General features: G+C 36.5%; 3 protein-coding genes across 3 annotated transcripts; all 3 read right to left on the reverse strand.

Moving 5' to 3' along the window:
* Positions 1–8,551: 8,551 nt before the first annotated feature.
* LOC145953315 (uncharacterized) lies at positions 8,552–10,693 on the reverse strand. The gene has a single exon (XM_083067257.1). It carries the CDS (start codon positions 10,691–10,693, stop codon positions 8,552–8,554), a length of 2,142 nt encoding a protein of 713 aa, XP_082923383.1.
* Positions 10,694–23,671: 12,978 nt separating this feature from the next.
* Positions 23,672–25,614, reverse strand: LOC109790877 (uncharacterized). The gene is made up of 2 exons (XM_020350126.3): positions 24,835–25,614; positions 23,672–24,009 (listed from the first exon to the last, which is right to left on the reverse strand). The coding sequence occupies exons 1-2, from the start codon at positions 25,489–25,491 to the stop codon at positions 23,851–23,853; spliced, it is 816 nt and encodes a 271-aa protein (XP_020205715.1). The 5' UTR covers positions 25,492–25,614; the 3' UTR covers positions 23,672–23,850.
* A 14,889-nt stretch (positions 25,615–40,503) lies between these two features.
* LOC109790878 (E3 ubiquitin protein ligase RIE1) lies at positions 40,504–47,361 on the reverse strand. Its single transcript, XM_020350127.3, has 5 exons — positions 46,609–47,361; positions 44,204–44,323; positions 43,080–43,212; positions 42,833–42,991; positions 40,504–40,949 (listed from the first exon to the last, which is right to left on the reverse strand). Exons 1-5 carry the CDS (start codon positions 47,088–47,090, stop codon positions 40,788–40,790), a joined length of 1,056 nt encoding a protein of 351 aa, XP_020205716.1. The 5' UTR covers positions 47,091–47,361; the 3' UTR covers positions 40,504–40,787.
* Between the last annotated feature and the right edge of the window lie 20,592 nt (positions 47,362–67,953).

The raw sequence follows: 67,953 nt of genomic DNA on the forward strand, positions 1-67,953 counted from the left end.
GCAAAAGGCACTCCAACGCTCAAGTCAGGACAAGCTCGAATCTCTAGGATAGTTAATGAACAGTGACGTTACCTTTTGTCCTGAGCTATTTATACTGTCATTTATGGACCCCGGACCCCATGGGCCTCGCAACATACTTACCGTATTAGGTAATACACCCTAATCAACTAATTAACCCCTAATTACTTGATTAAGGGTAACAAGTGACGATAGGCCGATCCAGGTGGCCGATTGACATTCGGCTGCCTGGTTCTGCCATTCAATGGCCGACAGGGTGGTGGCCGACCCCCCTACCTGTACACTGCCCCCCAGCCTTGAAGAAAGATGGAGCTTTCTTTAAGGGTAAAATGGAGACAGTGGCTCTGGTAAGGTGAACGGTTGCACGTTTGTAACCGTTGGATCGTGTGAATCGAACGGTTACATAAATTCAAAAGTTGCATTTTTCCGCCCATTTGATGAGCCTATAAATAGGTGAGTGGTAGGGGCATTCGCACGTATTGCTCTCAACCGAATTGGGGTAGCCGAAGATCTCCGAAGCCGATCTGACTAGGAATTGTTCTGCGAAGAAATTGGTAAGCTTTTATAATCATGGTTAATACTTCTACGAGCTCTTCAGCCGACAACTCTCAGTCGTCGTCATCCGAGGGGACATCGTCCAGCGAGTCAAGTCATCGAAGTACCATTCGGCTTCCGATTGATGCCGATGGACCGAATGAGGGTGCTTCTTCTTCGGGGGAAACCTCTACTAGCGTGAGTGAAGAGGTTCAGGAAAAGACGAAGCGTGTCTCGAATCGGCAACGATACGGTCCCTCTGATGTGCCCGGTTACGAGTGGGTCAATGGGGAGGTAACTTCCTACTACTCACGTTACCGAGACATAACTATGATCACAAACCTGCTGGACTATACAAAATGCTTAAATTTTGACGCTAAGGAGGAGCCGTATCCGATTGGAGTTCGGTCTTGCCGAAATAACGCCTTCCCGAACCCAGACATTGTTTGTTTAGATCAAAGTGGCGCAAAGATGGAGTCATTTTATATGTACGACTGCCTCGTTCGGGACCTGAAGGTAAAGCTGCCGTTTGATGAGTTTACCATGGGGGTGCTGAAGGTGTTGAACGTTGCTCCTACTCAATTGCATCCGAATAGCTGGGCGCAATTGCAAGGTTTTAAGCACTTGTGTAAGTGTATCCACATCAAGCCTTCTCCACTCCTTTTTCTATATTTTTACTATTCTCGACCTATTATACTAGCGAAGTGGCTCTCCTTGAGCTGAGTGGGTGATCGGCTACTATTGGACAGTTTTACCTCGTCATATAAGAATTTTAAGGCGGGATTTTTCCGGGTGACTATCAGGCCGAATGGACGACGCTTTTTCTTTGGGGAGGATGATAAAAGTTTGTTCCCGCTGTACTGGACTCGTGCCCCTCGGCCTTACGACGTGGTGCCGAAGAAGATGCTGACGGCCGAAGAGCAGAATGACCTGAAGTTATTACTTCCTTTTCCTCGGCGTTTGCCGACTAGGTCTTTAATTAACTTGGTTGAATCTTCATGTTGGTGGAATGACCTGATAGGTATGTTATCTGTCCTATTTCGACTGTCAATTAAATTCCTATTGATGTTTACCTAACCCTTTTTGCAGGAATCATGGTTACCAGCGGCGCCGACGAGCTGAATATTCGCAACTTGCTTGTTGCTCGGGCGAAGCAAGTCAGACAAGCCGGGGGTGTAGGCACTTCGGAAGTTGCACGCACCCCCCGACCAGATAATGATGACCGAGCGCCTCCTTCTCCCGAACGCAAAAAAAAGAAGGGAAAAAAGGGAAAGGAGACCAGTCGAGAACGTCCTAAAAGGAAAGGCGCTAAGGAAAATCCAGAACGTGCTAAGAAGGCCAAGTCAGTGCCCGAGGCATCACCCAATCGGACTGTGATTGTGGTGCCACCTCAGCTAATGTCTCGTGCCTTTCTTGGTGACGATGTGTCGGCCGAGACGATGATTCGGCCTGACATTGTGTCTCATTTCGGGCAGGAGTTCTTGGCTAGCCTGGATGCAAGAGCAAAGTGGAGACTTTACTGCGAGGTGCAAACTCGCTCATTGGCCTTAGCCCATCACCTAGCCATGGAACCCATCGGCGAGGTGGTGCATCTGAAACAAAGTTTAGAGGAGGCCGAGAGGACTGCCACCGAAGCTATCGCGGTTAATTGATGGAAACATGCCTAGGAAGGCAAGAGGTGACATATTGAAGGAGCCAAGAGGAGTTGGCTAGACATGAAGGTTTGGGCCAGTCAGGGCCCAATGGGCCTGATGGGCCTGGGAAGGCCCAAGTTGAACTTTTCATGGGCCATATTTTGTTATAGCTATTTTCATATGTTTTGTATACATCATGTTAGTATAGGTATCATATATTTTGGTCTTGTATTTTGGACCACATAGAGTAGCATTTTAGGTTTTAGGCTTGTTGGGCCTAGTTTTGGGCTTCATGGGCCTTTGGGCTTTTGGTACCCAATATTGGGCTCATTTTCATTCTTGTAATTTTTCCTTTCCATTGTATTTGTTTGAACATTGTATTTAGGTCATTAGATTAGGAATATACAAGAATTACTTAAATAGGCAAAATAGGTTAAACTAGGTTTAATTTGGAAGTCATTTAAGTTACATTTGAGTCACATGTTTAGCACCATGGGTGGCTGAACATGTGCCACTCAAATTAACCCTAAATAACTCTCAAATCAAACCTAAATGCATCTAGGCACCTAAATTTTCGGACTAGCACATGGGAGCCAAAATTTGAATTCAAATTTCAAGTTTGAATTCAAATTTTGGGCGCCACATGTAGCCTTGGATTTAGGCGCCCAAAGTTGCACACTTGGAACCCTACTTAAGTGATTCTTCCACTCTTTTTATTCACTTTTGAGAATAATGAAATTTGAGAGCTTATTCAGCCAAATTTCGTTCAAGAGTCACCATGAGAGAAAGCTTCACCTTAGGAACCCTACTAGGTTTTCCTCCTCTTTGAAGTGAGCTTTCCCTTGCACCTTAAGCTTGGATGCTTCCATCCAAGGCTTAAGCCTCTTCTATATCTGAGATTCTTCCTCCATCTAGTGTTCATCTTTGTGGTTTCCATCTCCTTGAAGAAGATCCGTGCATAAGGAGAGCTAAGGAGAAGAACATTCATCACTCCTCCTTACCATCTCCATCATTAATGAAGAAGTGACAGCCAAAAATCGGGAGCTGTCGGTCGAATTGGATGTTGTTCGGCGAGACAATGATACTCTTCGCCTGAACCTTCAAAAAGTAGCTAATGAGGAGCGACGTCGACTGGAGGAGGCTCAGGCCGAGTACAACCGCCTAAAGGAGCAGGCGAAAGAGAAGATTGTTGCTCAACATGAAGCCGGGTTTAAACACGCTGTTCGGCAAGCCAAGTACTTCGGCCAATTTGAAGAGGGCTTCGAGTTTGATATGACCCAAGATTTTTACCAAGGGTCATTGATGTCTTTTGCTGATATGCTTGAAGGGGCAAATCCCGATGGGGAAGAGCCAGAGGATGCCCCCCAGGCAGAAGATGCTGAAACCTCTTCTGAGGAAAACACCATGGATGAGGGAAACCCGGAACCCGAGAATGAGGCCGAAAGAAATCCCGAAACTGTCATTCAAGCCGATGCCGCCCGAACTCCGGAAGAGTAGTTTAATGTTTGATAGGTCTTATGTAACTTTAAACTTTTGTTTGAACAAGTGTAGACCGGGGGCCGATAGAGCCTCCCTTTTTTAGAATGTAATGATATTGTCTCGTTTTGACTTGTGTCTTTAATACGTCTTCTTCATTCGAAGTACTTGTCAAATTTGCACGTAAGACTCAAGTAATAAGTAGCCGAATCGGTATTATTGTTTGTAAAAATGAAAAGAAACACTTGTATTCTGGAGCAAGACCGAGTGGAGTCCCTCGGAATTGCCTTGTCTTGCTAGCAAAATCGAGTGGAGTCACTCGGAGTTGCCTTGCTTTTTGAGGAAGACCGAGTGGAGGTCACTCGGACTTGCCTTGATTTGCTGGCAAGACCGAGTGGAGGTCACTCGAACTTGCCTTGATTTGCTGGCAAAACCGAGTAGAGGTCACTCGGAATTGCCTTGTCTTGCTAGCAATTCCGAGTGGAGGTTACTCGGAATTGCCTTGTCTTGCTAGCAAAACCGAGTGGAGTCACTCGGAATTGCCTTGCTTTTTGAGCAAGACCGAGTGGAGGTCACTTGGACTTGCCCTGATTTGCTGGCAAAACCGAGTAGAGGTCACTCGGAATTGCCTTGTCTTGCTAGCAATTCCGAGTGGAGGTTACTCAGAATTGCCTTGTCTTGCTAGCAATTCCGAGTGGAGGTTACTCGAAATTGCCTTGTCTTGCTAGCAAAACCGAGTGGAGGTCACTCGGGATTGGATTGTCTTGCTAGCATAACCGAGTGGAGGTCACTCGGGATTGGATTGATTCTTGGGCAAGACCGAGTGGATTCACTCGGAATTTGTGTTGATTCCTGAGCAAGACCGAGTGGAGGTCACTCGGAAATACGCTACTTATGAGCAAAACCAAGGGAGTCATTCGGAATGATGTTGCTTCTTGAGCAAGACTGAGTGGATTCACTCGGACTTGTGTTGCTTCTTGAGCAAGACCGAGTGGATTCACTCGGAATTGCGTGATTTTTCGAGGCACATCCTTGGCCAAGTTGATTAACTTGGGAGGGAAGCCTTTTGCGTGATTTTCCGAGGCACATCCTTGGCCGAGTTGATTAACTCGGGAGGGAAGCCTTTTGTGCGATTCCGAGGCACATCCTTGGCCGAGTTGATCAACTCGGGAGGGAAGCCTTTTACGTGATTTTCTGAGGCACATCCTTGGCTGAGTTGATTAACTCGGGAGGGAAGCCTTTTGCGTGATTTTTCGAGGCACATCCTTGGCCTAGTTGATTAACTCGGGAGGGAAGCCTTTTACGTAATTTTCCGAGGCACATCCTTGGCCGAGTTGATTAACTCGGGAGGGAAGCCTTTTGCGTGATTTCTTGAAGGCACATCCTTGGCCGAGTTGATTAACTCGGGAGGGAAGCCTTTTGCGTGATTTTCCGAGGCACATCCTTGGCCGAGTTGATTAACTCGGGAGGGAAGCCTTTTACGTGATTTTCCGAGACACATCCTTGGCCGAGTTGATTAACTCGGGAGGGAAGCCTTGTGATTTAAAATTCCGACAGGGCAGCAACAAACAATGAGATAAAGTGTACTTTATTGATATGTGCCTCGTTAAAAACCTTGTCGGCCAAAACCCCTTTTCACTTTTTTATAAGGGGAGAAAAGATCGATCAAGGAAAAGAGTGCAACTTGGAATTACATTATGATCAGATTACAACGATTAGCTGTAGTATGTCTTCAAGTGAGATGAATTCCATGTTCTGGGGATGATCTTGCCAGAAAGCTCTTCAAGTTTGTAGGCACCATTATCAAGGCTATGTCGAATCCGGAACGGGCCATCCCAATTTGCTGCCAACTTGCCTTCCCGTGGATTACGTCTTGTCGGTCCCAGAACTCTCCAGACTAAGTCTCCCTCCTTGAAGCTTCTCTTGGTGAGATTGGAATTGAATCTACGAGCCATTCGTTGCTTGCAAGCTTCGGCTATGATCTGAGCTTTGGTTCGTACTTCGTCAACCATATCGACTTCGGCTCGGAGCGATGCTTCATTGGTTGTCTCATCAAAATGTTGCCGCCGAAAGGAAGGTTCCCCGACTTCAACAGGGATCATGGCATCGGTGCCATATGTTAGCCTAAAAGGTGTTTCTTGAGTTGTGGACTGAGGCGTGCACCGATAAGCCCACAGGACTTCTAACAATTCTTCGGCCCAAGCTCCCTTAGCGTCACCCAATCGCTTCTTTAATTCAGTAAGTATCACCTTATTAGCTGCTTCGGCTTGTCCATTGGACTGCGGATGTTCGACCGATGTAAATCTGTGTTGAATGCCGAGATCTTGGATAAATCGATTGAGTTTTTGGTCGGTGAATTGCAAACCATTGTCGGTTATGAGAGCATGTGGAATGCCGAAACGAGTAATGATGTTCTTCCACAAGAACTTCTGAACATTAGCGACTGTGATGCTGGCGAGTGGTTCGGCCTCGACCCATTTTGTGAAATAATCCACAACGACCAATAAAAACTTGCATTGGCCTTTAGCTATCGGGAATGGTCCGAGTATATCCATTCCCCATATTGCAAACGGCCATGGCGAGCTTATACTGTGTAGTTCTTCAGCCGAGGCATGGATAAGATTGCCATGTTTTTGGCATGAAAGACAACGCTTGACGAACTGCATGCAATCGCTTTTGAGAGTTGGCCAGTAAAAACCTACTCTAAGCACTTTCATAGCTAGCGTCCTCCCTCCCGAATGAGATCCACATATGCCCTCGTGAACTTCTCTCAAAACATAATCCGCCTGTGCCGTATCGATGCATTTCAAAAGAGGCACCGAGAAACCCCTGCGATACAACTGTCCCCCAACAACCGAATACCTGGCCGCTTGAGTTCGGAGTTTTTTGGCAGCCGCATTGTCAGATGGTTCCTTGCCAAGCTCCAGGTAGTCTATTATTTCCGTCGTCCAGGTGTGTGTAGGTTCTTCGATCGTCATGCATTCGATCGGTGTTACACTTGGAGTAGCAAGATCAAGGTGAAGTGTGGTTCGTAGCTGTCCGGGTTTCCGATTACTACTTGCTAACCGAGCTAACTGATCGGCCCTCTCGTTATGTTCTCTCGGCGTGTGTTTAACTTGGACATCCTCAAAAGTGCTGCGCATTCTCTGAAACAAGTGATAATATTTCAGTAGGCCTGAATCTTTCACCTGGAAATTGTCATTCACTTGTTCTGACACGACTTTCGAGTCGGTCCAACATATCAATCGTGTGGCCCCGATTTCTTGTGCGAGTCTCAATCCTGCCAATAGTGCCTCGTATTCGGCTTGGTTATTTGACGCTTTAAACGCGAATCGTAAAGATTGTTCAAGGGTTACTCCTGTCGGTCCCTCAAGAATTATACCTACGCCACTGCCTTGACTGTTTGACGAGCCATTCACGTGCATAGTCCATACGTCATTCTCGAAACGACCTTTCGGTTGCAATTCATTAACAAAATCAGCCAAGTATTGAGACTTGACCGAACCTCGTGGCTCAAAGCTGATATCAAACTCTGATAGCTCAATAGACCACGCCATCATCCGTCCTACAAGTTCTGGCTTTCGCAACACCTTGGCTATCGGGCAATCAGTTCAGATAATGACACGATGACTCTGAAAATATTGCCTGAGGCGCCGAGCGGTATGAATGAGCCCAAGCGCCATCTTCTCCAGAAGCTGATACCTGGTGTCGGCCTCCTATAACATTCGGCTGACGAAGTAGATAGGTTGTTGCTCCTCCTTTTCCTGAATCAGAACGGCGCTGATTGCGTCGTTTGATACGCACAAATAAACCACCATTGGTATCGCGGGATCGGGCTTGGAAAGAATGGGTGGCGAGCCGAGGCGCTCCTTCAAAGTCTTGAAAGCCTCCTCACAATTCTCAGACCATTCAAACTTCTTGATCTTCTTCAACAATCCTACAATGGGTTTGGCTACTTCGGCCAAACAGGGGATGAATCTTGATAGCGCAGTAAGGCGTCCTGCTAACTTCTGGACTTCCTTAAGGTTCTTGGGACTTACCATGTTGACGATTGCCATGCATTTATCAGGGTTGGCTTCTATGCCCCTTGCCGACAACATAAACCCGAGGAATTTTCCACTTGATACCCCAAACACGCACTTTTCAGGGTTCAAACGCATGTCATACCGGTGCAATTGTTGGAATACTTTAACAAGATCAACTACATGGCGGGCAATGTCGTGGGATTTAACAACCATGTCGTCAACATACACCTCCATGCTTCTACCGATTTGGTGTCGGAAGACTTTATTCATCAATCTTTGATAAGTTGCACCTGCATTTTTTAACCCGAAGGGCATGACCCGATAGCAATAATTGGCCGAATCAGTTATGAAAGCTATTTTTTTTTCGTCGCGGGGATGCATGGGGATTTGATTGTACCCCGAATAAGCATCGAGAAAGGTGAGGATTCTGTGGCCGGAGGCACCATCAACTAACCGATCTATGTTCGGGAGTGGGTAAGCATCCTTGGGACATGCTTTATTGAGATTAGTGTAATCAGTACACATTCTCCATTTTCCGTTCGGATTTTTCACCATTACCACATTTGCTAGCCAAGTGGTGTAGTGAACTTCCCGAATGAATCCTGCTGCTAGCAACTTGGTCACCTCTGCTTCCACTGCTTGCTTCCGTTCCGTTCCCATTTTCCTTTTACGCTGGGCAACCGGTCTCGCTTCGGCACAAATTGATAATTTATGACACATGATGTTGGGGTTTATGCCAGGCATGTCAGAAGGTGTCCATGCAAAAAGGTCTTTGTTTTTCATTATCGCCCGGTGCAAGATAGAACAGTCTTCTTCAGATGTGTCGGCACCGATGTATGTGACTTGAGCCGAATTCGAGCCGATCTATAGCTCTCTTTTTGACTCTACCGGCTCTACACGTTCCTCATCATTCATTCTTGGGTCAAGATCCCAGACTGGTTCTTCAACTGATGCTGAAGAGTTGACAACATGAACCCTTTTGGACTTTGATTTTCTTTCTATTGGAGCTACTTGCAAGCTAGCAAAATAACATTCCCGAGCAGCTTTTTGGTCGGCGTGGATGGTGATGATTTTCCCCTTGTCGGATGGGAACTTCATTGCTAGGTGCGGAGTTGACACAACAGCACCTAGCATATTCAACGATGGTCGTCCCAAGAGAATGTTGTAGGATGTATGAGCGTCTACCACGATGTATTTTATCTGAATCTCCCTGCTTTCCTGTTCGTCAAAACAAAAACGAGTGAAAAGCTTAATATACCCTTTGGTGCTCACCCTCTCCCCTGCAAAACCGACCAAAGGATCGTCATATGGGACCAATTCTCTTTCGGAAATACCCAATTGTTTAAAGGTATTCCAATACAAAATATCTGCCGAACTGCCTTGATCCACTAGCGTTTTCTTTACTATACAGTTGTGAATTTCCACGCTAATCACCATTGGATCATCTTGCTCAGGATCGATGCCTTGAAAATCAGCATCAGTGAAAGTTATTGTTGGTAATCGTCGGGGAGGTTTCCTATCCACATTATTGACCGAACGAATAGCTCTAAGGTGTCTCTTTCGGGCAGAAGATGTCGAGCCGCCACCCGCAAATCCACCTGCGATTGTGTTTATGACCCTTCGACGTGAAGGTGCCGAATCATCTTTCTTTTCTTGCGACCTACTTCGCTCGCGCCGAGGTCTATCAGACCGATCCTGCCCATGCCGATCATTGTGTCGATACTGGGACGAGGAGCGGGGACGATATGAAGCTGACCGATCCACAAAATTATGCAACTTGCCTTGCTTGACCAAATCTTCAATTTTATCTTTTAAGGCGGCACACTCTTCAGTTGAGTGTCCGCGATTTCGGTGATACCTGCAGGTTTTGCTGGTATCGGCGCGTGGCGGAGTGGAAGCTCTCTTTGGAACCACCAACACTTCTGCTGCCAAAGCTTGCTCTAGTATCGCGGCCCGGCTTGCATTAAGAGGGGTGTAATTGGAGTATTTGGGACCTCGCACGGGTCGGTCCCGAAGAGCTATTTCTTTGCCTCGCCCCTTGTATGTCTGTTCGATTGGCTTCTCGGGCTTGGCCGACTGGTCAGCCCGGGCCTGATTTCGAAATTCGGCCAACTCCTCCATTTGCATATATTTATCCGCTCTCCTGCGCAGGTCATTCATATCTGAAGGAGGTTTCTTGCATAGGCTATTGACGAATGACCCTGGTTTTAAAGCCGTCGTCAGGTGATGAAGTGCTACCGCCGGGTTAAGATCTCGGATTTCCAAGGCTGCCTTGTTGAACCGATCCATGAAAGTTCGAAGCGATTCTTTCTTATCTTGCCGAAGGCTAACCAACGACAAAGATGTCAAGCTATGAGGACGGCTTGTTGCAAAATGAACTGTGAATTGAGATGACAGAGTATTGAATGAGTCGATCGAGTTAGGGGGTAGCCGAGTGAACCAACTCAACGCCCTACCCTTGAGGGATGTGGGGAAAATGCGACACAATGCAGCATCATCCGTAGTACTTAGGGTTACCTGCGTAAGAAAAACATCAAGATGTTCATCAGGATCAGTGGTACCATCATACTTATCAATGGGTAAAGATTTCCAATTGTCCAAAAGAGAGAGCTGCATTATGGAGGGGGTGAAAGGGTCTCGGTGTGAGCCGATAGTTGTCAAATCTGCGGGCCGACCGACAGTGGGTAAGGCCGAAGGGTGCTTTTCAGGTGCTACTGCCGAGGCACGAGGGACCGATGTATGGATCGTATGGGACTGGTGCGACCCTTGAGTTTGCGTATTGGTGACCTGAGTAGGTTTCCATGAGGTGTCTTGATTCCTTAGTGCCTCATTCTCAGCTTTCAAGGCCGAAAGCTCCCTAGCATCTTTTTCTCGCTGTTGTTTCATAGCCTCCATCTCTTGTTTCATTAGACGGACGGTTTCAGAAAGGTTGGTTTCGTCCACCACCTCGACATGTTCTTCTTCGTGTTGCTGATCTACCGTGTTCATCCTCCTTGTTATCGCCATTGTCTTGCTCGATTAATCTCTAAGATCGTCTCGGTTCGGCCCCACGGTGGGCGCCAAATGTACCTGTCTGATGGGCACACTAAGTCTTCTAGTAGTCCGAAGGCCGAACGAGACTCCCGACCCAGTAATCCGATACGCGGAAGAGGGGGTTGGTACCTGCAAAAGGCACTCCAACGCTCAAGTCAGGACAAGCTCGAATCTCTAGGATAGTTAATGAACAGTGACGTTACCTTTTGTCCTGAGCTATTTATACTGTCATTTATGGGTCCCGGACCCCATGGGCCTCGCAGCATACTTACCGTATTAGGTAATACACCCTAATCAACTAATTAACCCCTAATTACTTTATTAAGGGTAACAAGTGACGATAGGCCGATCCAGGTGGCCGATTGGCATTCGGCTGCCTGGTTCTGCCATTCAATGGCCGACAGGGTGGTGGCCGACCCCCCTACCTGTACATTAAGGCTTTTGGAGGAGTGAAAGGATATGAAGTTTGAAAGAAAAAAAATGTATCTAGTTTGGTAAAAATTGTTGAGGAAACTGCATGTACTTACGATGTTGTCGTGCACCCATTCTACAATCTGGGTACATGTGAAAAAGTGAAAGTAATAAGTGAAAAAGAGAGTAATATAAAAATCAAGAGAACTAAAAATATTAACTAAAATAGGTGAAAAATTGAAGGAAAACAAGATAGTATATGTGAAAACTGAAAAAGAGAAGAAAGGAGGTGTGTGAAAAAGAAAAAGAAATAAATTAAAAGTTAAAAGTATAAAATTAAAAAAAAATTATGGATATTTTATAATTTTTTTTCAAAATAATAATAAAAAAGTACTTATAAAAAAAAGGTGTATATATCCTAAGTGAAAGAAAGTGAATGAAAAGAAAATAAGTATTGGATACTGTACTACCCAACTTGACCCTGCTCCACCATGGTTGAGACGGTCTCATCAGATCAGCCATAGCAAGCCCATGAGTGAGCATGACCTAGGCCCATGAAGCAGTTACCGCACGTATGGATGGAGCAGGGGGGCCGTACCTTTTGTGCAGCTACAACACGTGCTCCCGAGGCAGTAATGGCGTGGTTCTAAGGCAGCAGTGGCAGGATGCAGTGTCTGGAAGGAGGAGGGGATGCATGCGCCTTGCATTCTTATTCCCCCCACCTTCACCTCCCACTTCCTCCTATATAAATACATCTTCTACTCCTTCACTTTTGCATGCTTACATTCATTCCTTTAGTATTTTCGTTCTCTCTGTTAAAATCTCTCTTATTTTCTTTCTCTTGTTACTGCTATTATTCGGTTGTTCTTCTTCCTTCATTGGAGCATTTTTGTTTGCATAAATTAGTTCAAAGTCAGTGATAATATTTATTTTATATAAATATTACATGTATGTGAGTTTTTCATTATTTAGGAATTATTTGGTTAAATATTAAATGTATAGTTAATTTGTAAAAATAAAGAAATATGATTATTTAAATATTATGTATATTTTTATTATTTAAATGAAATATTAATTATGATATATGTATTTTAGTTATATTTGTTATTTTATAGTTTATATTTTATGAATTAAATATTTGGGACATTCATTATTTTATTATTGAATAAATTGTGTGAAAAATATTATATATTAGTTTAATTATAAAATTTGTGAAAAAAAATATTGTTAGCAAAATTTAATAAAATTGTTAAAATATGATTGATTTATTGTGTTTTATATTATATTTTTATTATTATTTATTATATTATATTTTGTTTTTGTTCTTCATATGTGGTTTTATTTATTTATAACATATATACTATAAATTTATCTTGTAGGGTGGTGTTCATCAATCTCATAACTTATATCCGAATTAATATTTTTACTAAAGGTTAGTTACAAGTTTTAAATTTGAAAATATAATTAATTTCATAATATTTATGACCATGATTATTTTATTATGTTAAAATTATTTTTGTGAAGTATTACAAATTATGTTAATTACTTAACATGTAAGAATAAATAAAGAAATATTGTAACTCATTTTAATATTTTTTTAAGCTTTAAATAAAGAAATATATATTTGTTAGTTATACATGTATTTTTATACTTCAAAAAAAATTTGGAAAAAAAACTCATGACATTTAATATTTAATACTAACATAATTTGTAGAAATGAAAGAAATATTTTTTGATATATTAAATAATTTCGTTTGTAAAAATATGAAATATGATAAAAGTTGAACAAAAATAATTAGATAAATTATATTATTACATTTTTATTGAAAAAATTATTAAAATAAAAAATTAGTTAAAGTTGTATATTTTTTTAGATTATGTTAGAATTAAATATAAAAAATAATTATAATTAAAGTTAAAAATAAATTTCTTTAGATTTATATTTGTATATTATTTCAAATTATAAATATATAAAATAATTATAAAACTGAATTATATTTAAAATAAATTATGTTTATAATTAAATATATTTAAAGTTAATTTTATTTAAAATATAACTTTTTGATATTTGAAATGTTAAGTATATATAAAGTTTAATATTATATTAATTTAATTAATATTTATATAAAATATAGTTAAAAATATATAAATTAGAGATATTTATATTTAGTAGATAATGTGTATAATTTTCTGAAAGTTAAATTTGTTATTTATAATTAAAAATTATTGTAGAATATTTTTAAATATACTACATGCATTTTATTAGTCTATAAATTGTTTGAAATAGACATTGATACATTTAATTAGCACTATCATATATAATTGTATACTTTTTATTTATTATAGTGGTTAAAGTAAATGTTAAGAAACTTCAATTGTTGTATAAATTTTATTTAATCATTTATATTTGTTATGATTTAATAACATATCTATAATGAATTAATTTAATAAATTAAATTTATTTATGATTTCAGCAAGTCTCAACAAATTGTTTATCTTGGACCAATGGACGAGTCGTTACTAAAGTTACAACCATATCATGTGTCTGAGCATATATGGAATGGTGCAGAAGATAAAGCATTAAAGGTCAGAAGAGCCATAAAGAGTGAATTGCATGATGAGACAATTCCTAATGAAGTCTAACCTTTATTACATCCAGCTGGATTTTTAGGGGTGGCACATTTGATGTATTGTCTAATTGACCATCACCTAATTCTGCACTGGTGGAGCGTTGGAGACCGAAAACCCATACATTTCACATGACCTTCGGCAAGTGTACTATTACGTTGGAGGATGTTGCAATTATATTTGGGTTGAAGGTTGATAGGGAGCCTGTGACTAAATTTGCTACACATCACTAGGTTCATTTGGTGGAACAACTATTAGGAGTTTCACCCTCATCTAATGTGTTGAGTGGTAGGTTGAAGATGAATTGGATCAACAACCACTTTTTTCATGTATTTGAGCATGTGCATAGCCAAGAGCAATTGGAATGTTTTATTAGAGCACAGTTTCCTATTTACTGATCATTCAGGTATATATGTACCTTTGAGATATTTGACTATGCTTGTAGACTTGGATTATTGTGGTCGTATGAGTCAAGGATCAGTTGTGTTAGCAAATATGTATAGAAAGTTGTATGTATCCACAAACTATGACCACAAGGAAATAGGTGGTGCATGTACGTTGTTGCAGGTATGGACATGGTACCGATTTCCAATAGTTGCACCACTACATCCACCACTATGTGTTATTAGTGTTCCTCTAGGTGCAAGACTAATAAGTATATAATTCGTGGTGTATTGAACATATTAGACTTGAAAATTTAATTAGTATGTTATACTAACAATGTTTTTACCAATCTAATAGGTGGAACAATGACTTGCATAAACTTAGAGAAGGGAAAAAAAATAGTCAAATATCGAAAAATGTTTGACCAATTAGGTCAATAGGATGTAACGATTTATTTATTAAGCTTAAATATTATTTATAATTATATTTATTTGATATTGATATAGTAATTGTTTTTGTTTAATGCAAGTTGTATTGCAACTATATATTCAGTTATTGTCTACATTACCTCCTTACTGTTTACAAGACTCTGTAGTTTGGAAGGCTGTTGTACCTTTTATTATTTTTCACATTGTTGAGTATCATTATCCGAATTGTGTAATGCAACAATTTAGCATGGTCCAACACATTTCTTCTGATCCAATTCATCTTGATAAATTGCACGATCTTACTTTATGAGGCAAGGATGATATTGACTAGAATGTTACACATTTTCAATTTGTTCAGACAATCACGATTGGACCGTGTATGGACATAACATGTACATGATATGTCAGAGTTAAGTTCTAACTCTAAGTACATGGTTTGGTATAAAAAACATACTTGACGATGGATGACACATCGTACCGCGAAGAATGCATATGTGGTTAGTATAATTTTATTTAACTACTAAATGAAGTATTTATTTTATGGATTTGTGTTAATTATTAAAAACTATAATTTTTTTTACTCCTTTTAGGCTGATGTGTTAGAGCACGTCTACCACGATAGCAATCTGTAACATAAAGATGCTTTTGATTTGGATGCCATGAGGGAGAACATTGCAAATTGTTTGGAGGTTCATCACGAGGTGTATAGGGTTACTTACCCTTCTACACCAGCTCCACCTCCATCACAACAAGAGCCAGATCTAGTGGTTGGCCAACATATTGGGGAAGGTCAACATGAAGGTCGAGGTCTTACTCACCGACATAGGTGGGTTGAGCACTAATCATTAGAGTTGCCTATGCCGCCAAGTGAGACCCCTACAGGGACTTATTACGCAACTCCTATGTCACCATCTGCAGATTATATGCAATATGCTTAATCTTTTGCTCATGATGCGTTCGAACACGATGTTGGTAATAATGATGTAGTTGCCACACCTTCACCATATATTGTATCTGATATCCCTATGACCACGATGTATGGTGAATATGTTCCTAGTATGTAGTCATCATTTACTCCTTCTACATATCAAGGAAACATGATGACTCCATCTACATCGTATTTGCCTTATCACTTTGGTGAACTATGGTAGGGTACATCATTCATGACTCTAGGATCATCAAGTGGTTTTCTTGGTAGTGGTAGTTCATTCCAGCATCCAGGTTTAGGTCATGACCTAAATGTAGCATTTATAAGAGAATAGTCACACCCCTATCAACATCATGGAGATGATGTAAATGATGAGCAAGGTGTTAGGAGAAATCCAGATCGTGGAGCTAGACATAGGTAGAGGTGATGTATTCTTACTCCCTATGATGAGCATAATCTAGTGTGGAAACCATGGAGATGAATTTTTTTCTTTTTGTTTTTTTTTTATGTATTTTGTTGAGCAACATGTAATATTTTTGTTATTGAAAAATAAAATTATAAATGTTTGTTTTTGTGAGGACTTAGCAGCAAATTTAACAAATTGTTTCCATGACTATTGCCTATATATATAGGGGTCTTGTTGGTTCATTTCACACACCTACATTCATCTCTTTTAAATACAATTGACAAACCTTGTTGAAAATGAATTCCGCAATAGTTTTTGGAACTGTTTATAGTGATGTCGAGATCATTCAAATAGGTGTCGGTATTAGCTATGTTATGAATGAAAATCAGAATGGAAGATAAATCAAGCTACGGGCCAACATGACACTTCATGAGTTGTGGCATGCAATACAACAAAGGATAATCAAAGTTGATTGCAAATGAGTTTCTGAAATTTATTATTGATGTCCTAAATCAATTGAAAATGGTTGCTACCAGTATACACCATTCAAGTTAATTCAAGATGACAACGTCAAGTTTATGTTCAATAGTTTTGCTCAAGATCCAAAGTTGCTTGTTATTGATATTTTCATTGTTATTAAGGATATTCAAATGCCATCATACATGATATCGGATTCAATGGCAACTTATTTTGATCGTCAACTAAACATTATGATTTATTGTAGGTATCTTCATTCCATTAATCCACTAAAGCACAAAAGTCATGATATTTCAGACGATGAAGATATCGAGGTCATGTTTGACACTTTTCAAATCTAGTTTTATAACACCATAATCGAGTTATATCTTGATATTGATATTGTTGGTCCTTCAATTTCTTTGACTAATGTAATTTCAAGTGAGACTAATCCACATGTTAATAGTATATCAATGCAAGACATATATGATGTCCCAATTATTGAAGAACAACCACATGAAATTATTTCTCTCCCTCTAAATCATCCTAATTCAAATGTTGAATTTACAAGAAACTTAAATGATGATGATGGGGACGAACGTGAAGAAGCCAACATTCTTGATAGTAGCTCATCCGACATAGATGTTGAAGGTGATTTTGATACAAACCTTGACCCTTTCACAAATGTTCAATCGCCATTTGATAAAGAACCTCTTGCTAATAATGAACAAGGTAATGGTTTTTTTCTCATTCTTATTTTGTACTATATATTGTAAAAAAAAATCATTTAACATGCATTATTTGTGTTGTAGGGAAAATTCAGATGCCATTTTGGAATTCCATATCATATTACACATACATTGATTGGTCTCACCCTATCAAGAAACGTGGTTTACTGGTTTAGATGTCCCTAGTTCATGGCATGTGGGGGACGAACTCTATGTTGGCTTGAGATTTCACACTAAGGCTGATGTGCATATGACTGTAAAACATTATTCAATAAATGCACATCAGACTTTTTGTGTCATTGGATATGGTTTAAAGGTATTATCTTTAAAATGTCCAAATAGCAATGATGGCTATCCTTTGATGATGAGAGCAATAATGTCAAGTAGGTTGAATAATTAATGGGTCATCACGAAATGGGGTGGCCGACAAATTTGCATTAATGCAATGTTATCTTAAGATCACAACAAATTTTATTCTGAATTCTTGTGTGGTTGTATTTTGGGTGAGATTTATTATTTTAATCAATTATTGTACAAATATTTTAGATGTTATTTATAAGAAACATAATTAACTATATTGCATATCATTTATAGGTATGGTCAGAGAAGATGCTTCAGCTTCCATTTTGTTGATACAAGAAATTTAGTGGTCAATTTAATTACAAGATATCATACAAGAAGGCATGGAAGGTCAAACAAAAAGCAATATTAAGAGTTTTTGGAGACTAGGACGCTTCATATGATTTATTGCCAAGATGGATGGATAGAATGCTTGAAGTTTGTCTAGGATTAACATACATTCTTGAGATAAATGGTTATGTCTTAAATGGTGTAGTACATCAAAATTTTTGACAATTTAGACGTGTTTTAGACATTCAAACTGGCAAGTGATGCATTCAATTTTACTAAACCCATTATACAAATTGATGGGACATTCTTTTACAGAAAATATCAAGGAACTCTTCTAATTTCAACCACTCAAGATGACAATTCTTGAGTGCTTTCATTGGCATTTGCAATTGTTGAAGGAGAGACATTAAGCGATTGGTTTTGATTTTTGGCCAAAATTTGTCAATATGTAACCCAAAAACAGGGCATTTACTTGATATTAGATCTTCATCAAAGTATTAAGTCTGTCGTAGTGAATGCAAGTTTGGGTTGGCAACCACCTAATTCATACCAAGTCTATTGCATTTGTCACACCGCTAGCAACTTCAATCACCGTTTCAAGAATGTCAAGCTAAAAGAAAAGTTAATTAACATAGGTACGTTATTATTTTTCATTTAATTACATTTAACTTAAACACAAATATTACTCTATTTTTTCTAACAAATATACTTTAATATCACATTGTACACATGTTACACTACTTATAAACACTATTTCAAAACGAGACTAAAAGTTTCAAGAAGTAAGCCCAGAAATATGTTGATGGATCGATGGCATTTCACTAGAAAAATGGAGCATTGCAAATGACGAGCATGACCACAGGTATGGTCACATGACAAAAAACTTGTTAGAGGCCGTAAATAAGATATTAAAAGGGACTCAAAATTTTCCTATCATTGCTCTAGTTAAGGGCACGTATTCTAGACTAGTAGAGTATTTTTATCAAAGACGTGGTGAAGCGATGACAATGTGTGAAAGAGGAGAACAATATGGTCATAAGTTAATGGAGAAAATGCAAAAAGAATTAAGAAGATGGAACCTCTCATATTGCCCATAGATTTGATTACGAAGCCACAAGATTTAAGATTGAAGAAGCTCTCAATCCACTAACTCAACGAGGTGGACAAACTTGGATAGTAATGCTTAATGATCGAACTCGTGAATGTGGTGTTTTCCAAGTATACAAATATCCTCGTTCACATGCCATCACTGCTTGTGCATATGCACGTGTCAATTCCTACAATAATGTTAATCCGATTTATTCAAACCAATACATAGCTCAAGCCTATTCAGAATAATGGTATTCAATTGGTAATGATGCCAAGATACAACCAAGACAAGGCCCTCAAATTGTTCCTAATCGCAAGTTACATGCAAAAGGACGACCAAAATCAACTCGTATACGCAACGAAATGGATTGGAGAGAGTCACAACATAGACAACAATGTGGACATTGTTGTATTGAAGACAACAATAAATCAAATTGTCCACGTATAGCTGAACAACTAAATGTAAATCGTTAAAATTTTATATCAATTTTTTGTTTGTGTAATATTATCAAATCGATATTATATTTTTTTCACATATAATTTCATAAAATAATAAATATTACAATATACATATTTTGTCAAAAAAATATAATAACATAGTAAAAATAAATATTATTTAATTTAATTTTTTTTCAATTTTAAAAAATCTTAGAACAGAAAGCACACAAGAGCGTGTGCGTTTTCAGTTTACAAAAATTTTGAATAGAAAACGCATAGGGAGTGTGCATTTTTAGTTCAAATTTGTCTAAAATGGAAAATGCACACTCTCATGTGCGTTTTCACTTCAGAATATCCTACATGATAGAAACTATTTATTTCGATAAATAATTTTTTTTAAAATTTATTTTAAGTATTTTTATTTTTTTAATTTATTTTGGCTGGAAAAGCCTCGGTCAGATCAAGGTCAATGAAAATTGCCTCGCAGGATCTTGGATCCACAACAACAGGTTCAATTTATCCTATTGAATAACTGTCTAATTTTTAATAGAATATACTTTGCTTAATGATAGGGTTTATTCACTTAGGGCACAACTATCAATCTAAACTCATATGAAATATACTTTATTTTCGAGCTCCTATCTAACTTGAGTCTATCTTTTTGCAGGTAATCTCACTATGGATATTGAAGAACGGAGACCCTCATTCAAGTTACCAAAGCATTTGTAGATTGAGCTAACAATATTTGGTGCCCACCATGGGTCAAACTGAAACAATCCTATGACCACACATGGTATCTACACAAAACCAAGCCACCAGCACTAATGTTGCAACATCCATGGCAATATAAGAGCTTGTACTTCTTCTCGTTGTGACAACCGTCGTGAAACTTCTATAAGGCATGGAGGTCATGCAAAAGCTTTGGTGGTCCTACGCCAACATAATGAAACAATGAAAATGCAACATGAGGTTGACCGAGCTCAACACAGATGATAACTCCTCATATTAAAGAAAGAGAACAATGACATTCAAATTGACATGAACTTATCCACCTCAGAAGAGTACTAGCCATCCTACTCTCAATCCACTCGTTGTGTGAACACACCCACCCATGAGCCTTAGTTAGGTCAAAGAGGCCAAACTCACTCCCACGTAGGGCCAACTCACCCTCCAAAAGAAGAACGTTACCATCCTTTCATTAACGAGGTCATGGAAGTTCCTTTCCCCCAAGGATAAGAGCATATATATCACCAAAAAGGTGTATGATGGGTAGAGTTTTTCCCACCTCCTTGGAAGGGCCAACACTCATATGGTATACCCATCTTGCCCCTATAACCATACACGACTTTGCTACATTAAAATGTCTCTTTAAAGCACGTTTGGTCACTAGTTGACAACATAGGACATAAACCTTGGCCCTGTTGAGACTTCAACAAAGAAAGGACGAGACCCTAAGGGCGTTCATGGAAAGATTCTCTGCTGCCACTAGCATGATACAAAATATCCATCCTACAGTCATACTCAGTTCCATGTTGCTTGTTATAAAGATTGGGCCTTTCTCTTATGACCTTTACAACGATGAACCTACAAAATGGACAAACTTAGAACTTGTGCTACCATTTTTATCCAAATGGAAAAAACATGAAGCAGGCCAACGTAAGATCTGAGTTGGTCCTTTCTACTATAAGGGAGAGTCTTCCAAGATGGATCCATCACAACTCTACAATGACAACAAGTTAAAAGGTAGTAAACCCTCGTCCTCAAATATAAAGTGTTGGCATATACACTCTGTTATTTTAAACAATTTTTGCAACAGTAGGATAAATGGAAGCAACGTGCCTCTGATTTTCACGTATACACTCCTGATTTTTCTCCTCTATTAAGTAGTTAACATATTTTGAAGGTGGTCCATTATTGATGTTGATTCAACCCATTATCAAATAACTTGCAGATATGTTATCATGATTCCCATATATTTCTCCAACGTTCGAAACAGACTCTATGATGGATTAGAGTTCTATAAATTGGACGTATATCTTTGTTTTGGGTCACTTAGCCTACTCTTATTTTCAGCATACAATAGCATCGTGTGTTAAGAGCAAGGGTTCGAAAACCAGAAGCAAACAAGCAAACAACAACAATGGCTGGAGGTTGGTTCTTTAGCTTCCGCAATTTTTAAAATGATATGAACGTGTTTGTTTCAATTGTTTACCATGTTTAGATCATTAGAACCTTATTTTTCATTTGGTATTAGAGAAATAATCCTCTGCCTTGTGTTTGTTCTGGGTATTTTTGATACCTCGCTTTAACCCCATAATTGTTTTAAAATTGGAGAGGAAGAAGAGGATGGTTTTTCTAAGGTTTCTATAATTAAAATGGTATTTTTCGATGTTCAAAACATGCCAAAATAGTCGAGTTTTCATTCTAGGTCCGCAAGTCATAAACATGTCCAACAGACTCGTCTCAAGGTGGAAGACGAGTGAAACACATTGTGTTTTCGCATTTTATTTTTGTTTGCTATTGACACGCATAATATTTTATATTTTAATTGTATCTCACATCCCAGATAAAGCACTTGGTGTAGTGGTTACCTCATTTGAGATATAATTGTTGTGTACTGTGCATATTATTAAATGATTGTAAAAGGATTATGTTTCTTTGTGGACTTATGTGTATGTGCATATTATTAAAGGAATTTTTTGAGTTCTAATGCATGTTATTAAGTAGAAAGTTTCTTTATGCCTTTCTCATTTATTTTGAATTAGCGCTCTATACTTTTTGTGTGTTTACTACATTACATATTTATTTGAAAATTAAGTATAACAAGTTTTGAATATTATATATTTTATTCTATCAAGTGGGTCACCAATTTATTTGGCTCATATTGATTTAAAAATAAATAAAAAAGCTCAATATGCTAATTGTATTAGTATCAGATGTAATGACTCTTGACATCAGAGAGTTGTGTGTCTGCGTACATTGTGCATCTGTGTAAAACAGAGAGAAGAAAAATTATGTGAGAAAAAGTGGAGCAATCAACTTTGGAGAAGAAGTGTTTGATACTAATTTCTATTTATTTTGATTCTCTCTATTGTTTGGTTAGATACCCATTTGAGAGTTTTATTGTATTGTTATCCACTATATTTGTGAGGAGTTATTCCTGTGCCTGTTGATTTTTATTTTTTTATTTTGTGCATCCGTTGAAATTATGTTGGTACTTCCAAAGCCTATTTTTATTTATACATGGAGAAAGGAAATTTAGTTTTACTTCAGCTTAATTGTTATTATTTTGTTATCTTTCCAACATATACTTATATCAATAAATTCATATAGTATCTTAAATTTCAATTCTTATCTTATTTAAAATTATCTTCATTTTAATTATGTATGGCGAAATAAAATGAAAAGGTTACATGTTGAAGCATATAAATTAATACAAATTAAAAATAAAAATTAGCTTTACATATTTATAATATACTTGTAATTTTGATATAACAAAATAATACATGTAATATGTGCATATGTATTTATTATTAAATATATAATTTAAAATTAATAATATACTATAAAAATAATATAAGTTAATTTAAAACGAGTCAAATACATAAATAATTAAATTTAAGGCTAAGATCGATTAAGTTCCTATTCAATCAAGTCAATCTGACTTTTCTAAACCAATTTTTAAAATATTGATATGTATAGACACAAGATCTTAATAACATTCATAAAACTTGAATATGTTTTTCATCTTTCAAATCTCAAATTTAAGGTAAATTAACTTGTCACTCACATTTAATTGATCTTTTCAATCTTGATATCTTAAGAAATCCAATTTTAAACTTTAGTCCCGCCACCAGTAACAGCATTTTCTAATTTCTTGACAAACTAACAACAATAATTGAATAAAAAGACAAAACCATATTTTATTTTTAAATCTAAGACACTAAAACTTACTTAGTTTTGAGACCAAAATCAAACTTACTTTCAAGTATTAAAAACATATTTATACTAAACAATAATAGGTATTAAGCATGCTTCTCAAATCGAAAAATCATTCCTTCATATTTTAATTTATTACGAGCATATTCTTCACAAACTCACAAAATTATGTCAAGGCAGACAACAACTAATCATTAAACGAGAAAACTTTTAATGATAAAACTCATTCAATATCGGCCAGAAAACACTGGCTAAAAAATTAATCACGAGTTGTTTTAATTTCGATAATTAAGGCGAGAATGTCACTATTCGCTTAAGCATATATTGTTTTAATGGCGTTTCTCATTTTATTTAACGAAAGAAGACAGTTTTATCTAACATCATTTAATTTGTATCTAGCTTATATTTTCTATGACAAGCTTGAAGGGGCACAGCAGAAGAACACTTGCCCCTCTATGAATGAATTCTATCTTTTAGCACAGCAACTAAATAAAACAGGTAGAAAACTATGACATTTAAAACTGGAGTCAATTAAAACTTAAAACAATCGAAATGCAAACACAGATATACCGTTCCTCAACAAAAAATAGTAAAGCACGGAAGCAACAAAATATGTAAGTAACAGTCACAGTTCCTAAAACATCCATAAAAACAAAACTGGCAAATCAAGCATCCACCCTTTCCTCCTCCAAGATTAGAGTCTTTCCTGTTGGTTTTGCCAAGAGATCAGTGTACTCTTGGAACGGAGATTTGGAAAAGCGAGTTTCCTTCCAGAACTCTGGTGTCAGGAAACCGTATGTTTTCATCAAGCAGTCAAAAGTAGCCTGTCAAAAAATACAAAGCATCATTATGGTTGGATACTAAAACAACATTCAAGCAATTCTTGCACATAGATACACAAGTGAACCATGATGCATTCTGAATGCCTACAATTGCAAAAAGAAAAAAAAAAACATAGGCGTAGGCTAACACTTACATTGAGTGACTGTTCAAAAAGGTATTAGAAATTATGCCAAGTGATCTTCCAAATATTGGAATTGGTACTAAACTTCACTATTATACATTAAGTTATAAGTAATCGATATCCAATATTCCAAAGATTACTCAAACAATTTTATTACTTAAAACGTAAGAGAACAATAATACTTATTCCAAATTACCCACCTTACATAGTGCCTTCAAAGTCACAAACATAGGCAAAAGGTAGAATTATACATACTTCCAGGTGGCCCAATTATATCAATAAGACATCCTCTCAAGATTGAAGTGAGTACAAAAGAACATTGTGCATTTATTTCAAAACATTCATACCAATATCAATAATGGATAATCCAAAAAATTCAAACAACAAACGAATTATTCCATTAAACCATGTTAATCCAAAACACACTTGTGAACCAAAAAAAAAGACCATCACACACACTTCCACCAGACACACACTAGTATACAACAAATGTACATTTTACAATAACAAGTCACATAAAAAATAAAATTGTAAACCACATAAGGGTTTGAAATTGGACTCCGCAATTGCAACTCTGACAAAATGATTTTTATTTTCACAATTTCAATAATCACATTGCATAGCATGAACTCATAAAACCCAAACAATTAAAATTTAAAACAAAATTGAGATGAAAAGCAGAAACCTTAACGAAGTTGCCGAGGGTCTTGGTGGATCCTCTGGAGGAAGTAAAGACATCTTCGATCCCAGCGAACTGAAGCACCTTCTTGGGAACCCTAGCGGCCACGATTCCCGAACCCCGAGGAGCGGGAACCATCCTAACGGTAACGGAGCCGCACTTGCCCGTAACCTTGCAGGGAACGGTGTGGGGCTTGCCGATCTTGTTCCCCCAGTAACCCCTCCTGACGGGGATAACGGAAAGCTTGGCCAGAATAATGGCGCCGCGGATGGCGGTGGCGACCTCCTTGCTGCACTTGACGCCGAGACCGACGTGGCCGTTACCGTCGCCGACGACGACGAAGGCCTTGAAGCGGGTGCGCTGGCCGGCGCGGGTCTGCTTCTGGACGGGCGTGATCTTCATGACCTCGTCCTTGAGGGTGGGGCCCACGAGGGTGTCAATGATCTGGTGCTCCTTGATGGGGAGCGAGTGGAGGTAGATCTGTTCAAGGCTTCGGATTTTCCCCTCTTTCACCAGACGGCCTAGTTTCGTCACTGGGACCCACTTCTCCTCCTCCTCGCGCCTCGGCCCGCGCCGCCTCCCGCGCCCGCGGTCACCGCCACGTCCGCGCCCGCCGAAGCCGCGACCGAAGCCGCCGCGATCACCGCCTCCGCGCTCTGCCATTTTGTGTTTAGAGAGAGAGAGAGAGAGAGAGAAATGAAGTGCGGCGCTTGGAGTAAACGAGAGTTGAAGGGTAAGGATGAGGTTTGTGTGTGTTTTTTAGGGTTTATGTGGAGACTAACGTGGGACTGGGAAGGAACAAAGGAGTGGGATTGGTTAGTAAAAATATTTTGGCCCAACTATTTATTTTTAGAATTTAATTTAATTTTATTATTTTTAAAAAAAATTTAATTTGATTTTTTAATTTTAAAAATATTTAAAATTTTTATATGATCTAAATTCACACTCATAATATTAATAAAATTAGATGAAATATTAAATCTCTTTTAAAAATTAAAAAATTAAATTAAATATTTTATAAAATTCAATAAAAATTTATCTAATATTTTTTGTCTAGATAAACTTATTTTAACGAGATTAAGAATAAAAATAAATTAAGTATTTGAAACTAAAAAATGAAGAATTAACTAATAAAAGAAATTATTAAATAAGTAAAAATAATTTAAATTTATCTAAATACAAAAATGTTGTATAATTTTGTTTAATTTAGTTCCTTTATTTATGGAATCTTTAATTTGGTCCCACTATTTCTAAATGATTCAATTTCGTCTCTTAATTTTTAAAAGATATTTAATGTTTTTTTCGGTTTGATTTCATTAATTTCATTAGTGTCAATTTAGATAAAAGAATAACATTAAACATTTTTAAAAAATTGAAATACTAAATTGAATCATTTAAAAATAGTGTGATTAAGAAAACAATGGAGACTAAATTTTTAATTTAGTCTGAAAATGATTTTAAAGTCATGTCGATCTTCTGATCAGTTAAGATTTTATGTTAATAAGTCAAAGATCAAAATGGTGAGTCCTTTATTAAATTACACTTGATTTATATTAATTTTTTTAAAAAAAAATACTTACATCATATATATTTATATCTATAAATTTTAATAAAATTTATACCATGCTTTAAAAAATCTCTAAAAAATTATAGTTAATACAATAGTGATAGAAAAATTAAATTATAGACTAATCACATAAATTAATACATAATTTAAATTAAAAATATATTATATAAATTATTTGAGTGAATTATATGACAATTTAGCAAGTTGGTTTAGTAGTCATTGAGGTGTTAAATAATTACACTCACTTAATCTATATATTAACTATATTTGGTTACCCATGCAATGCATGGTATATTTTGATAAGTTGTGTGATATAATATCTAAATTTTTCTTATATACAATAATAGTTATCATATAAATTAGATTAATTTTTATATAGTACAACTCGTTAAAACTATATTTAAATTATGATAATCATTATTTAATTTTTTTATTAAATGATTTATTTGTAAAATAAATTATATTTATTAATAACAATAGTAATCTTCTAGGTGGGCTTTTACCGTTAGACATTAAGTGTTTCTTCTCCATTGATCTTCTTTCATGACTTCAAAAACATCAAAACAAATTTCAAATGGAGAAGGAAGAAGTGTTGAGGTGGCATCTCCTTCAAGTAAAAGATAAGTCAAGAAGTGAGGTTCTCTTACCACAAGGAGGAGTTTTATCAATGAAAGAACTTAAGGAGTCACACTCTCATGAGAGAACTCTAAGACTTTTGGAGAAAAGAAAACTTAATTTCTTATTCATCAACTCAAAAGTGACTTACAGACACATGGAGATGCTTATATATAGAGTTTGTCAGAGTTCTTATATGCCTAAAAGTCTCACATTGTTTAGGAATCGAAGCAAAGGATAGTTTATATACACCATCCTCCTTTAACCCATCAAGACACTTTTTTAAGGACAAAATCGTAATGATTCAACAAGTATCAAAGTGGACAATATCTCAGATATGGTGACCCTAATGATGTCATAAAACTTACAATCAGAACATTGGTGCTAAAAGGAGCACTCAACCCATTTTTGGCCCTTAGCCTCGACTTGGGAGTAGGCATGGCAATCTAACCCGCCCCTGTGGGTACCCGCCCCGATTTGGATGGGGGAAAACCCGTGTTTATCAGGTTCGGGTTCGGGTTCGGGTTTTCCCCGATTGATAAAATCGGGGCAGGGGCGGGGGCGGGGATGTTAATACCCACCCCGCCCCCGCCCTACACCCGCCCCCGTCCCCGCCCCGCTTAATAATATAATTAAAAAATTATTTTTATATATATATAAACCAAAATTATAAATATTTATATGTAAAAAATTATATTATTTTAGTTTTCTTTTATTTTTTTTAAAATTGTTCATATTTATTTAAAAGAAAAAAAGAAGAAAAAAAATAGGAGCGGGGGCGGGGCGGGGAAACCCGAACCCCGCCAGGGGCGGGAATGGGGACCCAGATTTTATCCCTGGCAGGTATCGGGGGCGGGGGCGGGGAACGTAAAACCCGCCCCCGCCCCGCCCCGTTGCCATGCCTACTTGGGAGTTTGTTCTAGTATGTTTAAAAGTCTTACATCACTTAGAAATTGAGACTAAGGGTAGTTAGTAAACACCCTCCTCCCTTAACCCATAAAGGCACCTTTTTAAGGGCAAAGTCATGATGGCCCAACAAGTGCCAAAAGCGGACAATACCTCATACATGATGACTTTAACAATGTTAGCGCATTTACGATCGAAACATTATTGTTCTTGTATGCGTAAAACTCCCACATCTCTTAGAAATTGAGGCTAAGGGTAGTTTATAAATGTATTCCATCCTTAACCTACCAAAACCCATTTTCAAGGACAAAACACTAATAGTTCAACAAGGAAGGTCTAAAAGGAAGGTCTAGTCCACTCATACCCCTCAGCCTCGATCGGGGGGTTTGTTTCAATATTTCCTAAAAGTCTCACATCGCATAGGTATCAAGGCTAAGGATAATTTACAAATATCCTTCTACCTTAACCCACTGAGATGCCTTTTCAAGGTCAAAATTGTGACAACTCAGCGAATGCCAAAGTGGACAATACCTTGGACACGATAACCCTAATAATGTCAGCGAACTTATAGTCAAAACAATTAGCTTGTGGTACAAGTTAATCTAACCAAACTTAAGTTAGCTTGTATTCAATCCAACTAACTATGGTTTCAAAAATTTGAAAATCAACTTTGAATTTCAAATAATAGGCATGTAGAGAAAAGATAAACACTAGAAAGAGGTCAATAATGTGTATCAAAAACTTGCACTTTTTCGTGGTGAAGTAATAATGTTAGTTAGGTGGAGTGCGAAGAGAAGTCAGACAAAACACTAAAAAAATTTATAATGATTTGTCTCAACCACTGAAACGACGTCCAATTCTCAATCCTACTAGATTGAGTTCCACTATCTTTAAACAAAGATACTAGTATTCTTTAAACAAGTCACTTTTAGCTTAGTCCTAAGTATTCTTTGACTTGCCTCTTTAAGCAACTACCCAAGTATTCTTTTCACAACAAGCTTCTCCAAGCTTAACAACCAAGTATTCTTTTTTAGATAAGCCTCTCCAAACTCAACCAAATGTTATTTTATAGATAAGTCTCTCTAGGCTCAACCTTATAATAATGGTTATAAAGGTTACAAAGATGTTGTTACGTCTCACTAAGACGTTATACAACCAAATAGTGCAATATGATTTTTACAAGAAATAATGAAGTTTATAGACAAGTATAATTTACAATGTATATCTTCGTGTATTTGTCTTTTATCTCTAAATCTTTTTTAACTTCAAAACTTTTTTATAGTAGCTTTAGAGAATATGACCGTTGCAACACTTTGAGTCTAGTTCATAAGTTTGTTTCATTTGTCTTCAATGTATTTCCTTGTGATAGAGGTAACCACTGACTCATTTAATACAAATATTAAATTCATTTCACTAAATAGTACCTTTTATTTGATCAAGAAAGCTACTTATCATTTTTTCATACCAACCAAAGCTTGTAGAAGCAATGTCAACGCAAAGCAACAAAAACAATGCCTTTATCTGCTTTTCTCCATGATTTCAGGGATGGATCTTCATCTTTGGTTTTGACAGAAAATGTGATCTTATTCTCTTTAACAGATTTGTGATTTCCAAGATGACTTTCTAGTTCGATCTTTTAAGGAATAAAACTTTCAAATGAATTTTGTTGTTAGTTGCAATAAATGATGAATATTTAATGTATATGAGACAAATTGTATGCTTCATATGGTTCACATCATCTTACAAATGATATATGTCTTACACTTTATCTAATAAACATTTTTTAAGATATTTTCTCTTGTAAAATATTTCATTTGTTAACATTAAAATTGCAACACCTTGAGATTTTTCTTATAATAATACTAATTAATTAGGGAGATGATAATGATTTTATTTTATTTTATGATTAATAGTTTTTATTTTATACATTTTAATAGATTTAATCAGTTAGGGGAGTATTAAACTAATTAAGATAAGAGGGGAAGTTTAGAGAAACAAAAGTGATATATTAGAAGAAAAGGGAGAAAGGGGAAGATTATTATTCATTTTTTATTTTTCACCTTCTTTGACGTCGTGTGCTCTAAAGAAGACGCATTTGGAGAACAACGAGAAAGAATCATCGGAGAGGAGCCAAAGGCATAGATCTAATACTTTGCATCACTTTATGTAAGAGGGGAGTGAGAACACTCATTTCTGGGGATTGGGTGTATGCATGAAGGGTAGAGGGATTGACCATAATCCCATAAATTTTTTATTTGATGAAATGTTGTGTGCGTTTGATGTAATTTGTCAAGTAGATTCCACATATGTATTATATCTTATGATTAGATGTTTTAGAGTAATTAATTAAATGTTCTGTAGAAAGGGATTAGAACCCTAAAGGAGAAGAATTTGATGAATTTTAGGGGTAAAAGTTGTAGACGCTAAAATTTGTGAATTTTTTGGATGAAAAACGTGTTTTGAGTGATTATAACTTGTATGATTGATTTAGGTAATGTTTGCTTCAAGATTTTGTTATGATGTTGATGTGTTTGGATGTTAGATCGCACGCGACGCGAGGCTCAAGTACCCAAAGTCAGGCGTGCCTTGATGCGTATGAAGGCACTACCCAGACGTACTGGCACCAGGTTTGGAAATGCCCACGCCGGGCGTGAAGTGCCCAGAGTGCTCTCTGTCTTGACTTATAGTCGGGCGCAACTTTATTAAGCTAGGTGCAAGATGGATATGTGCTCTCTATCTCAACTTAAAGTTAGACTTGCTTCTTTTTAAGTCGAGCTTGAATTAAGCCGGACTTGTTTTCTTTATGTTGAGCTTGAATTAAGCCGGGGGTGGATTTATTAAGTTAGGTGTGAGTTGACTAGAATGCTCTTTGTCTCGACTTAAAGTCGGGCGTGGGTTCCCAAGCCTGACATAGATTGTTAGGAGACTTTTATGATATTTTAAATGATGGTATGATGATGTTAATGATTAATTATGTAGTGATGAATATGTATATATGCATTTATGCCTGATGTATGATGATTTTTTTCTTGGTGGATGACATTTGAAGTGGAAAAATATAGATGTTGATGAATGATGAATTATAAGATGCTCATGATGTATTGATATAAAAGCAATTATATGGTTGTGACATGCATCATATTTGCATAATTTTGTGATTTTGGTGTGAACCTATTTCTGTGATTCTAGTGGGAACCTATTGGTGTTTTAGTGGGAACACTTCTATGTTGGTAGCCTAAGATTAACTTGGGACTTAGGTACCAATTGTATATTCTCGATGATGCTGGTCGGGTATCCCATGCATTTAGACGTAGGTGCACATTGCATTGTATTTATGTGTATGTGTTTTGTGAATGGCATTGATGATGTTTATAATAGAAGTACAAGTATTAAAAGTTGTTATTATATTTGTTTGTCGTGAAGGGATGGGATGCCAAGGGTTGCGACCCATTTCCTATAGAGCAAGATTGTTCTCACTCCCTATTTGTTTGTTGGTATGTTTTGTATGTTTTGGGGATGAGGATCCTCAGTCTTAGGAGGAGCAGGGAGAAATCTAGGTGCGTGCGGAAAACTCTGATGTTAATGTAACATCGAGGATTTGGAGTAGTTAGGAAATGTTAAATGTTTTGGTTTTAGTTCAAGTACATTTAAGTTTTAATTTTTATTTAATCTTCAAATGATTCGGTTACTTTCTTTATAACTTTAATGAGGATGATTTTAGATTTTACGAACTAGGTATATTTTTAATTGATATCTCTTTTGGGGGTAAATGAGTGTCACAAAAATTCCCAATCTTGAGGGATTTAGATCGTCTTTTGACTTAACAAGAACTATTCTCACTAGATCTAGAACATCCAATGAAAGTTATACATGGCATGGATGATGTGATAGGGGGTGTGATAGTAAGAAAGGGTGTGTAGAAGCAAACATGCAAAAGGTGACTAGTGTGTGAAATGTGTGATGTAACGACCCGCCTTAGGCCGTCACATCAACAACCAATATTGTTAGTCATGTAGCCTCGTGTAACTTAAGAGGAGGGTGAATTAAGTTATATAATTTTTCTTCTCTTTATTAGTTTTTCTAACTTCTTTCTTATAAAATCAATATCATAAACAATTTGTACGTAATGATGCAAAAAACTTCACAACAAAATTAAAAGTATAGGGATAGAGAATTGCAAACTTGATTTTATACTGGTTCGGCCAACCTTGCCTACATCCAGTCCTCAAGTCACCCACTTGAGATTTTTCACTATGCTTGTAACCTTTACAAGACTCAAATTCTCCAACACCTAGGAATTCTCTTTCCTCGTGTTGAGAATCATAGACCACCAAGGAGAACAACAATTTCCCCTTTACAGATCAATAGAAAAGATGAATGAAGTAGAACAACTCTCTTTGAAGAGCGGATTTTACACTTTGTTGATCTAGTAGAACTCTTTAGATAATATTTGCAAATGATTTTTGGCCAAGTGATTGTAAAGATAATTTTTCACAATTGAGTTCGTAACCTTTTTCTGAAAAATTATTGGTATTTATAGATGATTGTTTCATAGGTCATGACTTTTCATGAAGAGTTATGACTTTCTAAAATATTTCAGAAAATTGCCTCTGGTAATCGATTACAAGACTTGGTAATCAATTACAACGGTTTAGTTTCAAAAGATTGGAACGTTGCAAAATTTAAATTCAAAATTTGAAGTTTATATCTTCTGGTAATCGATTACAGGGAATGGGTAATCGATTACCAGAGTACGTTTCAAATTTGAACATATGAGTATCCATTCTCTGGTAATCGATTACATGTACTGGTAATCGATTACCAGATTGTTAAAACTGAGGATTTGAAAAACTTCTATTTTCAAAAACTTATTTAAAAAATTATATTTGGGTTTTCTTTGAAATTCTTTATTTTAAATGGCCAAGAACTTTATGCAATATTTCTAAAGATTTCTTTTTACATATTAAGCTAGGTTGACAAGACTTATCTAAAAAAATTTTTGAGACTTTTGTTTCTTGATCACCTTGCTTTAACTTGACCTCTTGTTTTCTTTAACTTCTTTGGCATCATCAAAATCCTTTACATACGTTCTTCCACATTCTCCCCCTTTTTGATGATGACAACATACTGTAAATAGAAAGAAATAAAAAAAAAAACAGTGTATATCGATCACTCCCCCTTAGTCTCCCCCTTAATAAATCATTGTTTGATGTTAATTTTATTTTATAAAAAAATTTGATCATAAATAAATTATCCCTTTTTCTTCTTTCTTTTCCTCTCCCCCTTTGGCAACATCAAAAGGAATGAGACAATATATAAAAAATATAGAATGAGATAAACAAACACCATTCAGAACCAAAAGTCAAATATGTCCCTATACAAAATAGTCAGAGTCAAGCAACCAGAATTACCCTAGAACATACTAATCAAAAGTTCAGAAATGGACTAAAAATAGCTCAAAACAGAAGGTAGACTAAGAGGACAACTATCAGAAACACAGGCAACTAGCTACTCAGAAGGGCGTCTAAGAGATTTTACTTCCTCCTCAAGACGAGTCATGCGAGTGTCAAGAGAATCAAAACGTTCACCAACATAGAACCGGAGATCTCTAATGCATACATATTCTATGATAATAAGAATCCATAACCAATGTATACAATCTATACCAAATGCATACATATTCCACATCCAAACCAAAGTCACACCACTATATAATCCCATGAAGTACCCAACACATCCAAATCAAATGTTGACTTCAACACATCCAAACCAAGTGTTGAATTCGTGAACATGTCACCTGCCCATGTCACACACCTAACCTCTCATGGAAAATATACAGTTGGGTTACGTCATCACGTAACCCTGGTGATCGCGACCACTTCATCCATCAGTATGACTCGGCCTTGCCCTCATACCGATAGCAAATAGAATACTTAGAAGAGTACTTTAGAATCCACCTAACATCTGAAGTGGTTTATTATATAATCTTTGGAAAAGTTCCATATTGGAATCCTCACCATGGGACTCCCAAATTCCATATTTTCCCAAAGATTATATCCTGATCTCACCAAGAGATCTCCCAATCCATACCATAACCTTACTCCTCTAAGTCCTATTAGCTTTTCAAACTAAACACAGATAGCATATTCCATAATTACATAAAAAAAATTCCATAACCATGCCAAATTACTCAATATAACAACATAAAAAATTAAACACCCAAAACAACTCTCAACTTAACCAAATCACCCTTTGTGAAATGGCAATCTTCACATAAAACATCATATTAAGAGTTATACTACTCCTATAATTCTCCTACTTATCTCATATGAAATATAAGAAGATTTCCTACAACTCTTATGAAGACATCAAGTCCTAATTCCATCATCTACTTTGTTAAAAATTCTAAAAATCGCAACAGCTATAACAAATGCTGACAACTTGACCCCTATTCACTAAAACAGTCATATCTGGAGTTCTAGACCTCCCTTTTGGGTGATTCCAACGCCATTGGAAAGTTAACATCCAAGGCTACAACTTTCATGAAGACTTAAAGACCAACATACTCACGCCCGGTGCACTAATATCCCGCCCGGCTCAAAACTCAAACAGAGACCTACAGAGGTCTCAACGCCCAGCGCAATTATCCTACGCTTGGCGCAATTCCAGACAGAGACTCCCAATGAGTCTCCACGCCCGGCGTACTCAGATCACGTGTGGTGTAATATCAACAACCAAAACACAAGGACCACGTCTGATAGTGCGCCCGACATGGTTCTCCCCACGCTCGGCGTGATTCACCCAGGGATTCCCATTTCAAATTACGCCTGGAGCAACTAGCCTCGTGCCCGGCATGATTTGGCAATGGTGGTCCTTGACGAATTCACGCCCAATGCGAAGAACTGTGCCTGATGCATTTACAACCAGAAATCCTCGAAAACCTCAAAAATTCCTTCCTAACATGAACCCAGTCCAAAATACACAAGTTTGAACCATTACAAAGCATAAACACTATCCAAAAACAATATATTAAGCAATGAAATCAAGTCTTAACCACTAATTCGGGGAAATCATGGAGAAACCCCAACCAAAACCCTTTCCCCTCAATCCATCTTTAATCAGGCATAAATCATGGAATCAATGTGATATTTCAAATCCATACATACTAGATTAAGTCTTATAAGTTCTACTCTTACCTTAGAAATTTCATAAATGTAATATGATGAGGTTTTCGCAAACACACCATTTGGCAAGTGAACCAAGTTTCGAAGTAGTATTCAAATATCGTCCTCAGAGATTTGAGTGTTTAGTAATTCTTGCTCTAATGATTTAAATGAAAATGTTGTTATGATTGCAACTGAGTGAAGATAGGGTAGAACTACACAATAAACTAAGAGTAGTAAAGACAATAGTTAAGAAACAAGGATTGGTTCAGAAGCACTTGCTAACTCATAGATCTTCTTAAAATACATGCGATTCTAATTCCATTATTTCCACGTTCATTAAGTAATCCAACAAGATTCCTCAAGGTTGAATCCTAAAGTCATTAAGCTCAAAACATGATTCCTCTATGTTTTGAGTTTAACACTTCGCATTAAGAACAATGACTTGAACAATGTGACTAACCAAATCAAGTATATTCCTAGAACAAGAAATGATTAGGTACGAGATTCAGTTCGGGTTTTTGAAGACGTTTTCCAACTGGGTTCAAAAACCAAAAATCATACAACGGGTGATCAAGCCGATATAAGCATTAAGAGAAGAAGAAGAGTTAGTAGTTACATCCAACCAATCCTTAAGGAGTTTAGCCACACATGGCCATTACAGGATCAAAGAGTGAAAAGAAGAAATTACAAAGTAAAGGATGAAGAAATGGAGTTGATCTTCGTTCCCAAAGGATTTAGCTTCCAAATCTTTGTTCTCCCTTCGTTCTTTCCTCTTCACGTGCTCTTCTCTCTGTTTTTCTCCCTCTGGTACGTGATGTTCTGTTTTGTGCCTTTTCCCCCTTTTATATGAGCTCTAAAACAGGGCACAAAGTGATTTTTTTAACTCCACCGCTGTCGCTGTAGAACCACAGCTATGGTTGTGGAGAGTCCTTCAAGATGAAGCAACTCCTGGCGCTGCAGCTGTAGCTCCACATCCATGGCTGTGAAAACTCCTTCATGATTAAGAAACTCCCTGAGCTGTAGCTGTGAAACCACAGCTATGGCTGTGAGTCTCTGTGGCTTTCCTTGATCTCCCAAGCCTCAACGCTCAAGCTTTGGACCTGCAGCTTTAGCTTCAAGTCTCTGGAACCAAAAATGAGCATTCCAGATTTCCACAACTATAGCTGCAGAACCACAGCTATAGCTGCAAGTTTCTGGCCTTCAAAATTTCTCCCCAGATTTCCACAGCTATAGCTCCAGAACCACAGCTATGGCTGTGGAAATCTGTCTTCTCAATTTTCCTACAAAAAATGGAGGGAAAACATTAGGATTTTGCTACTACTCTTCTACCCTTTTAGTATACTTTGATTCTTCCAATTTAAGGGCAAAATAACATATATAAATATCTACAAATACCAAAAAGAGTACCAAAAGTTGAGTGCAAATCATACATAAAAGACACTCAACATAATATTTGGACAAAACCCTCAAATCCCAACTCAAACTTTAATCCCCCTTTTCAAGGCTTTAGAGGCCAAATCTCTTAAAATTCCAGTTGTGAAGATTGATCCTAGCTTGATAAACTTCCTAAATATGTCCTCAACTTCCTTTCGGATCAGAGCCTCTCTCTCTACTTCCTCTCTCTAAAAATTGTCTCTGTTTGACAAACGAGACCCTCCGGTCCTAAGTCCCTATATATAGTCATTTTCCAAAATTTCCAAATTTCAACCTTATTCACCTCAAATATTCTATTCCTTGAAGTATTTCAACTCCCTAAGCTCTAAAACAACCTCAAATTCACTCAGAAAGACCAGATTTATCTTATGTTCTTATCCTTCAATTTCCTACCCATCCTATTCCTTTCCATACAATACTCACAACTCACCACCATATGAAATGCAACATGTATCAGCTCACAAACAAACATCACTTTCAGATACATATGCTTGGAATAATGAGTTGCATGCCATAATACTTCACTTAACTAAGATGAGAAGGAAGGTGATCAGTCTTCTTCCCTCTTAGTACCAATTCAGTATAGTGGTGTACAATGCATCATTCACCACATTCATGATACACATGCCTATATAAACCTCTCATCTCATACTACAAAATCACTACTATGTCCAAACAACTAATCAAAACCACATAATTATACAACATGCACAAAGATAAGTACATTTCAAATTCACACCTCCATAATCCAATCCAAATCCATATATACAACATATACATACTTACATACATACATATATATAATATAAAGTATATCTATCAAATAGCTTGCTATTTCCATGGTGTTACATGTGACTAGGTAGGTGTTGTGTGAAGCTAGTGAGTGATTGTAGATTGATGGAAGTGGACGTCCACTTCATGGAGAAAAATTTTGCACTTTCTTGGCCCAAACAAGCCTAATAAACACATTTTTAAAATACAAGTTGCACCCCCTCCTAAAATACTAAATACACCCCTAAGGGGATAAATCACAACGAAGAAATTTCTAATCTAAATAACAAAAAAATACAAGGTCAAAAATTAAAAGAAAATATTTTCAAATAAGAAATGGACTATAAAAAATAACCCAAAGCTCAACATGAGTTTGGATTCTTCCTTCATGCCTAGCCTACTTCTCTTTATTCTTTTTGGACTTGATCCTTGGACATGATTTCATTAAACCCATTATGCGATTAACACCTTAGCCATTAATAACAAGAACATCACTCAATTGAAATATAAATTTAATTAAAATATTACAATGGAATGATACTACAATATTTTTAAAAAATAATTAAATCATTAAAGTTTTAAATATTTAAATTAAATCAAATTAATGATTATATATATATATACACACAAAAACACGTATACAATGACAAACTCAATAAATATTTTAAAAAAAATTAAAATTTAGATAGAAATTAATAAGAGAAATGTAAATGTAATATAACATAAAATAATTTTCTTATAAGAATAATGTTTTGAGCTGGAAATTATGTGCAAAAAAATCATGATCAAAGTTATCACTTTATTTATAAAGGAATTGACCTGATGAGAAGGAGTTGAATTTGCTTATCCAACAATTAGGGCTATAAATGAATCGAGTTGGCTCAAGCTCAGTTCATCTCAACTACTTGATAACATTTGGCTCAACTTGCAGCTTGATTCGAGATTGACATGAACCTATTTTTTTCGTTTGAGTTTAGTTCAAGTCGCATGAACCAAAACTCATTTTTTTTTAACCTTATACATTTCAAAATTTTAATTTAATAATGGATTTTAGATAAAATGATTGTTTATTTTTTAAAATACAAAACAACTTATTCTATTATATTTGCAAGGTTACAAGGTATGATTTCAAAGAAACATAATTACAACCACAATCTGTATAAAACTACTCCACCTTACATTGAATAATAGAAACCCTAATCGATAAGCATGAGATTTTAAAGTGTTCACTTTTTTTATTATTTATGTCCAAAAGCATTACTCAATATATATAGTTTGTCTTCAAGCAAAATCTAAAGTGATATCTCATGGACTCTACACACCTCTTTCCACAACTAGCTCCCTTTGGGTTAACATTAGTATGGATTTTGCGCTTGGTCTCTGATAGACCAATTTTTGTATATCTTTTTATGCATTATTTTTTGTTTATTTGATTTTTATTAGTATCATATTATGATATATTAGCTTTGATTTGTTTTAGTAAGTCATTTTGGTCTTGTAAATTTTAGTTAATTTTTGTAATTTTTTCTACTTTGATATTGTTTCTTGTGCAGACCATATCTAGAGCTCCCAAGATTGGATTTAGACGTTCTCGGTGTCCTTAGAAAGATAAGAGAGAGTTCTACAACTTTTATGTTGGGAGAAAAGGTCAGTTCGAATGTTAAGTGGCCAAAAAATGCATTGCAATATTACAATCCTACATAGTATTTTTTTATATTTTTAAAATGTAATGTTGAGATTTGTTTAGTGATGTAGTCAGTTGATTTAGTGGACCAGGCCTTGTAAATATTCATTTAGAGTTATTTTCTCTATAAATTTCTCTAAATTCTCTTTCTTTCTCTCTCTTTTAGAATTTTCTCTTTACATTTTTCAACATGAAGGAACTACAACATCTTGATCAATATGTGTGACTAATCTATTCATTCAGTTTGAGATTTCATGAATTACGGTAAAATTCAAGTTCCCCATCTATTTTTACCGTATGAATTCTTTGTCTTCTTCTCCGTTCTAGATCTATTTTTTTATTCTTTATGATTATGAATTTTGTTTTAATAGACCAGTATTAGATTTGAAGGTTAATTTTGGATACAGATCTATATTTAGATCTAAACCTAAAATAAACTAAATCGTCTAAATCAAGCAATTGCATTTCATGTTTTTATGAAATTCAATAGATCTACATTTAGATTATGTTCGTATTGATTTAGGTTGATTGAATTTGAATTATAATTTGAACTATGAAGATTTTATCATAACGATTGAAATCTTAAATCGATGTAATTTTTAATTGAATTTTTTTTATGTGTTTGTAATATTCTAATTTCTCTTTGCTTTTCATAAAAATTCCCTTCATAGTTTTGTGATAATTTTGGATCCAATTAGTTTGTGTCTCCAAGAAGAATGACCTAAGTTATTTCCTATATTACAAATCTGAGATAAATTTAGTAGTTTTTTTTATAGTGATTTGGCAATGCTATCAATCTCCTAAGAATCTAAAGGGGCTTTGATTTTATCTTTGTGGTTGTGGATCATTTTAACAAAATGGTCCATTTTATATCATGTCACAAAGTAATTGATGCTAGTTATATTTCTAAATTGTTCTTTAAGGAAGTTGTTAGGTTGCATGATCTACCCAAAACTATTGTATCAAATAGAGATATGAAGGTCCTTAGCCACTTCTTGAGGACACTTTGAGAGAGACTAGACACAAAGCTTGTTTATTCCATTATTTTTCATCCTCAAACTGATGGACAAATTAAAGTAGTAAATAAATATGTATCTACACTTCTAAAGGTTCTTTTAAAGGATAATAAAAGTCTTGAGATAATTATCTATCTCATATAAAATTTGCTTATAATAAAGTTTGCTTATAATAAAGCGATCCACAATACCACTAATCTTTCTCCCTTTAAGATTATTTATGATTTCAACCCTCTAACACCTCTTGATCTACTTCCATTCCCAGATACTATTTCCGAATAATTTTCATAGCGTAATCAATAAACTTACAATTGTAAATAAAATAAGAATAGGTTTTATTATCATGTAGTAACATTTTTAACATTGTCTTTAATCGTTCAGGGATTTTTTTTTTAGCATAGTTAGTGTTCGGTCCATTAATAAACCAGATATATCACAACTGATTTTACAGAAATAAAAGGATTAATTTAACACGATCAAAAGGGGGGGTAAAAAACCCTATGATTACTCAACCAGTAGCAAATGAAACAATCACGTTCCCATCAGAAAACCAATAAACAATCCATAAATTGGACAAAGTGAATCTAACAAAGGACGAAATAATGCTAGGTTGGATACAGTCGCTAACTTATTCATCAATAAATACTCTATATATATCTTTTCTCTACAAAAACCGCTAATCTAAACAACGAATCAAAATCCGGCGAGCTCGGAAGTAAACTGTTTCTTGTCTTTAAATTATATATACATATTACACAACAGCTTGGAAACACCCGATTGGTAGGCTTTTCACTTTTCTGTCACACTTGTTCGTTTCCCTTGAGAATATTGTACTTGCAGAGAGGACAAGTTGCATTCATCTTCAGCCATTTCACTATGCATGAAGAATGGAAATGGTGGTTGCAGGGAAGAGCATGGAGCTCTGCTCCATCCTCGTATGAACACAGGCATATGCAGCACTCCTGAAAAGCAAAATCAGCAAATAAAAATAAAATAGACTCCTGAAAATTATATTAGCAGACCATTTTTTACGGTCCAATGAAGTATTCTATGTAGGGTGTTTTTTTCTAATGAAGGAAATCCTTTATTTCTAAAGGAACATATAAAAGCTGGATTCTTCCAATAATAAAAATAATAATACCAACACAAAGCAACATACTAGAAGGGCTCAGGCCAACACCCAACTAGGTTCCCCCTTTCAAGAATAGATTACAAAAGGCTAAATTGTTATTTTAGTCTCCCGATAATACTCTATCAACAATTTTTTGGTCCCCTAATTTTTAATTCAGTAATTTTAGTCCTCTAATTTTATAATACCTACAATTTTGAACCCCTCACTGAATGTTTATTTGTTGATTGTTAAAATTATAATGTTTATGACCTCAAATTAAATAGATGGCATGACAATTAACATTAATAATATTTAACCTAAATTACACTTTTAGCTCCCAATTTTATCCTATTTTTCATTTTACCGCTTTTAAGAGATAAAAATAGAAAATAAAAGTAAAATTTAGACTAAATACTATTAGATATTATTTGTCATATCATCTACTTAATGTAGAACTATAACCAACATTATAAATTACAGATAGACATTTAGTGATAGGATCAAAATTATAAATTGTACAAATTTGAAGACTAAGATAGCATATTTAAAAAATTGGAAGATCAAAAATTGCGAATTAGATATTATAAGAGACAAGAAAGCAATTTAACCGTTTATAAATTCTTATTAAAACCATCTACAATAATGAATAGCACCTAATAACAGCCTTCTTTGCTAACCTTTTTGTTTACTATCCACCCCTATATATTAAACACATACAACTATCTTGGGCAGAACATTTTAAGGTTTTATCTTTAGTACAAGTGATTTTAGGTGTTTTCCTTCGACAAGAAGGTTTTTAAGAATTCTTTTAATTCTTTATCTATTTCAATTTTTATGTATCATTTATTTATAAATTAAATTTTAATATTTTTAAAAAATTATCAATAATTAAAAATAAATTTTCACTATATAAATTATTTATCATAAATCTAAAATATAATTTATATATTAAAATTTACTTTATTATAAATTTTAATTATATAATAATAATTTAACCTATGCAATGTAGAAGTTAAAATTCTAGTTATTATTTACTTGTTGACCTCATCTTTAATAAGTAGCAAAGTCCACTTCTTTCCTCCCCTCCTTTACAGCCAAAAGAACTCAGAAACGGGTGAAGAAGTATGATCAAAGCAGGTAAAGATATGCCTTTTTTCTATTTACTTTAAGTGAGATCTAGTTGAATGCTTCATGGTACTTTAAGAATAAAATGCTGATATTGCTTTCAATTTTCTCAGACTTCTTTCATAGAACGTGCGATGATGAATAATTATTTTCTTTCATATAAATCATTTTTTTATCCCAGGTACAAGGCTGTAACACCTCTTCATAAATTCTAAACTAAACATATTAAATTTTTAAAAAATTATAATAATACTACAAGTCCAGATGTAGATTTTTTTGGTACATAGTCCAGAACTTCAGATGCTGTTTAAATCAAACTTTGAACCTCTATAAATTATTTCCCAAAATTCTAAAAAGACGAGGATTTTAGTTATAAGCTCAAAAATGTGGACCACATTAAGCATCCATGAAACTACTATTTGAAGTTGGCAATGGCAATTTCGTACTTAGATGTAGATATTGCATTTCTTATTTTCTCCCCCATGGTTAACCAGATTCACAGTATGAATCTGTGCATTGACCGAAATATAGAATCCGAGAAACAACAATTTCTATTTCATTGAAGTGATGAACATGACTGAAATAAATTGCATTTTAAGAAGAGCATACCGCATCCTCGGGTAAAAGTGTCCGTTCATTTGCCAAGTAAGCGCTGCTGGTTTCTATGGGAACCATTGATCCAGCTCCGCCACTAGGCTTGTCCTCATTGCTTAATATTTGAAATCTATATTTTGGAAGTAAGCTAAGATCTGCTTCTGATGCGCCTTCCTATGTTATCCAGAAACAATAGGAGAAATATTAGAAGGTTCACAAATTTGAAATATTTTAGTCAGTCAAAAATATTTTATATTCATACCTGTCCTGCCACAGCATAGAGAATAGCAATGATGCAGGGCAAACAACAACAAAGAGCAATGCCAATCAAGCAGGCCAAGACAACACAAAAGATGGCAAAAAACACATCAAATGCCAGAAAGACAACAGCCAACCTGTACAATTACAAAAACAGATATACTTTGTCATTAATGTCCGCCAAAATTCAACAAACAATTTACCAATAACATATTTTACACAAATAAAAAAGAAATTCTTCCTCAGTTCTATTGAAACTATAAATTTAAAGAAAATGGACTTTCAGGCTTTAGAGATTTAAAATAATTAATTGGACTTTATATCACATTTCAAGCTTTGAGAACATCAAATCAAAAAGTGAGTACAATTGGTCCCTAACATACTAGGACGAATATGTGATAGAACTGGCACAGAGAAAAGAAAATGATTGAAAGAAGGAGAATCTTCATTGATTATGCTCCAATTCACCATTATATGAGTGGCACTTGAATAGGTGTGAAGAACACAACTTAGTCAAAGATTCTTCAAGTGGCTTGTCACTCCCAGCTAATTTTCTTATCGAGAAGTACTAACAACATACCCTCTAACATATTCCTGCTAACATACTCTCTCTTATTAGTTAAAATTCATTTAAAATTACAAAGTCATGAGCTTCATTAAATAGTACTTGGAGACTAATATACTACCCTCTCCAAGTTTCATCTTTTCCTTTTATACTATTCTGATAATTAACAGCTACCCAATCAGGGGTCAGATTCTTTCCTGGACTCCAGAGCAGGTGTTTTTAAGCACCAGGTTGCCCTCTTTTATAATCAATCAAGTGGAACACATGGCTAAATTTTAGCCACTAGCTGCTAAGGGAGCTAGTAACCTCTTAAAAACAAGCAGTAGCAAAGGAATCTCCCTCCATCCTTCTGTTATTCAAAAGAAATAAATGAAAAACAACATGTCTTCACTCCCCACCCCCACAAAAAAAAAAAACGTTTAAAAAAAATTAAAAAAGAAAAGATGAAAACCGTTAACTGTGAAATATTATGTGTATATGTGAGTCTACATGTATAGTTAGATATCATAATATTAAAATTATTACACAAAAATTAGTTTTTGAAGTTTGAAATAAAGTCTTACCAGTACAATCGTGGGGCATCTTGCAGAAGTATATCACCACCAGAGACAACCCAGTAAAAGCCCACTATCCACCAGAGGAATGAAACTCCAGTATTTAATGATTCACATCGTTTAGTGAATCTGTTTTGTAAATGATTAAAATCAGTGTCAACCAATCTTAATTATATAGTACATTCTAAAGAAGTATCAAGAATAATATAATAAGCCAAACAACATATAATTATATAGCAGATACTACAGCAGATTAACATGCTTCAACAACCAGGGCATTAAGGATAAGAACAGACATCTTATTTCCTTTCCCATGAATATGATAGTACTGTCCTGAGGACTGTAGTTAGTCCTCATATTACAGTATACAATGTGAGGTACAGCTTCTGTGCCAAAAATGTCTGCAGAAGGATTCTATTTCCTGAAACCTAAATCAAAGCCATAAAGCCTTTCAATATTACCAGAAATATACTAACAATTTTTTTTATCAACTATCAAGACTAACCCTTATTTAGTCAACAACGTTATAGTGACTACAATTTATACCATTTCTTGACTACCCATGAGTCTTTTGAGGCTTAATAGAACATAAAAGCCTTCAGCAGAAAGAACAACTATTCCTCTATCACATATTAATTAGGTCCAAGGATGAATCTATCACGTAGTAATTAACTACAAGTCTACAACAATAAACAATTGCAAGAATACAGAAAAATTTATTCCAGAAGGCTGATATAAAGAGATAAAGGGGGAAATAACAAAAATTAATTGCAATCGTATCTGTAAACCTACAAGTAATAATTAGGTAACCTGCGAGAGGGAGGGAAGATCAAGGTGGGGCTGATGTGGGATAGAAGAAAACTCAGATAGTTATACCCATAATGTAAAGCAGCAAAATACTCACTCTAAAATCTAAAAAACCATGTATAGCATAGCACATTTACATTATGAAGAAAGGCAACATTCTATTAGCTATCTTGGTCACTCCTGTATCAATTAATCTTGAAAGAACTTAACTTTTATAAATATAACATGCTTTAATATCTTCAAGAAGTCCTTGACATAAAACCATCATTAAACAACTCTACTACAAACATACATTGTCAAGTGCAAACCCATAAATGACTTTATATCATACAAAACACAAACCAATCCAAAACTTGAGCAGAAATTAAATTAATGAATGAAACGTGGTAATAAGGATTGAACACTACACTACTGAATCAAAGAAGAGATACTCATACCACTCAATAAACCAAGTCCCCTTAACTCTTAAAACAATTAAAATATATATTCAATTTAAATACTGCCAGATGCCAATATTTAAAAAGTTAAACAAAGGGTTGCATTATCAAAGTCAAACCAGAGAAGACAGCTGAATAACCCTTCAGACAAAAGAAGCAGCATAAAGTCCTAACAGCAGCCCTCAATATCTGCCATATTTTTATCGTACTAAGGTTGCTCTAGCTAGTGGTGGCGTGTATGTGTCCAAAATTATGGACGCAGCCATATCATACCCAAATTCCTACAGTACAGGAACGGTGAGTTTTTGTATTTCAATGCAATGCTGGGTTCAAAAGCATTTATATTCAATACAATAATAAAAGCTAAATCCATGATCAATACACATGTTAGGGTCCTTTCTAGATTGTTGAAGACAATAACTAGTTTACCCTCACACCTATATACTTACTTTTGTCCACGCTGTGATATTAGACAAACACATACCCCGTTCATGGTCCCTTCACTCCTCCTGGTCAACCTAACCAATCAATGAAACCTTTTTCACATCTTTAGTTCACTACCTCTGGCAAACCACATTCTATTATCCATAGCCTCTTGATCATGACACTACAGTGCAATCAAGTCCAATCATATAACCCTTAATCATAATTCCAATGTACAACATTTGAAAAATCTCCTAGAATGCCCTTACTACAATCCTTAATTGGACCATAAGCACCAGTACATAAACACGACAAAAACACAAGACACAAAATATTAATCTGACCAAGTGCACCCTCAATTCATTCCCAGCAAAACCAACACAGCACAAAAGCAACTGCTCTTTTCCTCCACAATATAACACAAGCTCTAATTTCACCAAGGCTCGCCAGAACCCACAATTTCCATGAACAATCATACATATACAACAATTCATTCAATAATTTATACATCATTTTTTGCGTTTCTCTCTTTCTATCCCATCATTTATTAAATTTTAAATTTCCCTCTCTTTCTCTCTTTGTTGTACAAACTGTCGCACATGTGTCTTTCTCTCATGAAATCAAAAGTAAAAACCCTAACATCCAAAAATATAAATAAAATAAAAAAAAAGCAAGTCCAATAGTTCACTAATTAAAAACAGAAAAAATCAGCTCAACATGAACAGAATTGAATAGAACTGAACGCACCTGGAGCGAGACGAGCTTCCAGAGCTCCCATCTCCGTCGTCGCTGCCGGCGTCGCTACCAGCGTCGCTCCCCACGTCCTGCGGCCTCTGGCCGCGGCGCGATTCCCGGCGGCTCCGGCGCCGGTACTCGAGCCACACGAGCAGCACGTGTACGAGGCACTGCAGCGCGTAGCCGATGATCCAGACGCGGATCGGCGTGTTCGGGCTCTCGTGGGTGGTGCAAGCTAGCATCGCCGCCGAGACGACGACGAAGGCCATGTTCCACGACATGTCGAGCGCCACCACCGGCTTGGAGTAGCCCCAGTCGGCGCGGCGCTCCTCGAGCTCGCGCGCCGCCGTCTCCCGCACGAGCATGGAGGGCCCGCGGCGGCCGACACGCCCGAGGAGGAGCGCAAGCGCGGGAGTCCGCGAGGTGTCGTGGCGGGGGCGGAGCAGCGGCGCGTGGGAGTCCAGCGCCTCCGTGGCGGCGGTTTGTGATGACATGGCGGATTGAGCCCTCTAGAGAGAGAAAGTGGGGGCGCGGTGCATTATTGAAACTGAAACAGTTCGATACAGCGAAGAGTTATGAATCGAAATAAATAATTTAAAAAAAAAAAAAAAAAAAAAAAAAAAAAAAAAGGAAAAAGGAGTTTTGGGGTGTGATGAGAATTTGAAGAGAGGAAAGGTAGATGAAGTGGTGGTTGGGAACGGTGAGGTAGTGCGGTTTTCGCAATTGCAATTCTACCAAGTGAAGGACGGATACCCTTTGCTCTACCATTGTTTTAAACTATGAAAGTTAGTTGTGGATCATTTAGTTTTGTTAATTTTAATTAAAAATTAAAGTTATTAAAAATGGAATATCAATAAGATAAAGATATTTTTTATATGATAAGGTTTGTTTATATTTACGTTCAATATTTGTGATATTACTTGTGTTTTTTTATTTAAAAAAATAAAAAAAATAAATCAAATTAGATGTCAATGTAATAAGATGTATTAAAAATTTATCTCATTAATTACTTTAAATAAAATATAAATTTCATTAATTAGTCACGTAAAAATTTATGAATGATTACAAGTATATAATTAAAAATATTTCTTATGTTTTATATAAATAAATATTTTGAATGATTATATTTTTATGTATACTTGTGAGTTCAAGGCACAAATATTTTATTTAAAAATAAAATAATTGAGAATAAATAATAAAATAAGTGGTTAACAATTTGACAATTTGATTGATTATGATAATTAATAATTTATTTGAATAGTTAAAATAAAATTAACTTCTAATATTATTTTTATTATTTAAAAATTTATGAATAAAGTCATCTAAATATATAAAAATAAAAAAAGGTTACAAATCAATATATTTCCTTTATATATAGGTAATTTTTTATTATTTAAAGATTTAGAGATAAAATTATTTAAAATTGTAGAGACAAAAAATAGTTATAAACTGATGCATTCCCTTTATATATACTAGTAGAATAGAAACATTTTATGTCTTTATATTTTATTTAAAATTTTAATAAATAAAATTAAGATTAAGTAATAAAGGTAGTTAAAAAAATAGTTAAGTATTTTGTGGATAGTTATTAAAAGAGAATGCTAATTGCTAAAAAATTATTAAATTTTTTTATAATAAAATAATATAATGTACAAATGAAAAGTGATTACTTAAAAGGTTATCCCTTCATAATTAGTATGAACCAGTAAGGTAATAGGGATGGCAACGGGGCAAGTCGGGTACGAGTTTCATGATACTCGTCCTCGTTCCCACGAGTCAAACTCATCAATGTACCTGTACCCGTACTCGTCGGTATATAATTTTTATTCCTATCCCCGTCCCGTCGGGTATCGGGTATACTCGTACCCGTATCTGTACCAATCAATTTTTTTATTTTTTTTATTTTTTGTATAAAATATAATATTTTTAAATTATTTTTCTATTATATTATAATTATAATTAGGTTATTTCTCTATCTTATATTGTAATAAATAATCACACATAATAAAATATTAAAATTCTTTAACATAATTAAATTGAAGGTGGGTATTAAATTAATAATGGGAACGGGGACGAGTACGGGAATGGGGCGGGTAAGTACATACTCGTACTCGAACCCGTACCCGATTTATTAATATATCGAGTTTTACTCGTACCCGTACCCGGTCAAACTGGGGATTCTCTGTCAAATTCGGGATAGGTTCAGGTAATACACACGAGTACAGGTATATTTGTCATCCGTATAAGGTACAGTGGATAATTATTAAAAAAGAATGATAATTACTAAAAAGAATTTTTAATTTTTTAATTTTTTTAGCGACAAAAGAATATAATAGTTTATCAAATGTGAAGATCAACAGTGATTATTAAAAGTAATATCTTTATTATATATTAGTATAGATGTATAGATATATATAGATTAATAATTTAGGATATATGTGATGCATAAAATAATAATTTATTTATATAATAAAATTTAAAATAAATTCTTATATATACTTTATTATAATCAAAATTTATAATAAATTATTTAAAAAAAATATAAATTATATTTTTAATTTAAGATAAATAATTTATATTACAGTACAAAATTATTTTTAATTATTGATAATATTTTTAAAAATATTTAAAATATATATAATATATATTCAAAGAGATAGGAAATCAAAAATATAGATATAAATATAAATATAATATATTCAAAAACATAGGATGTTGAAAAAATAGTGAATTAATCATAAAATTAACGCAAAGAAATAATATTTGTATTTTAAAGGTAAACATTCTATTTTAATATTTAATTATGACTAACCAGATAATTCGTTTGATACGAGAAATATAAGATATATTGTTACTGTGAGGTTATTCCTTCATGAAAGGAGGAGTTCACATGAGAATGAATGTTAAAAAAAAGTAAGGAAAACAGTGATGAGAAGTTACAAATATTATTTAAATTGGTCTCAATTTTGATGAATTTTTTTTTAGTTAAATACCTAATTTGGTCCCTTATAATATTTTAAAGTTTCAATTTAGTCTTACTTTAATTTTTAATTTAAATTTGGTCCCTAATAATTTAAATTACTACAATGTCGGACCTTCCGTCCAAATTTCTTAAACGGAGTTAACTGTTGGTCACGTGGATGCCACGTAGATGCATAGGTGGATGCCAAATTTCTTTAATGCACCTGGAACCAGAATGACCCGTTCTGAAACCAGAACGGCTCGTTTTGTTTGCATTTGTGGTGTGTTAATTTTGCATCTGGAATGACCCATTGATGGAAAAACTAGGAGAAGTGGTAGGTGTTCTCCTCCTTGGATTCGCCAATGCTTGGACCTCTTCAATGGAGAATGAAACCGAATGGATGAACACTTGAATGGAGGTTGTTCTCGGATTAGAATAGCCTAGACTAAGGAAGGAAGTATCCTAGCTTAAGGCTCAAAGGATTGCTCACTTCAAAAGGTAGGAACTAAGGTGTGATTCCTAGGGTTTTGAAGGCAATGCTCTCGGTGACTTTTGGAAGAAACTTGGCAGAAGATTTGCTCTCAAATTTCATATATCAAAAGTGAGTACATGGAGCTTGGAGGGAAACATTTATAGGACCGGAATTGGAAGCCACTTGGCGCCAATGTGAAGGCTTCACATGTGGCGCCAAGATTTGAATTCAAATTTGAAATTTGAATTCAAATCTCAACTCACATGTGTGTCACCGGTTCACAAGGAGGGTAAGTGAGTTTAGGTTTGATTTAGTTTGCATTTAGGGTTGAATTTGAGTCACACATGTTCAGCCAAGGTGGCGCCATCCATGTGACTCAAAATGCAACTTAAATACAAGCTAAATTAAACCTAGTTTAACCTAATCCTATTAAACATGTTTTTCCTCCTAATTCCTAGACTAATGACCTAAATACAATGGTCAATGAAATACAACGAATAGGAAAAATTACAAGAAAGAAAATGAGTCTAATATTGGGTATCAAAAGCCCAAAAGCCCATGAAGCCCAATTACAAGCTCAAAGTTCACAAACCCTAATCTATGGTCAAAATACAAGACCAAAAACAAAGTAACTTCCTATTCTACGAATTTGCAATACAATATGGTTCCAATCAAGTAAAGCCCAAGTGAGAAGCACCCTAGGCCCACCAAGCCCATTGGGCCCACTAAGCTTTGAAGCAGACAAGTCTTCAAGTAATCTCCTGGCCATAGCTCTAGTGGTTGGACCCTTGGTCCATGCTCTTCTATCACCCGTTCCAGGTGCAAAATTAACACACAACGAGTGAAACTAGAACGGGCCGTTCTGGATTCAGAACGGGCCGTTCTGGTTCTAGAATGCCAAACACAAACAGTCAATGATTATAGCTCACGCCCGTGATTCTAAATCACGGTTGTGAATCATGCAAGGAAAAAAAACCAAGGTACAAAGCATTTCAAACACTAGATTTGGTAATATTGTTAATGGGGGATTTATAACTTCAATTGCTAAACATTTGGGCTATACACCATTTCTGGACCAATTGCAGGATATAGGAGCTCCTAGAAGTATTAATTATAATACTTTTATGCAATGCAGTGTATCACTAAGGACAATGGTGGCAGGTTTTATTTCATTGTTAATCAAACTGAAGTGTACCACTTACTATCAAATCGACACTATACAGTTAAGGATGAAATGACATGGTTTTTCCCTTGGAGTCATTGACCGATGTATCCCAACAACAACAATATTTCAGTCTTTGAATTTTTATTTTCAGTCTCTGAACCATATTTCAGTCTTTGAATTTATGTTATGTTATGATTTTTTGTTTTCAATCTTTGAATCACATTGGTGCATTTTGTTGAATGCACGTATGTGGTTGGCGTTCTGGAACGACCCGTTCTGAATCCAGTACGGCACGTTCTAAAACTAGAACGGCCGGTTCTGGTTTCAGAATGATCGTTCTGGTTTCAGAATGGGTCGTTCTGGTTCTAGATGCATTAAAGAGATCTGGCATCCATCTATGCATCTACGTGGTATCCACGTGGCCAACAGTTAACCCCGTTTAAGAAATTTGGACGGAAGGTCTGACATTGTAGTAATTTAAATTATTAGGGACCAAATTGAAACTAAAAATTAAAGTGAGACTAAATTGAAACTTTAAAATATTATAAGGGACCAAATTAGGTATTTAATCTTTTTTTTATTATATATGGATATTGACAATACCTTATTTATTAAATCGATTTATGGAGTGAAGATAAATATATACTAAAATACCTCGCACTGGTCTTCGTTCTACTTTAATTTTTTAAAATCTTAATCTGTTTTTTTTTCGAATTTATTTGAAATTTTCTTAAAAAATAAATAATATTATTAATATATATATATATATATATATATATATATATATATTATGTGTGTATCTAATTACATGTTTCTAAGATATAAATGCAATCAAGTAAAATAATAAAATGGTTTAAATATATTTTTAGGTTTTCTAAACCCTAAACCCTAAATACTAAACTCTAAACCCTAAACCCTAAATCCTAAACCCTAAACCCTAAATTAAATATAATATTTTTAGTCTCTTTTTTTTAATGTCATTATTTTTATACATTTTTTATTAAAAGATTAAGTGATCATTTTAGGTGTTATTTACAACTATCTTGTTAATATTTGACACCTCTAAAAAATCTTTTAAATTCTTAACATAAATGTTACTTATATATCTTAAAATGGTACTAATGAACCAAAAACACTGAATTTATGAAAGTTAAAGAAAAATATTTTATGTGACCCTAAAGCATATTTAATTACAAGTTCATTAATTATTCAATTACAAAATTAACATTTGTAAATTAGGCTCCTATTGAGAGTTCCAACCCTAATGTAGTGACAACAATTTTATTTGCATTTTTGGACTTATTAATACCTGAATTGGTCCCAACTTATGAGAGACAACTTCATATATTTTTTCTTAGTTTTGAAGACCACCATCCAATTTTGAAGTCAAAAGCTCCAAGTGCACAAAACAATAATGTCAACTTTGTCCAATATAATGTACAAATAAATGTATCAAGTATACTCTATCAAATACCCTTATACTTAAACTTTTGCAATTCGAAGTAAAACTCAATTATTAGCCAACACTTAAAACAAAATTTCATTAATCCAACACTTTTTTGAGTGAATCACAAATATATAGAAAAGAAAAAGAATACAAATATTTAAAGTATCAATGTCACAAATAATTTGTGGACATAATTTTGACTTTAAAGATGACAAGTTAAATTTAAAGATGATCCATAAATAATAAAATCCTCTCAAGATAGTGCTTACAATCTCAACTTTCATGTGTTTAAGTTTGTCCCTACATTGTAAATTTAAAGAAATTTAGTATATATATATATTATAATTAGACAATACTAACAATAGTAGGGATCTCGGCCAAATGGAAAAAAATTAGTAAAAAAATAATTTTATTTTTTACCAACAACAAATATATTTTTAGTATATGTAATATGGATGATTTTAATGCATATATACACTTTTTTAACATTTCTAAACTATTAGGAATAATACTAAAAAAAAAAATTTACTGTGGGCTAAAAATAGAGTAAAAAGTAGAAGTATTTCTAACTGTAAAAAGTATATATACATTTCTAAAATATCAGGAATAATACCCCAATTTTTTTACTGTGGGCTAAAAGTAGAGTAGAAAGTAGAAGTATTTTTAAATGTAAAAAGTACATATACACAATTAAATAATATACATATAAATATATTACACGATTTTATATAAATAGTCTACTATCCGTACTCCGAAGCCGAGCTCCAAGCTCGGTACCACAGCACGAGTTGACCTCGGACACGCGCCACGCGGCGTCAGCTCGGCACTTAAATAGATCGTAACTGATCTCGGGGAATCCCGGTCTAGGCGAGATCCTCTACCTAATCAAATCAGAACTAATCTCAGGCCCAAGGCCCAACGCAACCCTAACATACATCAAGGTACGTGCATTATATATACGAGATTCATACTCATACAAACCCTAACTTTAGCATCGGAGTCTCTTTTGCAGGTACCACCCCCATCTTGGAACACAAGCGTACCAGTGAAGGAGGCTCACCAATCTTACTCAGAGGATCATCTCTATAGCAGATTTCCGGTAAGAACATTTGGCGCCCACCGTGGGGCCGATCAAGACAGCTCTTATCGGCCACGCTTATGGTTTTCACCAGAAGCCATAGTAGACGCACAACAGACGACGCAAATCACTCAACTACCATGGATAACGAAGCAGCGTTGAGGAGACTAATCGACTAGGTCGAACAGATGCGGCAGCAACACGCCGCCGACCTACAAAACATGCGTGCCAAGCACGACACTGACCTAGCGGCAATGCGTACCGCTAATGAAGCCGACCTGGCGGTGCTACGCGCCAAGAACGAGCGAATCCGCGCTCAACTCCCTCGACACCACTCCGATCATCCTCCTCATACGTGCAACCACAATGAGGAAGAGGAGCACTCAGTCTCCCAATCCCGGACTGCAACTAGGGTTCCAACCCCCAGACCTGTTTCACATCGGTCTCATGCACCGACGCACAAGCCGACCCATGAAGTCAGCAAGGCTCCTACTCATGTCGCAGGAGATCAGGCAACCTTCCGCCGCCACCCCTTTGTGGATGGCATTATGGAAACACCACTCCCTCACGGGTGGAAGCCTCTCCACCTCGACCGCTACGATGGCACGACGGACCCGGATGAGCACATCGACCTGTGCACAACACAGGTAAATCTCTACACTAACAACGATGCCATCTTGTGTAGGGTGTTTCCGACCTCACTTAAGGGGGCCGCGCTCAACTGGTACACCCAACTGCCTGCCGAGTCCATTGACAACTTCGGCACCCTAGTCAGGAGGTTCACCGTGCAATATGCGACGAGCCGACCTCACCATGTAACTTCAGCCGCCTTGGCCAGTCTCAGGCAAAACGAAGATGAACCACTTCGGGCGTTCATGGAACGATTCGCTGCCACCTCGATCAAGATCAGGAACCTGAATCCCGAGGTCGCCCTACATGCCATGCTCATGGCACTCAAGCCCGGGCCATTCGTCGACAGCCTGTGTCGTGAGTCTCCCCGCGACATAGACGAGCTCCGCGCCCGCACTGCAGGCTACATCCAGATGGAGGAACACTCCGCCTTCCGTGACCAGGTTCGCGGAAAAGGACTAGCAAAGCCAGAACAGGGGCACAACGATAAGATCAAAGTCAACAATGACAGCCAGTTCAAGAAATCGGTCAGGCCAAACAGAGGGGGGAGATATGACTTCTACACTCCCCTGAACACACCCAGAGTCCACATCCTGGAAGAAGCCAGCAACAACAACCTACTCGCCCTTCCACCACCAGGCCACACACCCAACAGTGCTGATAAGTCCAAACACTGTCGATACCACAAGAACCACGGTCACACCACGGAGGAGTGTCGCACGCTCCGGGACCGTATTGAAGAGCTCATCCAGGCAGGCCACCTCGACCAGTACATCCAGAAACAGCAGGGTCACCGAGGAGGCTATGGCGGTCGGGGGCGGGGCAGAGCCCGAGGTTCAGGAGCTCGCACGGACCAACCCTCTAGCTCCCAACAAAATGCTGGCGGCGCAGTGCAAGCTGAGATAAGCCAGGAGACAAGGACAACCCCCTTACGGGGAGTAATCAACACAATCGCAGGTGGTTTCGCCGGGGGAGGCACCAGCAGCTCGGCCCGGAAGAGGCACCTACGGAATATCAACTGCATCCACTCTACCACCTCGGCCTCGCACCAAAGCTCACTGCCGATCTCCTTCTCTGACGAGGACTACGCGGGTGTCTGCCCCAACCAAGATGATCCCATGGTTATCGTGGTGGAAGTCGCCAACTAGGAGGTACAGAAGACACTCATTGACCAAGGGAGTTCGGCCGACGTCCTGTACTGGCCGACGTTCCTCAGGTTAGACGTCCCCCATTCTCTCATTCAACCTCACACGGAGCCTTTAGTCGGTTTCGCAGGAGAGTGAGTTCACACTTGCGGGTACGTAAACCTACTGACAACTTTCGGAGTACCTCCAGACACAAGGAGAATCATGGTTCGATACCTCCTCGTGGAGGCCAACACGTCCTATAACATCATTATCGGAAGGCCAACCTTGAATCAGCTCGGAGCGGTGGTATCCACTCCACACCTCACCATGAAGTTCCCAAGGAATGACGGTAAAATCATCTCCGTCAGAGCAAATAAGAAGACAGCTCGGTAGTGTTACGCCGAGAGTCTGAAGATCTCCTCGTCCAGCAAGCAAAGCAAGGGGGATCCCCCCACCGTAGCTCCTTAAGTTCCATTTCTTTTTTCTGTATGAACGAAGTTGTGCACTCTTTTCCCGCCTCAGTCTTTGACCGAGAGGGTTTTTAACGAGGCACACAGACACAATCAATAAAATCACTCATTTTCCTCAATCCATATTCTTATTTTTTGTTTTTATAAAGGACGAAATCGAACCAACCGCTTTCACTCCCACTAAGGTCGAGCACGAACCTTAAGCACGCTTATCCGAGGTCGAGTCCGAACCTCGTCAAAATTAAGAGGTCGAGTCCGAACCTCGTTAAAATTTTGAGGTCGAATACGAACCTCAACACTCTTATCAGAGGTCGAGTCCGAACCTCGTTAAAATTCTGAGGTCGAATACGAACCTCAACACTCTTATCAGAGGTCGAGTCCGAACCTCGTTAAAATTCTGAGGTCAAATACGAACTTCAACACTCTTATCCGAGGTCGATTCTGAACCTCATTAAAATTTTGAGGTCGAATACGAACCTTAAGAGGTCGAGTCCGAACCTCGTTAAAGTTTGAGGTCGAATACGAACCTCAACACGCTTATCCGAGGTCGAGTTCGAACCTCGTCAAAATTAAGAGGTCAAGTCCGAACCTCGTTAAAATTTTGAGGTCGAATACGAACCTCAACACTCTTATCAGAGGTCGAGTCCGAACCTCGTTAAAATTCTGAGGTCGAATACGAACCTCAACACTCTTATCCGAGGTCGAGTCCGAACCTCGTTAAAATTTTGAGGTCGAATACGAACCTTAAGAGGTTGACTCCGAACCTCGTTAAAGTTTGAGGTCGAATACGAACCTCAACACGCTTATCCGAGGTCGAGTTCGAACCTCGTCAAAATTAAGAGGTCGAGTCCGAACCTCGTTAAAATTTTGAGGTCGAATACGAACCTCAACACTCTTATCAGAGGTCGAGTCCGAACCTCGTTAAAATTCTGAGGTCGAATACGAACCTCAACACTCTTATCCGAGGTTGAGTCCGAACCTCGTTAAAATTTTGAGGTCGAATACGAACCTTAAGAGGTTGACTCCGAACCTCGTTAAAGTTTGAGGTCGAATACGAACCTCAACACGCTTATCCGAGGTCGAGTCTGAACCTCGTCAAAATTAAGAGGTCGAGTCCGAACCTCGTTAAAATTTTGAGGTCGAATATGAACCTCAACACTCTTATCCGAGGTCGAGTCCGAACCTCGTTAAAGTTTTGAGGTCGAATATGAACCTCAATACCCCTACCCGAGGCCGAGTTCAAACCTCGGTAAAATTCACCTAACTCTATTATGAGGTCAAAAATGAACCTTAATACTCTTATTCGAGGCCGGGTCCGAGCCTCGGGTCGAACTCGAACCTTCTCGGAAAGATTCATTTAAAACCCAGGTCGAGGTCTAACCTGGGCATGACCAACTCGGAGCAAAGTATCACCACGCATAAAAACACACAACAAACACCAAACGAGTCTCAAAAATGCGCAAAATAGTAAAAATTAAGCACAAATAGACAAAGCAAAATACGTATGTACAAAGCTAGGTTTACCGAGTTCTATACATGAATTCAAGGAACAGAAAAATAGAATACAAAAACATTAAATTGGCCTACGCAGAGGCGTTTTCGCTGGAGCTACCCTCGAGGTCATCCTCCTTCACCAACTGCCCAAAGCGGACCACCTTCTCCACATGCATGCCAGAGAAGTCGAACCCCGGGGCGAGAAGCCTTGCCTGGCGAGCCGCCTTGAGGAAACCGCGCTTATGCTCAACCACGATAGCTCGTTCAGTTTCCCCCAGCCTCTTCTCCAGCGCCGCCCTCTCCGCCTCCTACCTGGCCAGCTCCGCTTTCAAGGAGGCGACCTCCTCCTCTTTGTTGCCGATCACGACCTCGTCGCAGAGGCGCTTCTCGGTCGCCGTCGCTAGCTCGCTCTTCAGAGAGGTCACTTCATCCTCCAAAGAGCGAACCCGACCACGAGAGTACGTCACCTCATCTTCGAGGAAGCGCACCTGACTTCGGGACGAAGAGGCCAACCCCTGCAGCTCGCCCACATGAGAAGCATAATTCTCGTTCGAGCGTAGAGCAATCTCCAGGGACTTCTGCACCCTCGCAAGATCCTGCCTCGCGGCTCGCAATTCGACACTTAGGCCCTTGTTCTCCTCTTTCAGGACCTTATTCTCCCCCTTTAGGACCTTGTTCTCGTCCCTTAGGGGTTGAACTCGGCCCCTCAGTCTGGCTAAATCCTCCTACTACTTGGACCACTAAGGCTTCCAATGGCCCATGATGGCCATAGCCCTCTGCATAAGGACCTGGGCGGCATCAAAACTATCCACAGGCCCGGCCTCATCTATCAGCCCCTGGTCCTCAGAGATTAGCGAGCCTGGAGGGAAGAACTTCTCATCGGTCACCCCCGCGCTCCATAACGAGTCCATATTAGCTGAGGCGCTCACATGATCCAATCGCACCTTGGAGAGGCCCTTCCCGAAGCGGTGGGCTATGTATCAGCTCCGGGAAGCCTCTTGCGATGAACCAGACGGCGGCGCCGAAGCTGTAGGGGTGGACACAGGGACCTCAAGACTCGGCCCTTTGCCACGAGCCTCGACAGAGGTAGAACCCGGTGCCCCCTGCTCGGCAACTGGAAAGTCCGCGATAGGAACCTCCGACCTCGCCTGCAAAAACCAGCGCCATGTCAAAAAAGAAAAAAAAATGACAACATACAGAAAATCACGAAAATCAGGGAACACTACTTACCTCAGTAGCATGGGCAACCTGCTCGATGGCTGGAGCCACCACCTCGGCAGCCTGGGCTGCCAGCCCAGCAGCCTGGGTCGCCGCCTCAGCAGCATCTCCTGCCTGCGAAAAATGGCCCTAGGTCAAAACACATAAAAGCACAATAGAAGACACCAAAAAGCCGAAGAGACAAGGTACTCACCACCTCGGCAGATTGAGCAACCTGCTCGGCAGTCTGAGCCACCTCCTAAGGGGCCACCTGAGGAGCCCCCTTGGGCGGTGGACTCTCGGTAAGGTCCACCGCACCAGCATCGGCGGCCTTGGAGGTCACCTCCTCGGCGTCTGGAGGGGCAGAGGTCCCCCCGACCTCCTTCGCTCCCCTCTTTCTTTTTCGGTTAACTTTCAAGGGGGAAGCATCTTCCTCTCGAGGCTCGGGGACCTCGAGCTCGGTAACATTGTAGCGATGCTTTAGCTCACGCCACAAGTTTTTTCCCATGATACCTACAGACAGGAAATAAAACACATCAGCAAAGGGAATTTACACAAACTCCAACAAACCACCAAAAAAGCAAAATACTCACTCTCCAAGCCCCTCTCCCTGTACGCCGAGTTCGCAAGCGACAGAACGAGCTTGCAATCCAGTAGACGAGGAAGCGCGGCGAGGTTCAAGATGGCGGCCGCCTCCGAAGCCGTCAGCTTCACTTGGCCCACCCCATGAAACCTAGACGGTCGGGGGCACCAATAGAAGGGAAATTTCGGCAGCCCGCCGAAGTAGAACACCCCATCTTCCAATGGGTCGATATTCACAAGAGCGACTCGGAAAAACTCTTGTTTGAAATTTTTGTACAACTAGGAGTAGAGAGTAAACAAACCCCATCCCTACTCCCACTCAGAGATAGTATGCCGTATGGCGGAACGCCTAACTTCAACTGGTAAAAATGAAGGAAGACGGGAAAAGACACCTCTATCCCTAAAACTGTACACAGGACTTGAAAAGCCCTCAAAAAACCCCAACTATTGGGGTGCAACTGGCAAGGAGCCGAGTTGACAAAGTTCAAAAAATCACACTCGAACTGAGTAAAGGGAAGACAGACACCTAAATCCCTAAAAAAATAGTGGTACATATAAAAATTGGGAGGGTCGGTAGACCTCCCCATGTACACGCCCTCATCGGCCTGACAAGGTTCAAGCCGGATCATCCGGGAAATGGAGGGGTCACAAACCCTACACGATCTCGGGATCCCATTAACCTCAAGAAAGGAGCGAAAAATGCTCTGGACCCCCGCCATTTCATGCCTGACCCAGTCGTAACTAGGGATGCCTGGCTCTAGGCCCTTGGGCGGAGGCGGGTCCTTCTTCTCGACAGCGGCTTTCCCGGTAGCCGCCGCCTTGCCGCGCGCCTTGCCCCTGGCAGGCGCAGAAGAACCGACACCACTTCCACCAGCCATTAAAGAAAAAGAAGATTTGGGAAGAAGAAAAAGAAGATCTGGGGGAAAAGAAAAAAGAAAACTGTAGAAAGGAAGTACCTGGTACTCTTCCTCACAAAACAACCCTAATAATGACGGGGTTACCGGAAACGGCGGCGGAAACTGTGAAAACAGCGTCGGAGACGGGACGGAAGCGAAGGTGCACAAAGCAGCTTGCGCAAGAAACCAAAGGAGAAACAAAACGAAAAGAGTAAAGTGAAAGGTGAAGAGGCGCGTGTGAGAGAAAAGAAGGTTTTCTCCCAAATTCAAAACGGCCATGCCACGTGTCAACCAAGGGGCACGTCTGACGACACATTAATGGAAAACCATCATGACAAACGCAAACCATCATTACATAACCGTCACTTCTATTAACACGCCACGTGGCGTCATCTCGGCACTTAAATAGATCCCGACGAGCTCAGTCTTAACTCCTCGACCCACGGTCTTCGGAGCTCGGGGGGCTAGTGTACTATCCGTACTCTGAAGCCGAGCTCCGAGCTCGATACCGCAGCACGAGTTGACCTCGGACACGCGCCACGCGACGTTAGCTCGGCACTTAAATAGATCGTAACTGATCTCGGGGAATCCCGGTCTAGGCGAGATCCTCTACCTAATCAAATCACAACTAATCTCAGGCCCAAGGCCCAACGCAACCCTAACATACATCAAGGTACGTGCATTATATATACGAGATTCATACTCATACAAACCCTAACTTTAGCATCGGAGTCTCTTTTGCAGGTACCACCCCCATCTTGGAACACAAGCGTACCAGTGAAGGAGGCTCATCAATCTTACTCGGAGGATCATCTCTATAGCAGATTTCCGGTAAGAACAAATAGAAAGGAATCAAAAATCATTAACCCATATGATATGATTTGAAACTTGTTCTCCTTAACTAAAAATTGAAGTTCAATTCTTACTTTTATAGAAATTATTCGGGACGAGATTATATCTCTTTATAAAAAAATAGTTAGAAAGAAATATTCTCCATTTAAGTGATTATGAGTTTATGAAATAATTTAAATATGTTATTTAGATATGCAACAAAGTCTGATTTTTAACATCAAAAAAGAATCATTCTTAGCATTAAAAATTAATTTAATTTCTGAAAATGATATTTTTATCAACTATGGTTAAAAAATCTTATCTTTTGAATAATCTAAATTAAAAAAATGAAAAGGGGGAGGATAAATTAAATAAAAAAAATAAAACTACACATAATATAAATACGTGTGCATGAAAAATTACTTATGTGTTGGAAGTTATGATTATTTAACTATGTCAATTAAATCTAATTTATTTTCAATTTGTTATTGTTATGATCGAATGATGTAAGTCGGATATAGGATAGTGGTCGGAAAAGTTTGTTAGAATGTTCAAAGAGTACATGATATATAAAAACTTATAGAATAAGTCACAAGTCATAAGTATTCCCTTATTGAGTTAGGATCATGTATGGTAAAATGTGGGATGAAAGGTAGGACCATTATTGAGATCTTGAGAGTAAAAGTACTAAGTTGTGAACGTCCTAATGATCATGATATCAAATAAATCGGCTTGGTAACGTTGACGTATGTTCAACATCACCAAGATTTGTGGAATGCATATCATTGTTTACGACATGAATATTTGTACTTTTGTGAAGGAAAATATGAGCTCTCAATCACTTTCCAGTGATTCTTGATGGTTAAGGTGAATCATCAGAGGAGGGTATGAATATATTATCTTATCCCTTTTGTAAGTATAACACCCGTATACGTTTTATTAACTATTCAATAATTTTATATTAAATGTGAATCCAATGTTAGATTGAAAGTTCTTTAATCTTAGATCATATATACAAAATTTTATATTAATCCAAAATGATTTAATACTTTATTATTATAAAACAAAATTGACATAATATATTTATTTCAAAATATATTAAAATATGAACACTTTGATTACCTTCAAGTTATTGTTCAATTTTAACAAAATTTGATATACACATATAAAGTCATATGAACTTTCAATCTAACGGTTGAATTTACAAAATTCACAATTAATATAAAATTATTGAACAATGTAATAATTAGTAAAAGTTACACCAGTATTATTATAACTGTTATATATACATGTGTGTGTGTTTGTTTCTTTTAAATGTTTGATATTTGTTTGTGGTTCAAGTAGATGGAAATATATTCTAGCGGAGTCTTCATAGCTCCTATAACCAGTGACAGTGACGGATCTAGAAAATTTAAGTTGTGGGGACAACTTAACAAAATATATAAATTTATAATATCAATTATCTAATATAAAATATAAACTAAAAAGTTAAATTATCTTACTATAGTTATAATATATAATCAAACAACTATTTAACTATTTATCTTTCATTCATTTTCTCATCCTATTTTTTATGATATTCATAAAAAAGATCTATTTTTATAAAAACTAGAGGAAAAGAGACACATCGTACCTCTATCTTTGAAATAATAATAATAATAATAAGTTATTATTTAAAGTACAAGAAATTTAGATACTAGAAAATATCATGATCAAGTAAAAATAAGAGAGAAAATAAATAATAAATAATAGACAAATTAATTTAAAGGTAGTTATAAGGATAAATTAGTTTAAAATTTGTGTACTCAAAAAATGAGTATCTCCTCTATTAATAGTATATATATCCAGTAACAAAAGTGAAGTATAAATGTTGTAATGAACAATATCTTTTCTTAATTTTTAATTATATGTTGTATGATAATTGTTCTATTTACTATTTATTTGCAATGATTAATTCAATAATTTTTCCTAACTAAAATAAAAACAAAGCAAAAATTAAATAAATACATTAACAGTTATAACATATAAAATTAAAAGGATTCAAAAATTAAAATAAAAACTCAAAGTAATTCTTTTTAATAAACTAGATCATGTTATCTTTAATTATTATAAAGAGAGGAATTTTCATTAAAAATGCATTATATTAATAACAAAATTTAAAGATAATTTTAATGGAAAAAAGTGAAAAAAAATGTTTATTAAAATAAAAAAATAAATAAAATATTAATATATAATATATTAAATATATGAAATAGACAATTAAAATATAATATATATATATATATATATAGAAAATTAAGAAAATGTGAAATATTAGTAGAGACATCTGTCTCCACTCTCACTAATGTAAATTTTTCCGTGCCTATAACCATTTAGGATGTTAAGAGTCAAGAGTATGACTCTTAAGATAATTGATGATTATTATTATAATGACCCGCCATGGCCGTCACACTACGAAACAACACTACACATTACTGAAATATATATACTAAAATAGTATAATAAAATATTTACAACACAAGTTGCTAATCAAGCAACCAACGACAACCAATTATATACAACAAAATATGCTACTATAAGGTAGCCTACAAAAAAAATCCATCTCCAGGAACCTCCTGTGGCCTCTAGCAGCTATCTCCAGTCTATCCCTACCGTGCTCACATACAACGTATGATCATCGCAGTCCAAACCACATGGAAACATGCAAGGATAAGCTAGAGACAATAAACAACTCATAATAATTTAATATGCAACATAACAATTATATAATCATCTTCGCATTCGACACATGAGACAAACAACATATATATTATACATCTTAACGTCATTTCAACTTAGTTCCACATATCAACACTTCAACGCAACTACTGTACAAACCATTGGAATAGTTGTCATATTCATCATAACAACAACTAACACATGTATTACACATCTCTCAACAACACATGTTCAAAAGCAACTTACAACATAACAACACTATCATCATCCTCAACAAGGTCAGCATACAACACAATCACAGCTTAACAACACAACAACAAATATACAACTCATATCAACAACAAATCAACTCATCAACAACTTATGCGTCGTCACGCATTTCAACTTTGAGATCTCCTACAACGTGGTGAATAGTCTAAGTGGCTAGGTCCTACCAAACCGACAACACAGCAAATTTGGATATCAATCCACAACACGATAATGCTTTCTCAGACTTTTGCCACTTAAACAAGGAAGTATAGTACTCGGTTAGGAACTAAGTTCCCGACTTCATACTTTACTCAAATTGGCCGCTTGTAATCGGTATAGCTCGGCCTTGCCCCTATACCGTGGTCCCTTTGTAATTGGTATAACTCGAACTTGCCCCTATACCGTGGTCGCTTTATAATCGGTATAGCTCGACCTTGCCCCTATATCGTGGTCGCTTTATAATCAGTATAGCTCGACCCTGCCCCTATACCATGGTCGCTTTGTACACGTGTGCCTCGACCTTGCCCACACACGGGACCAACTAAGTCCTAGAGAAGAACAACACAACGTCCACTCCAAAGGACAACTTCCCAAGGAGGGTTTTCAACAAATTGGGCTCTCAGAGCACCACAACTATCTCAATCCGCACAATGGGATGAGCAACTTCGAAAACATCTCATCTAGTCCTAGTGATCAAGAACTTATCATCACAACTGAATCAGCTTACAACTCAACAGCACAGCTCAGCTTAACAACTTAAATAACACACAACTTTCAACTCATCATCTCAATCAACTTTCAACTTAAATAACATGGTATATCAACATAACAACTCATCAACGTTGTTTAACAACACATTTTAACAACACAACATCTCATTTCAACTTTAAACAACACAATCAACTCAACAGCTTATTAGCTCAACTCATAATTTACAACTCAATCATCATTAAATAATATTTTTTCAACACATGGCACAACATACAACTTTATAGCAACATACAACTCTTCTCTAACAACTTAACAACACAATCTAGTAATAACATCTCATCATATTTCACAACATAAACATGTCCACACATAACATATAGCAACCTTATCAACTTAATTTCAACTAGCTTCAACAATATCATAGATCAACACACAACCTGTAAACAACTTCACAACTTAACTACAACATGCATCTCATTTACAACCCATTTTCATCATGAAAGCATCACCAACAACATCATTAATAAATATTTAATCATATATTAGCAACACACAATATTTTCATCACATAACACAACTCATACTACATATTTACAACCCATGTATCATGCCAACTTCACACCCAAACAATACTAATCAACCTAAGCACCCAAATGAGTTCTCAACTCACATACAACCAACAACTTTACAATCTAGCTTCCCTTACCTGAAGATTGGCTTAGAATAGCCAAGAACTGAGAAGAACTGGAACTTCCTTTTCGAGGCTCAACCCGAAAATTCAATCCACCCAAAGCAAGCTTCCTCTAATCCAGAGTCTTTCTCTCTAATACTTCTCTCTAAAACCTCCATTTTCCTCAACTGCCCACAACCTCTATTTATAGAAGTCTGAACTGGCCAGAATGACCCGTTCCAAATGCGGAACGGCCCGTTCTGGGCTCCTTCATCATATGTAAAATTTACATGCAGAACGGCCTGTTCTGAAACCAGAATGGCCCGTTCTGGCACATCTAGAACGACCCTTTCTAAAATCGGAATGGCCCGTTCTGGAATAGAATTTAACTCACAATGACCATTTTGGAACGGTCCGTTTCAGTCCAAGATTCATAGGCCTATTTAGTAGTTTGGAACGAGCCGTTCCAGTTTGGGAACAGCCCGTTCTAGGCTACTAAATCACCCTTGTTTTAGCAGTTTGGAACGACCCGTTCCAAATCTTGGAACGCCCCGTTCCAGTCTACTAACTACGTTACAATTATAAAAATTAATAAATTTGTCATATATAATAATTTATAATGAAATGATTGTTAAAATATAAATATTAAGTGATTCATAATCAGAATTGATATAACTATTATAAGTTTTAAACTTTTATATTATTAGTTTTTAATAGAGGAGTCTAATTAAAGAGACAATTACATTTTTGAATTTATGAAAGGGTCATTGACCTTTTCTACATAAAGTTTGTGATACTCTATTGATTCACACGTTCAGAAAAGATAAAGGTTAGAAGAATTTTTTATTCTCTCTAAAAAAAAATTCTCTAATATTTGTTTGACATATTTAAAAATGGTAAAGGCTACAAAAACTTTTTTATTCTCTTTAAATTTTTTTCTCTAAATATTTGTGTGGGTTTCTTAGTGATAATAATAGGTGCAAGTGGAAGTATGTTTTCGCATTATTTATATTCTTCGTTTTTATTTTATAATATGTATCAAGGATAAATGACCAAATAACGAATATTTTATTATATTCATCGTAGAGGTTGAACAATAATTATATAAAAAGAAATTATATTTCTTGTATCGTGTATATATTGCTTATTCGTATTTTTTCATTTTCTCATACAAGTATTTACTTTGTTATTATTTTCATTCATTATTTGAAGTTCACCTTTTATTTTATATTTTCATCCTTTTTTTTTGTTTTCTCTATCTCTAAGGTAATTTTCTACCTCTTCTCCATTTTCTAATAAATTTTAAATTTTGTTCAAATATTTGACATTTTATGCTAGTATTATTTAGTTGTTTCTACTTTCTACATGTTTCAGCTACGAATAGCATGTTTGGTTCTAGGATTCACATTTTTTAACAAATTCACATAAAAAATGTCCCTTCGACGCAAAAGCCAGTATTGTTTTGCATCAAGTTGATCCACATTCACACAAGGGAACGCCAAACCAATAATAGTATAAAAATAAAAATAAAAATAAGTGATTTTATGCATGTGAAATTGTTTATTTTTCCTTCTTGATTGACACTGTCTTTTTTATTATTGTTTTAATTTTTTAAATTTTGTTTTCAACTTTTTTTTTTATTTTACTTTTTATCTTTATCTTATTTTAAAATCATCATATTTATCTGAGGCAAGATTTTACTTTTTTCCTTTGAATATTTTTTAAAATTCCAATACTTAGTATTTAATCAGTATTTAATCAGTGTTTTAAAACTCCAAACCAAAATTGAGACCTTCTAAAAATCAAAATAAAATGTTAAGGATTTGCTTGCCACATGACTAACACAGATGCTATCAATAATAGGAAGCGTCATTGCCACTAAACTATCATGCTCATTTGAAATGAATGTCACTTTAATAACTTTTATATTACAAATTTAATTTAAAATTATATATCCATTCATGTATATTAATTACTGATTCATTAAACTAATACTTTAATTGAATGATCACTTATTCAAGTCTTAAAACATAATAATTAACATGGTTTACTAAGAGTATCTACAATAGGAGTGATTTATAAGCAACCATCATCTACTTTAAATGAGTCTTATTGTGTCATGTCACTCATAAATGACAAATATGCACGCATATGCAGAATAATAATTTTATGAATTGATTATCAATACTTGTGATACATATCTTATATAATAGTAAGAATGATTGTTTTTAACAACCATATCAAAAATTACTATAATTAAATTGATGTTACAATAAAAAATAAGATTTGATTAACGGATTAGCTAATCAATAAGATTTGATTAGCTGATTAACTAATCACGCCAACACACCCCCACAAGATGGTGGTGGAGGAAGCAACACCAATCTTGGATGTCAGCCACCAGTGTCTAGTATAACTGAGAGGCTTGGTGAGGAGATCTACTAGTTGGTGGTTGGAAGGAACATGAGAAACACTAAGCTCCTTCTTGTTGACCTAGTCTCAAACAAAATGATAATCAATGGCGATATGCTTCATACGAGAGGGGAAAACGGGATTAGCATAGAGGTATGTAGCTCCAATGTTGTCAGAGTAAAAATGTAGGCTACTTGAGAGTGGCAAATGAAGTTCCTTAAACAGTTCACGAAACCAAAGAAGTTC

The sequence above is a fragment of the Cajanus cajan genome, chromosome 11 (assembly GCF_000230855.2).
Source record: "Cajanus cajan strain Asha chromosome 11, NIPB_CcT2T_4, whole genome shotgun sequence".
Lineage (NCBI taxonomy): Eukaryota > Viridiplantae > Streptophyta > Magnoliopsida > Fabales > Fabaceae > Cajanus > Cajanus cajan.

Bases quoted from the DNA above. Each gene is read 5' to 3' on its own strand.
- LOC145953315 (XM_083067257.1), bottom strand. From the start codon at position 10,693: ATGGCGATAACAAGGAGGATGAACACGGTAGATCAGCAACACGAAGAA.
- LOC109790877 (XM_020350126.3), bottom strand. From the start codon at position 25,491: ATGGCAGAGCGCGGAGGCGGTGATCGCGGCGGCTTCGGTCGCGGCTTC. The intron at 24,010-24,834 runs GTTTCTGCTTTT...ATTTTTTGACAG, and splicing joins CCCTCGGCAACTTCGTTAAG to GCTACTTTTGACTGCTTGAT.
- LOC109790878 (XM_020350127.3), bottom strand. From the start codon at position 47,090: ATGTCATCACAAACCGCCGCCACGGAGGCGCTGGACTCCCACGCGCCG. The intron at 44,324-46,608 runs GTGCGTTCAGTT...TTTACAAAACAG, and splicing joins GGAAGCTCGTCTCGCTCCAG to ATTCACTAAACGATGTGAAT. The intron at 40,950-42,832 runs GTATGCTCTTCT...TTTGCTTTTCAG, and splicing joins CACTTTTACCCGAGGATGCG to GAGTGCTGCATATGCCTGTG.